At 37.6% G+C, this 72,089-nt stretch overlaps 6 protein-coding genes, 1 non-coding gene and 1 pseudogene across 7 annotated transcripts; 4 read left to right on the top strand and 4 right to left on the bottom strand.

The window, feature by feature from the left end:
- Positions 1-4,648: 4,648 nt before the first annotated feature.
- LOC122483460 (olfactory receptor 52A1-like) lies at positions 4,649-5,599 on the bottom strand. The gene has a single exon (XM_043580464.1). The coding sequence runs from the start codon at positions 5,597-5,599 to the stop codon at positions 4,649-4,651; it is 951 nt and encodes a 316-aa protein (XP_043436399.1).
- Positions 5,600-18,493: 12,894 nt separating this feature from the next.
- LOC122484252 (olfactory receptor 52M1-like) lies at positions 18,494-19,438 on the top strand. The gene has a single exon (XM_043582244.1). It carries the CDS (start codon positions 18,494-18,496, stop codon positions 19,436-19,438), a length of 945 nt encoding a protein of 314 aa, XP_043438179.1.
- Positions 19,439-33,232: 13,794 nt separating this feature from the next.
- On the top strand, positions 33,233-34,890 carry LOC122483459 (olfactory receptor 52D1-like). Its single transcript, XM_043580463.1, has one exon. The coding sequence runs from the start codon at positions 33,233-33,235 to the stop codon at positions 34,175-34,177; it is 945 nt and encodes a 314-aa protein (XP_043436398.1). The 3' UTR covers positions 34,178-34,890.
- Positions 34,891-41,677: 6,787 nt separating this feature from the next.
- LOC122483458 (olfactory receptor 52D1-like) lies at positions 41,678-42,704 on the top strand. Its single transcript, XM_043580462.1, has one exon. The coding sequence runs from the start codon at positions 41,678-41,680 to the stop codon at positions 42,620-42,622; it is 945 nt and encodes a 314-aa protein (XP_043436397.1). The 3' UTR covers positions 42,623-42,704.
- A 10,683-nt stretch (positions 42,705-53,387) lies between these two features.
- On the bottom strand, positions 53,388-54,338 carry LOC122484251 (olfactory receptor 52A1-like). Its single transcript, XM_043582243.1, has one exon. It carries the CDS (start codon positions 54,336-54,338, stop codon positions 53,388-53,390), a length of 951 nt encoding a protein of 316 aa, XP_043438178.1.
- Positions 54,339-63,014: 8,676 nt separating this feature from the next.
- LOC122483457 lies at positions 63,015-63,958 on the bottom strand (annotated as a pseudogene).
- A 1,983-nt stretch (positions 63,959-65,941) lies between these two features.
- TRNAR-UCU lies at positions 65,942-66,026 on the bottom strand. Its single transcript has one exon. It is a non-coding gene; the product is annotated as a tRNA-Arg (tRNA).
- Positions 66,027-69,779: 3,753 nt separating this feature from the next.
- Positions 69,780-70,724, top strand: LOC122483455 (olfactory receptor 52E4-like). Its single transcript, XM_043580461.1, has one exon. The coding sequence runs from the start codon at positions 69,780-69,782 to the stop codon at positions 70,722-70,724; it is 945 nt and encodes a 314-aa protein (XP_043436396.1).
- The last annotated feature ends 1,365 nt before the right edge of the window (positions 70,725-72,089 follow it).

Raw genomic sequence — 72,089 nt, 5'->3', positions numbered from 1 at the left:
CTCACCCCCACCGTTTCCTTTCACGTCTGTGCCAGCCTCCTGTCTCTCCAGAAACTCTTTCTGGCCACCATTCTTAGAGCTGTTTCTCCTGCCAGGAGCCTCCTGTTGTTCCCTTTCCCGACCCTACTTCATTGTCTATAATCCCCAGTAAAGGGAGGAGGAGTCCCGGGAGAGTTGACGGTGTTTGGACTCTCCTTTTAGTAGTGTATGAAAGGATTTCCCCCAAAGCAGTCCTTTGATGAGCTATCCCCCCAGCTTTGGCCCCTTTTATTTCCACAGGCCTTGGGCTATCAGCTTGCTTTCCAAGACTTTCCTTACACTCTCTCAGCAAAGATACAATGTTACAGTATTTATGTTGAGGGTCAATAAGGAAACTTACTATGCTGTGTTCATGCAAGGCATTGAACATCCCTAAAACAGGTGATAGAAAATGGGAGTCATGGAGGATAAGCAGTATGAGTTGCATGTTCCTGCCCCCAAATGAGGTGTTAGTGTGCCAGCAAACCCTCAGTCCTGGGCATGGTGGGGATCTGCTCCGTGAAGCCAGCCTGAGGAGAAGTGGTTGAGCTTTGGGAGCTACATGCCTGAGGCCTGTGAGCTCCAACTCTGTTCGTGGTCTTTCCCTGTGGTTCACAGTCTAGCAAGGACCTAGCATGTGCAGCAGCATTTACTGCAGGCAACATCCTCCAACCTGCAAGAGACCACCTGCCCTTCCTACTCATCCCATCCAACTGGGATCTTCTTCCTCTAGCTTGCTGTACTTTAGATACCATTAGGATTTATCAGGTTTCAGTGAGTTCTACTACAGAGGCTGATGCATTTTTAGGAATCTTAGATGAGTTGGCAAAGGTTCATGTTTAAATATGTTAATTACTGGACGGTGTGGAGAATGGGTTAGAAGGGTTTGTCAGATGGTCTGGGTTGCTGGGATCCTTGTTCACTTTTTCCTGTTTTTTTTTTTTTTTTTAGTAGTAGAGAAACAAGGTTTCTAGCTTATGTTTTCCCTTACCCACTTATTGAAATATATATTTTTTATGTTTATCTCCTTTGAGAGAGGAGAGAGAACTCACATGAGTGAGGGAGGGCCAGAGAGAGAAGAAGAGAGAGAGAATCTCAAACAGGTTCTGTACTGTCAGTGCAAAGCCCAGTGCAGGGCTGGAATCCATGAACCGTGAGATCATGACCAAGATTTCAACATTCAGCATGGCTTGACATGAACCATGAGATCATGTCAAGTATTCCATATTCAACCAACCGAGTCACCCAGGCACCCATTAATGAAATAATGTACTGAATATGTTCCTTTGTTTTCCCTCCACAATAATTCATTGAGAGCCTTAAGAAGGCTCGTAATATTGCCCGTAATATCAAGGAGGAAACTCTCTTCCCATGTACTTTATTTTGGAAACAGACACAATTTTCTTATTCATCTAAAGAAACTTCTAAGCTTATCTGGTAATGAATATAAATACTAATTCTTGGGGCGCCTGGGTGGCTCAGTCGGTTGAGCGTCCAACTTCAGCTCAGGTCACGATCTCACGGTCCGTGGGTTCGAGCCCCGTGTCGGGCTCTGGGCTGATGGCTCAGAGCCTGGAGCACACTTCCGATTTTGTGTCTCCCTCTCTCTCTGCCCCTCCCCCGTTCATGCTCTGTCTCTCTCTGTCTCAAAAATAAATAAACGTTAAAAAAATTAAAAAAAAATAAATACTAATTCTTAGGCAAATAAAAACAAACAAAATATTAACAATTTTTTTGTTGTTATTTTACTTGACCCTGGTAGGTACAGAGATACAGAACACCAGCCCATGGAACAAAATGTGACTCTTTGGCCAGACTACTTATGATTCCCCAAATTCTGTGAGATCAAGAAAATTATGTGGTCCATCCCAGTTCATTATAAGATGGGAATCATTTACCTTGGGTCAGGGACAAGTGGGGCCAGAAGACTCAAGCACAAGCCAGTGTTCCAGGTTGCCACATCGACTATCAGTCCTAATACCTCCACTTCTCCCTCAAGTCACATCTGTTGTCCGATAATAGTTACTTATGACCAGCTAAAGGAGAAAGAAATAAGTCTAGACTGATTGAGTAAAACAGACTGCCTCTACACTACAGTACCACTCAGGAGTGTCCTTGGCAGATAAAAGTGAAGGGAAACGCACCTGAGATTTGGAGCTTCCAGCAAAGGCAAATGTGCCCAATAGTGACAGCTTCAGGAGGTGTACCCGATCATCCTTTGGTGTTTAAAAAGAAGTGACCTGCGGTAAGAATATATGTAGACTCCCAGAAATGTGTGAAAGACTAATTGGTCAGGAGGTTGGACAGAGAAGTAATGAAACACTGGACAAAAGCATTCTGTAGAAGAGACATACAGCTGACCCAAGGCAGAGGACACCCGCGTGAAGGTGTTTGTGTTTACAGTTAATATCCACCAGAGAGCTTCAAGCATGGAAGGAGCTTGAAACAACCAGTTAGGCAGAATGGTGTGGCCAGAAGTCATCCTCTGCCATCGGTCACCCTCAGTGTTGGAACAAGTGTGAAACGTATGCAGTAGACATGAGGGTAGAGATGGAAGTTGTGCATGAATCCAACTGTGTGGGTCCCCACACACCAGGGCTACTGTACTCATTGTTGCTGCTGAATGTGCAGCCTTCCAGAAACAGAGCTGATGTGGACACCAACCAGCCACTTAGTGTCAGGTTAATTACAATGGACCTCTTTTGCCCTGAAAGAGTCAGCAATTCATCATGATTGGAGTTGATTGTATTCAGTCAGTTACTTTATGGAATTGCCTTCTCTGTTTTTAGGACCTCAGCAAACAAAAGTAACTGAAGGTTTACAAAGCAATTGATCCTCCCAGATAGGATCTCATCCAACTTTGTCACGTGGAGGTGCAGCTCTGGGCTAGTGGTCATGGCACCTGTTAGTCTTCTTACATATCATATGACCCAGAAGCTGTAGGCCTACAAGCGACGCAGGAGACGGCAAATGCCCTAAATCAGCAGATGGAGGTCTATAGTGCCCCCAGATCAGGTAGGACTTTTTTTTTTTTTTTTTTTTTTTGCTTTGAACGAAACGTTCTTTTCTTGCCTCAAAATATCCTTTTCTTTGCTCCGAATATACGGTCACATAAGAGGCAGAATCAGGCACTTGTGAAGTTACATTTTATTAATTTCAAAAACGGTTTCATTCTTAGCCATATCTTGATATGCTAAATATACTAATGATCTCAAAAGTCATACTTTTCGGTTTAATTATTAAATCTACCTTGTAAAACTTCTAAATAACTATTTCTAAAGTTATTTTTATTGTTTTGGTTTCATCTATTTTGATCAGCATTTGTTCCTTCTCTAACTTTTAATGTCTTGAAATCTGGTATTGTATTTTTATTTCTTCTTTTAAAAAAAGTTTAGGTACTTAAGACCATAATTCTGACGGGGAAAAATATATTTAATTGAAAGCCATATATATTCATATGTAAATTTCAGTTTCATGAAACACATTAATTGATCTTTGCTTTTCCAAATATATGAGGAAGAAGACTCCAAGCTCTGACCTGTCAACACAGAGCCCGATTCAGAGCTCAGCCCGTGAACTGGGAGATCATGACCTGAGCCAAAGTCAGATTCTTAACGGACTGAGCCACCCAGGCACCCCGGGAATTTTATTTTTTAATAGATATGTAGAGAAAAGAAAACATACCTGGTTTGGGCACAAATCTAAGAAAAATGTACTCATTAGTTTCAGCATGTTTCTGTGTAAAAATAATGAACTCTATAATGGAGAAATGGGTGTGATATTTATAACTCTTTGCTTAAGAACTAATAGTCCTTTGAGACTTAATTTCCTCTTATCTAAATTGGGAATGATAAACCATATCTATTTGGGGCCATATTTAAGCAAGATAATGAATCTAAAGCACTTAGCTAAATTATAAGTATGTTACTGCTCTAGGCACTTAGCAAAATGCAACTTTGTGTTTTATAACTCTACTTTATATCTGGCAAGTTGTGTTTCTTGGCCCTTGGAGCTAGGTAACCTCAGAGCACAGGCTGTTAAGAAGGCAGGGCAGTGGTGGACTTTGTAAAAGGGCAAGTGATGGTCCCGTTATTGAAAGAGATCTTTGCCAGAGTATTTGGAAGAACCTCAGGTATCAGAAGTTTGCCTCTAGGAACTATGCAGAATTTGGTCTTGACCACTAACCATCTCAGAGGCATTTGTTGGTTGAGGTGATCCCAGTTCAGGTAGGATTTTTTTTTTCTTTAGGATTAAACATTATTTTCTTCACTCTGAAATTGACCTTTCTTTTCTCTGAATATGCAGTCGTGAAAGAGGCAGAGGCATGGCACTTGTGAAGTTACATTTTATTAAGTAAGCTTTCTTATTAAATAATTGCAAATGAAATAAAAAAGATGAACAGGAGAAAGAAAATTAGAATTAAAATGAATGAAGACCGCTAATATCAGTCTTAACCTGAACAGATTTTATTTCATTCTAAGTATAGCTTGTGAAATAAATACCTTTTAATGTATCTCTTTAAGTTTGCACACATTGAAGTGAATCCCCCACAATGTGCACACAGAGTTCAACCTGTCTTCATCCCTAGGAAGCAAAAGTATTCTTTACATGAGCATAACCATTTAATAGGCTACTGCTGGGAGTGACGATTCAAAAGAAAAATCTGTGCCACACGCTTACGAATTACCTTATTTTTTACTCCATAGACAATAGGGTTGAGTGCAGGTGGCACAAGGAGATAGATGGTAGAAAGAAGGATGTGGGTAGAAGGAGCAACATGTCCAAAACGGTGGCTGAAAAAGGAGAAGAAGGCAAGAATATAAAACTCAAGGAAAACAAAAATATGAGCTGTGCATGTGTTAAATGCTTTGAGCCGTGCCTCCTTTTGGTGTAGATGAAAAACAGCCTGGAAAATAAGGATATAGGAAATGAAGATGAAAATCATGTCAAATCCCAGTATTATAAAACCTACTAGGAGACCACATGTTTTATTGACTCGGATGTCTTCTGCAGCTAGCTTGACCACAGCCATGTGCTCACAGTAGGAGTGAGCAATTACAATGGAATGGAAAAGGTGTAGTCTTTTGATTAAAATTGGTAAAATGCCAACAAGCACCATTGCCCGAATTGCCACAACCAGCACCATAGTGACCAGGATGGATGGTGTGAGGATGGATGCGTGCCTCAGTGGATCACAGATGGCAACATAGCGGTCAAAGGCCATGGCCAGCAGGATGCCAGATTCCATGCCCTGCAAGGCATGAATGAAGAAAAGCTGGGCTAAGCAAGCATCAAAAGCCATGGAGCATGAGCCAAACCAGAAGATGGCCAACATCTTGGGAGCAATGGCTACACAGAGCCCTATGTCAGTGGCTGCCAGCACTGCCAGGAAAATGTACATGGGTTGATGCAGGCTGTGTTCTGTAGGAATGATGATTAGTAAAATAGTATTTCCCAGAAGAGCCACCAGGCATATTGCAAAGAAGGAAAACCCAATCCAAAATTGCACGTCCTGTAGTCCGGGGATCCCAATTAGCATCAGTGTTGTGGGGTCTAGATATGACATATTAACGGATGCCATGGAAGTTCGTGATCTCTCTTTTCACCACTAATTCTCATACCTACAGAAAGAGAGTGGGAGTGCGAAGTGAAAGGACACAGACCCCTCTATCTTTCAGACACATTTAGTATTGAAGAAATAGGTTCAGTCTTTGGAGGACTGATTATTCAGTTTGGTTGAATTATTCAGAGGTTCTATTCTATATGCCAACATAGAGTAGCAAACAATCCTTCGAAACTAGTAGAGTCATAGGTGAACAGGGGAAAGTTCAAGATTTCTGATTTATTTTTTGTGGAAATGGAAACCATGAGTCTGAGAACACTGATCTTTTGTATTTATCATGGCCTCCAGGCTGGGCTGTTTGAAACACCATCAGTAGGCTTTCCTTTTCTATTTGCTTGTAGATGCCAGCTCAGTTTTGCTGCAAGTGCAGAGTCCATCTGGGCATCTTGTGGACCTAAAAGAACCCTATTTCTGTCCCCATGTGGGTAAGTATGTAGCTTACAAGAGCCTTCACCCTCAACCAATACTATTCCTGGTCCCAGGAAGCAGGTTATATATCCCGGAGTCTGTAGCATTAGGTCTCCAATGGGGATTGGTAGGAGAGCTTATAGCTGTCTTACATTCACTCAGTGTTCACATAAAAATATTGAACAACTCACTGTTTAAGAGGAGGCCAAGTGTGGCCCTTAGAGGAGATTTGAAGAAGGTGGTCTGTTTTCAAAGGCAGCCAGGGATGGTTCGTTCTCTGAATGGATTAAGTTCATTTAGGTGTAAAGGAGATTTGCTGAGTGGAGAAGGAAAGGTGGAATATAGAGGATGTGGTTTATAGAGGGGCTTAGAAAATTATAAGAATACAGAGAAATGCTTTAAACAGAGTAACAACTAAAAATAAGATGTGATGTAGTCAAAAGCAGAGCCTATCCAGTTTGGAGATACCACACTGCTGAATGAGTGTGATGTTTTCTTCCCCCAAGTTACATGTCAATGGAGCACTCGGTAAATTTACACCTCCTTCTGGTTTCCACATTGGGGATCCTACTTTCTCCTTAATAACTTTATACTATGATTCTCTATTAAGATTTTTATACACTATACTATGATAATTAACTATTATTTGAAAGCTGAAGCACCTTTGAATATAATGAGCTAATCTTACATCTCCCTGGTTTTATACTTTTTACAGAATTGATCTAAGCTCTCTTTAGTAGGAACCAAATTTTGCATTTAAGAAACTCATTTTTTCCCAATAATGTCATTATTCATTAATTTCATTAATCCTTCATTAATTTATTAATGAAGCCATTCATTAATTTCATTAATCATACTCTTACTTTTTTTTTTTTAAATTTTTTTTCAACGTTTATTTATTTTTGGGACAGAGAGAGACAGAGCATGAACGGGGGAGGGGCAGAGAGAGAGGGAGACACAGAATCGGAAACAGGCTCCAGGCTCTGAGCCATCAGCCCAGAGCCCGATGCGGGGCTCGAACTCCCGGACCGCGAGATCGTGACCTGGCTGAAGTCGGACGCTTAACCGACTGCACCACCCAGGCGCCCCTCATACTCTTACTTTTAAACCAGTTTACATTTTATTACATTATTTTCATGTCAAGACACTTATTGAAATCACTCCCACAAAGAGATTTCCTCTGAACTGGTCACATTCATACGCCCTGGAAAATGGAGCCTTTTATGTACAGCAGTGGAAGTCTCTCTTTCTCTCTGAGGCAATCACTTGAAAATGGTCATACAAATAGCAGTTTAATGGTCGCTTAAAGCACATCTGTGGAGATATCAAAGGAATTTTTGGTGCAATAATTCTTACATGAATGAAAAATAATGATAGAAAGACACTGAGATCTCTTTGCTTGTTTGCAACAATACAATGAGCAAACAATAGTCAAAGTGGTCGTAAGATATGGATTAAAGCAACAAATATTGTGAAAAATAATTTCCTCTGATGTCCGCATGTTGTATTTGGAAGTATGTGGTGGGAGAAATGATAAAATGTGTGGAGGGTGTTCGTAACAGTTATGAATGTGAGTTGCCAGAAATGATAGAAGGTAAGAGAAAAATCTCAAAATCTGAATAAATCAGGATGCCCTAAATAGTGGTTCACTAACTGGCTGATACTGTAAAGGCAAAAATAAATATTATGCTCAGCTGCATCCACTTGATGATAATGTCTTTATCAGATTATTTACCTAGTAATCAGCAAGCAGTTAAAATCAAGGGTTTCAAAGTCTGAGAGATGATCTGGCTACTCACCCTGAAACCCCCACCACATACACACATTTACCTTTTATGGAATCTTGCCAGAGTACACATCATCCACAATTTACCCGTCTGTAAATTAAGAACAATATCCTTATTTACCCCAGAGCTAAATGAGATCATATGGAGAATACATCAATGGTTGGTACAGTTCACATAATATTTATAACAGCTGATGAAAGGATTAACTGTTTTGTCAAGACAGAAATAGGATGCACAATTTCAAGGAGACAAGAAAAAACACACAAAAGTGAAAATTACTTGATGATAGAAATGAAAAAAAAAATCCTACAAGAAGATGAAAATCCCAGAGCTAAAGCGTTTTTTTCCATCTGCTTATGTATAAGATTGACCACAGCCAAAATAAGAAGGTGATGTCTTAAACTAGTCTGTAAATTCCCATACGGTTACAAAATGTCACATGACTTAAAAAAAAAATCTTTGTAACAATTAGTCCTTTACAGACTTTGTGAGTTCATAGGAATAAAATGCACCTGAATTACATTAAATACAATTACAGTGAGAAACAATAAAGGCAGAATTAGATGACTCCAAACTTTCAAAATAACATAAATGCTATCATAAAAGGGATAGGCTCATTGTTAGTTACTGAGTAGAAGAAAAGAGATTCTAATAGGTGAGCTCCAACAGAGGCAAGAGGTCAGAAAGGAGGTTAGGGTATCCTTGCCCCATCACAAAAAGGACTAAGATGCTGTGCAAATGGAGCAGATACTGAAACTTTTCATGGTTTACAGTGTTCCTGTATTTCTCCTCTTTTTCATATCACCCAAACACCCCACATCTGCCTGTGCGGGTAGATAGGTGGCTGATTGTCTCATCCTTTTTTATTTTCAGTAAACCTGAGAACATTACGGTTAACAGGCATAAAGTAACCGGTATCTAGAATCACAAAAAAACACTTTGCATGTATCACAAATTACTTGAGGGCCATAAATAGAAGAAGATGGGACTAAGATGTCTGCAAAATTCTTTAAAATTATATTAGATTTACATTAATCCCCCCCCCCCAAATTCTTTTGTTGATGAAAGATTCTAAGCACAGAGAATGGAAATAGCACGACAAGGGACAGAAAAATGAATGACTAAAGCGGGATTTTAAAACCTCAGTCTATCCATTCTCTCCTAAGATAAACACCCGCTGCAGCCCCTACTTCACTCCCAGTTCCCAAACTGTAGGGGCAGAACCTTACCTGGAGAGAGCTGAGGACTGATTTGGCATGTGCATAGGCTAGTTGCATCTTTGTTTCCAGCAAAATTTCCAGCAGAGGTAGATATTAAAGGAAAGGATGCTAGGCCTTCCTGAGTGCCTGAGCTGATCCCAGAGCATCATTACCTTTCTGATTCCCCTAGAGTGTCATTATCCTTCTGATCCCAGGAGTGTGTTGGTCTGGCCCAGCAACATATGTCCAGAGAGCACTGTGAATTCTAGAAGGAAGGAGTCTTCTTGGAATGAGGATTTGTAACTCTCTGATCTTGGGTTACTTTCAGAGAAAGTTGAGCATAAGCTAATGTGGAGTGAGATCACTAGAATATGAGAAATGGAGATTTCTTAAGAAATAAAGTGTCATTATGTTTTCCACCCTCTGTTATCTGGGAGGACCTGTAGATGAAGTACTATGGTAGATATTCTTGTGCTGATAAATATTATAGTAATCTTGCTCTACCTGCTTCTCCTTTTCCCGCTACTGCTACGTTTGCATTTCACCACCTTCTCCTCTTCTTCCTGATCCTCCTACAATGTTACTCCTGTTGCCTAGTATTTTATAGTAATTTTCAGCTTCCAATAAACCTTAAGTACTCTTTTTTCAAGGACCACATTCTTCAAGCCTCTCTGGTCATTGAGATATTTAATAATGTATCATTCTCTCTCTGTTTTTTTGGAAAGGTGATGGCAGTAAATTTAGTAACAACATCCCAAACCCCAGAGGACAAGTTTTATAGGTTTTTGTTAGTAATGGGTTATCCCTCTTAGAGACTGGAGGATATTTCAAAGGTCGGCTGCTTTCTGACTCAGAGTTTTAATTCACTCACTTGACATAGAAAATCATTAATTAACTGATGGCAGTGTGAAGGCGGCAAACTGTTTTTCTCTAGTAAGCTTGCGGGTTACTGAATTTTAGATGATAGTGACCAAAATGCAGGATTTCCGCCCAGATATTTTTCTTCTGAGTGAGGATCAACTGTGTGACACTCTGTCTCATGTGATACCATCACTAGTCTGTTTATTTACTTATGTACTTATTTTTTGATACTAAGTTGTGAGTACTTGTCCAAGTTTAGAACTTTTGGTCCAGCTTCAGTACCCATACAAAATCAATTTGGTCTATGAAGAGAAGAAAATCCTTTCATGTGCTATCAGTTGTCATCTTTCATTGATTTTTTCCTTTCTTTTTTTCTTCCCAGTTTCCTCAGGAATTTATTCTTAAAGGCTGACATCTTTCTTTCCTGCTCACCTCATTATCCCACCTTCTTTTCTCTACCCTTTGATTCTTATTTTGTTCTTTATCACTGTCTTATCTTTCAGTTCTTTCTTGTTTTCTTTCTCTCTTCCTTTTTTTTTCTTTTCTCTCTCTTTTTATGCCTATCTCAATTTTCTCAAAAGGTCTCTATCATTTGTCTGTTCTTTTTGGAGTATTTAATTTTCCCCTCTCCTTTCTTCAATATGCACCTATCACTGTGCAGTTCTCATCAAAAGAATACAATCATCTTTAGCCCAGAAATATTTTAGAGACCTTTCTCATTTTATTTTATAGCCTAGTTCTTGAAATAATATTTTATATCCATTTTTTCCTATTCAGGTCCTATATTAATATAGTTTAATCTTCTTTCTTTCTACTTGAATTTTTCTTGCAAAGGAATACACATCTCTCCCTTATAACCCAGCAGTTCTACAACTTGGTATTTACTGAAAAGAAACAGAGAAGGCCATAATAAGACTTGTAGTATAATTTACAGACTAGCCCTGACAACCCAATATCCACTGAAAAGATAATGAGTCTTGGGGCGCCTGGGTGGCTCAGTCGGTTAAGCGTCCGACTTTGGCTCAGGTCATGATCTCGCGGTCTGTGAGTTCAAGCCCCGTGTCAGGCTGTGTGCTGATGGCTCAGAGCCTGGAGCCTGTTTCAGATTCTGTGTCTCCCTCTCTCTCTGACCCTCTCCCGTTCATGCTCTGTCTCTCTCTGTCTCAAAAATAAATAAACGTTTTAAAAAAAAAAGATAATGAGTCTTAATTATTCAGTTCAGTGAGATTTAATGTGTGTATACTACTGTGTAACCATCCATCACCCAATGTAAGATACAGAAAATTTTCAATACCTCAGAGAGTTCCCTCATGCTATATTCCAGTCATTGTCCAAGTCCCTCTCCACTCCAAGCAACTTTTATTGGCTTTTATTGCTACAGATTACTTTTACCTAAATTTTATTAGTGTTATAAATTTAAACTAATAGTGTCAAACTGTAATAAGAGTTTCAAGCAGAAAAGTGGATTTGGCAAAGGAAGCATCTTGAAACAGGCTGTGGTATCTGTACATACTAAATATTATTACACTTCAGAGCATGATATGGAATATTGTAGAAGATAGAGAAGCAAGTTAGTGTGTGTATGCACACATATACATTCATATGTAAATATATACATATACACATTTATACACAAACCTGCTGTTTAACTGTATCTGCCACAGTAATCCATATCATGTTTTGAGCAGTGAAATATTTAAATATATGTATGTATTTGAAGAGGAAAATGTTTTATGAAGGTATTGAGAATTGAGGTTAAAAGTGTTTGAAATCAGTTGGAAATCAGTTGAAATGAGTTGGCTCAGTCAGTTAAGTGACCGACTTTGGCTCAGGTCATGATCTTGTGGTCCATGGGTTCAAGCCCTGTGATGGGCTGATGGCTCAGAGCCCAGAGACTGCTTCAAGTTCTGTGTGTCTTTCTCTTTCTGCCCCTCCCTCACTTGCACTCTGTTTCTGTCTATCTGTCTCAAAAATAAGCAAACATTAAAAAATTTTTTTTAAAAGTGTTTGAAATCATTTAAGCAAGAAATAATGTAATATTTGCTTGGATCAATAAGATACAGTAGAATCCTCCTTTTATTGCCTCATGTCTCTGTGGGTCTTTTCCCTTCTTACTGCTTATCTCCTCCAGATAATCCATGCAATGCCCCCCAAACTTCTGAGTCGCCAGATGAATGTGTACATTGCTTGGCCATAACTGTTATCTGTGTCTTCCCTGTTGTTACTTTAAAGAGATATCTCCTTTACTTCGTGCAGGGAGCTGTGGTGAGGAAGAAGGCACCATGCTCAACCATGCATGTGGGCACAAATAGGTGTTTCATGCTGTTGCAAGACTTGATCTCTGTTGTCACACATTCAACTCTGATAAGATCTTTTTTTTTTTTTTAATTTTTTTTCAACGTTTATTTATTTCTGGGACAGAGAGAGACACAGCATGAACGGGGGAGGGGCAGAGAGAGAGGGAGACACAGAATCGGAAACAGGCTCCAGGCTCCGAGCCATCAACCCAGAGCCTGACGCGGGGCTCGAACTCACGGACCGAGAGATCGTGACCTGGCTGAAGTCGGACGCTTAACCGACTGCGCCACCCAGGCGCCCCTGATAAGATCTTTTAATGAAACATCCTACCTGGGACAGTGGGCTCTTAGTTGTAGGCCAGAAACTGAAGGTTTCTGTAAATACATCACTGTTCTCTACATAGTTGGAAAATGACTTATTCCAAAATTGGTTGTAAAACCTTTGTTTTCAGGTTGGGAAGCATGTATATTGAGTTAAATACTGAGTGGATAGTTCCATATCCATATCCATATGCTATATAAACATATGCATGTAAATATATATCTGAATAATTCAACTTTAGTACATGGTGTAATATTAACCAGTTATCTCTGTTTTTAGAGGATGTGAAATGAGTCCTAACTAAAAAAATTAGGCATTGAGGGAAATTAGCAATTATAATATGGGACAATGTGGGATGGAGCCTTCCAGTACAATACACATAAATGAGTTTAGCACCTCTGATGGAGAGCCAGTTGAAGACTAACATGACAAGAATAAATTCCAGAATCCATGGCTACTTCTGTTACTAGTGAATACTTTGTTTAAGTTTTCTAATTTATTATGGTAAATAAATTCAGTATAGTTGCACAATACAAAATTAATATACACGCATTATATGTGTTTTGATACATAAACAATGATCTATCTGAAAAACTGACAATCCCATTCAAAATAGCAACAAAAAGAATAAAATACTTAAGAATAAACTTTTTATAAAATGTTTATTTATTTTGAGAGAGAGAGCGAGAGAGCAGGGGAGGGGCAGAGAGAGAGGGAGAGAGAGAGAATCCCAAGCAGACTCTATGTTGTCAGCATGGAGCCCAATGTGGGTCTTGATCCCACGAACTATGAGATCATGACCTGAACCGAAACCAAGAGTCAGATGCTTAACTGACTGAGCCACCCAAGTGCCCCTACTTAAGACTAAACTTAAACAAAGAGGTAAAAGACTTGTATGCTGAAAATTATAAAATGCTGATGGAGGAAATAAAAAATGACACAGATAATTGGAAAGACATCATGTTCATTGATTGGAAGAATTAATATTGTTAAAATTTCTGTACTATCCGATGTGATCAAAGATTCAGTGTGATTCCCATCAAAATCTCAGTGGCATTATTACAGAAGTAGAAAAGAAACCCACTAAAATTTATGTGTAACCACAAAAGATCGCTAATAGTGAAAAGCAAAGTGAAGAACAAAGCTGAAGGCATCACACTTCCTGGTTTCAAAATATATTACAAAGCTACAGTAATCAAAACAGTATGGTACTGAAATAAAAGCAGAAAAATAGATCCATAGAAGAGAGTACACAACCCAGAAATAAGTCCATACATGTATAATCAACTAGTCTTATACAAGGGTGCTAAAACGATGGGAAAACAATAATGTCTCTAATAAATGGTGTTGGGAAAACTGGATATCCACATGCAGAAGAATGAAATAGACCCTTATCTCACATCATTCACAAAATGACTTCAAAGTGAATTAAAGTAAGACCTGAAAACAATAAAAGTCCTTGAAGAAAACATAGGAAAATGCTTCTTGCCATTGGTCTGAGCAGTGGTTTTTTTTAGATAAGACATCATAGTACAGGCAACAAAAACAAAAGTAGACAAATGGAATTATATAAAACTAAAAAACTTCTACACAGCAAAAGGAACCTCAGTAGAGTGAAAAGACAGTCTATGGAATAGGAAATTTTTTGCAAGCTGTGTAGTTCATTAGGGGTTAATATCCAAAATATATGAGGAATTCATACTACTCAATAACAAAACAAACAAACAACAACAACAACAAAAACATTACAAAATGGGAAAAGGACCTGAAAAGACATTTCTCAAAAGAAAACATGCAAATGTCCAACATGTACATGAAAAGGTGCTCAACTTCACACAGCATCAGGAAAATGCAAATCAAAACCACTATGAGGTATTACTTCACACCTTTAGGATGTCTGGTATCAAAAAGACAAGAGATAAGGGTTGGAGAGGCTGTGGAGAAAAATCAACCTTTGTACACTATTGGTGGGAATGTGCATTAGTATAGCCATGACGGAAAACAGTATGGAGTCCTCAAAAATGAAAAACACAAAACAAAACTACAATATGATCCAGTAATCCCACTTTTGGTTATATATCCAAAGGAAATGAAGTCACTATCACTTGTTTCAGGTTGGAATTAAAATGGTCTAATCAAAGGAATAAAGAATATGTTATTTTCCTTTTCAGTCCCCTTTAGGATTTCATATCCTGTTAAATGGTTGATAAATCAAATGGCATCTCATATTATGAAGGATGGCTACATCTGGAGTTAAAACCTGAGGGTATGCACAGGCAAATTACTAGGACTGATAATGTAGATTATCAGTCATTACTAAGTATACAAATTATTCTCCCTTCTGGCAATGATTCTGTAGGGACCTGTTTGTGTCAAATGTTATTTTTGCTTATCCTCTGAGAATATCATGTTGAGGCTGCTCCATATAGAAGCTGTATCTTTGGGTTGCTTGTTGGCTCTGAGTCAGTTTCTTGTTTGAGCTAATTAGTTTTGTTATCCAAGTAGAGAAGGCGGAGAAAAGGAGCTAGCTGGAGTGACCTAAGTAAAATATTTTAGGACACCGAGACTCCTCCAAATGCCACCCTTTATTTTCTGAGTGTCATAGATTCAATGGAGGAGAAATAAATCTCTAAGCAGAGGAAATAAACATTTTTTATTCTCAATGGATGAAATTATGAAAGAGCCAGATTTTAGGAGGCAACGATCTTTTTTAAGGATATCATAGAAGTGAGGATTATCTCTCCTTTTGAAATTATTTTTATCTTGCACGACTTACTTGAAGGAATACAATATGGGTAACAAAAATATGGATACCTTGTGATATCTGGACTCATGTACAGGTTGGTATTTTTAAGAGGATGTCATCATAATGATCCTTCCTATCCTGTATGCTTCTGGGAAAAATATTTTTGGAACCAATGTGTATATCCTTCTGTGCATTTTTCTTCTTTTCCAATGTTCTGTATTGTACTTATGCGTTCTATCTGTATTATTGAACACTTAGTAAGTCAAATCCAGTGGTCTAAACATTCGATTCTAAAATTCCCTGTAGGTTATACAGTGTGCGTATGTATGTATGCATTTTTTACCCATAGAATCTTATCTACTTTGTACCTTTGTACTCTTTGAGTCCAGACTACATAAGATTTAAATTCATTATGTCGTGATTATTCTTCCTAATGGAAGAACAGATTCCCAAGACCAGATATCATATATTGTTTAGATTCCAGTCTAAATGACACTTTCTATGAGTCACAAAACTTAATTTGGTCTACTGCTATCATTTCTAAAGAATTCATGCCCCACTCATGATAATCTATTGCCTTATAAATTACTTATTTACAGTGTATTTATCACACGAATCAATTCAAAAAGCCATGTCTGTACTGTTCAAGAGGAAAACCTAGGGTTAGTAAATGTAGAAGCCTAGAAAACAATCCTTCAGTTAGTGATATTTGGAGAGTTTAAGTGTGTTTTCATGATTCTGCCAAGCATATGAAGGGATAACTATGTATGGTTTTAATGAGTACATATAATATTTATGAGGACTTGTTTGAGACCTAGGACAACCAGATTCCTCTTCAAGAGCTGAAGGCATTACTACTCAGTGTCAGTGCTACAGTAGGACATAGGGGAGAACAGAAAACAAGTACCAAAGGTTTCTCTACAAGCAAATAATTTGTATCAAGTTAAGAGTCTTTCTCTTCTGTAACCTTCCCAACCCCTGCCTCCTCGCTCATCCCTTTATCTGGGGATAGCCCCATGGCTTCTTTGCCATAGAGGCTCATTTCTTCCCTGGAGCTGTGAGAAGTATAAAAGAATATGCTTTATTCAGTAATTGAGGTTTTGGACATCATTAGGCCATTTACCAATCCAGTAAATGACTGCTCTGCGTGTATCATAATATGGTTTTCTGGATGAATAAATGAGACCACTCAAGAAAGGTCCATCTCTACAGTGAACTGATACAAGTCTGAAACATTGAGTATGGGAAGGTAGTGAATGACATTAAGGTTAAGAAATATGTTGTTCGTGTGTGTGTGTGTGTGTGTGTGATCCTTATCAATATATTTTTCTTCAGAAGAATATATGTCTCTAAAGGGTATATGATAGGAAAAAACAATAGGAAAAACATGACATTGTAATATACTATGCTTCCTGTTGGCCACATATGGATTGTGGTAAATGACATCTGGAAGGCGTGGAATATATTATTCTCATTAAAGAAACAATCCCAAAGATGGACATATCATGCTATCATTAAGATATTTTCCAAGCGATGTCACACTCTTACCACATGCAGTCCTACAAATTTCTAGTTGTCCAAATTTAATATTTAACTCTGAAAGCTTGATTGTCTGGATTATGACTTTCTTCCTCTTAAATCAGGAGAGAAGAGATAATTTCTTTCTATCCCATAAATCACTTACGAGTGTGGTTTGTGCAGTCTCCTGCCTAAAACAAGAATCCCTACAATAACTCCCCAAAAGTTTCACAAGATTTCTGCTTGCTTACTTATAGTCATGGAAAGTCCACTCACTGGAGAGAAATACTGACTGAGAAATTCGAGTGGAAAATTTCAAACTCTTGAACCCTCCAATATAGTTTCTGATTACTACTGTTAGGGAAGCTCAAAATGGCTTTGGAGGGAACTTCTGCATCCTGAGGAGTAATATACTGCATTATTCACCTTGGGGAATCTGAAGAATACTCTTTCTTAGACTCCAACTTATCAGTAGGCATAGATACACTGTTTAAATATTAACTGCACTTACCATATTTGACACTGGATTTGACACTTGTAAAAGAATAAATATGTTACAGATGTAATTTTCAGACAGGTACTAATAAGAAGGAGTAGAAAGGAAAGACAAAATACTGTGTAGTAAATGATATGGAGAACTACAGTGAGCAATAGATGAAAATATACCAAGACAGGTTATCTATAACATATAATTGATGCAAAATTAGATCTTTTGCAGAAATTTCTGAAAGAATAAAATGAAGCAGAGAATTTTAGAATATCTTCAAAATAATTGTTTATGCAATTGATCTTTTTCTAAAATGGGCAGAGGAAAAGTGAAGATGCAGAGAAGCTATTAATGTAGAGAAATTGTCCCTCACCTCCTACCATTTTCTCCTTTGACTTATGAGTGTGTTGGGACACACTGATATTTTTGTCCATTTCTGTTTGTTCCTGTTTTTCGTGCTTTGATATCTCAGGCTCTGAAGGCTTGAGCTCTGTCATTCAGACGATCAACTTATATATGGCATTCCTTTTTTAATTTTTTTAAACATTTTTTATTTATGTTTGAGAGGCAGAGAGAGAGAGGATGGGTGGGGGAAGGACACAGAGAGAGGGAGACTCAGAATCTGAAGCAGGCTCCAGGCTCTCAGCTGTCAACGCAGAGCCCAACACAGGGCTCGAACCCATGAACCGTGAGATCATGACCTGAGCCAAAGTTAGATGTGTAACCAACTGAACCACCCAGGTGCCCCTATATATGGCATTCTTGTCACCCACACATGCTAGTCATTGTTTATCATATTATGATGTTTTCCTTGTAGAGTGTAACCTCCATGAGAATAAATCTGATCTGTGAATTACTTTATTCCCAGTGCCTGGAACATGATTTGTCACACAGTCACTGCTTACTGAACAGTTGTTGAATTAAGTACAATTGAATAGACAGGGAATGTTTTTACGGAGTTAAGGTGATTTATTTGCCCTTGTGATAATATGAAATGATACATGAATTATCTTTCTGTATTTTCAAACACAGTTATTTTATGTGATGTTGCAAATATGGTTACTTTGGTCCTAGTGAATTGAAATACACCTGGTTATGAATTTGAACTGTTTTTAACATAAGGGTCTTCTTGAACTGAATCTTCATGTTTTCAGCATCTGGTAATGATCATCTATCATAGCAGCTTCATCTTCAGAAGTAGTGACAGAAAGCAAAGGGAAAAGCGTCATGCCTCCTGTCAACACCTCTCGTCCCTCTCCTATCACCTTCTTGCTGATGGGCATCCCAGGACTAGAGCACCTGCATGTCTGGATTGGGATTCCCTTCTGCTCCATGTATGTGGTGGCTGTGGTGGGGAATGTGACCATCCTGGCCGTGGTGAAGGCAGAGCGGAGTCTCCATGAGCCTATGTTCTTCTTTTTGTGCATGCTCTCCGTCACTGACCTGGTCCTCTCCACATCTACACTGCCCCGCATGCTTTGTCTTTTCTGGCTTGGAGCCCATGACATTGCATTTGATGCTTGCCTGACCCAAATGTTCTTCATCCATAGCTTTACCACCATGGAATCAGGTTTTTTCCTGGCCATGGCCATTGACCGTTACGTGGCCATTTGTCATCCACTGCACCATACTACCATTCTCACCCATGCGCGCATCACCATAATGGGTATTATTGTGGTGATTCGGGGCGTAGCCTTCTTTTCTCCACATCCCATCCTGCTCAGGCAGCTGCCCTACTGCAGAACACGAACCATTGCCCACACCTACTGTGAGTTCATGGCTGTGGTGAAGCTGGCATGTGTGGACACAGGAGCCACCACACGTTATAGCCTCAGTGTGGCTTCTATCATTGGCTCATGTGATGCCATTCTCACTGCTGTATCCTATGCCTTCATCCTGCGCTCTGTATTCCAGCTGCCATCCCGAGAAGCTAGCTTTAAGGCTCTGGGCACATGTGGATCACATGTCTGTGTTATTCTTGTCTTCTATTCCACAGCCGGTTTTTCCATTTTCACTCACCGTTTTGGGAAAAATGTGCCTGCACATGTCCATATATTTATTGCAAATATGTACCTTTTGGTGCCCCCTTTTCTCAACCCCATTGTGTACGGAGTAAGGACCAAGAAAATACAGGAGCATGTTCTTAGAGCACTAAAGGTCAAAGGTGTCTGATTTTAGCTTGATCAATAGAAGAGATGGCTCAAGATATATAGAAATACCTAGAAATCATCTATATATAGAAATATATAGAGATGATGTAGGGAAAATAATTAGCTGTTCTTGTTCCCACAGGCTGAATTGCATTTACCACCTGAAAGTTGTTATTTATCATATGTCTAGAATTTCTAAGAATATTAACTCAGCAAATTATTTTACCTTTCTTATTTAATAAATATTGGTGATGAATTTGTTCATCTCATTCTGAATATGTACCTTTCAGAGGGAGTTATAATACAGAATGAACAGTAGGTAGAAGGAGAAACAAACCTATGAAGATACTTAGGAAAAAAAAAAAGGAAGAGGTCTCTGAGATCTATATGCTGAATTTTATAGAGTAGTAAGCGAAATAATATTGAGGCATATATATAGCTGTGATTTTTAAAAACAGGTAATAAATGTTGTATCTCTAGTCAAATTATATCAAATTAATGTCTCAAGGTACATGAATAGACTAATAATGCACAAATACTTAAAAATGTAAGTAAGAAGAAATGATCACCCAGTCAAGGAAAACAAAAATATAAAAATAAAAATTAAATTCAGAAACATGTATTTGTGTGAAAATACCAACATTGGTATTAGGGCTTCTATGGTTTCTAGAGCAATTTTGATAGAGGCACGGGGTACTTCATATTCTGGATTCTACTGACTGCTAAAGTGTAGTTCCATATATTTCAAATTTGATTGGTAGTAGTTACAATAAACCACCAGGCTACCATGTACATTCAGTTTTCCCTATTGATTAGTTGACTTTGAACTTCATATCAAGACACAGAATGTGAACTCTGTTATTAACAAATTTAAATATTTCCCCTTTTTATTACCCCAATATCTAAGACTATCTTCTTTTCTTGTTCATTTTCCTCAGCTTTCACTAGATTCCCCACTATATGTTTCTCATCTTTTAAAAATATTACTTAAAAACTAGCAGCCATCTGAAAAGGGGAGTGATATTTGTGCTGTGAAACTTTTTCTCACTCCTTGTGTCTTTATCCTACGAACTTAACATCCATAGCTAGGCACAAAGACTAACATCTCTGCATTCACTAACACTCCATATGTAATTTAACTATAAGTAGAGTGTAAATTTTTCTGTTTTGGAAAACTGCATACATTTGGCATTATTCCTTTGACGTCATGGATGCAGGACTAGGAGCAGTTTGAGGGCTACCGTAATACATTTAATTTGGACATGGCAGGTTTGAGATTCACGTGGAATATTGAATTGTATACGTCCTAAGGGAGAAGGTCTTAGCTAAGGTAAATATTCACATATTTTGAACATATAAGTGTGGTGGTCTGGCCAATTACGAGTAAATTCACTCAAGCAGCAGTTGCAGGATGATGAAAACAGACAATCTGAAAACATGCTGAAATTTTCGCCTCCATGCCCATTCACCTACATTTGCCTAAGACATTCTTAATTTACAGCTGTTGTTCCAGGTTAATTATCAAGGGTGCCCTTTTCCAGTCTTTTCTCTTTCTTCTCGGATAATGTGTGTTCACTCTGTCATTAAGACACCAATGACTTGTTACATTTTTAACAAATTTTAGACTGTTGCATTTGTAATGTATGAATTCATTTTTTGAGTGTAAAAATACAGTGAAATTGGCAGATCTTAAGTGGACAGTTAGATAAGTTTTAACAAATGTATGGCCCATGTAACCCACCCCACAATCATAGTAGAAGACATTTTCATCACCCCCCAAAAGTGCCCCTTCTCTTCTATCTTGAAAGTGTACTGTTGGGAAAATGTATTGTTTATATAATAGAAGTACTCGTCCTACCTCTGTCAGTAGGAAATCAATGACTCAAGTTACAATTTTAAAGTTTTAGACTATTGCATTTAGTATGTTTATAGGCTGGAAAGTCTTGTAGTGGGGGTTCTGAATATACTTTTTGCAATGATTATTGTCCATGTCCATAATTTCTGTATGTGCTTGTTATACATGTGGATGAAACTATTATTTTCATGAATCTGATGCTGAGAGATTCTCCCCATGTGATTCCCAAGCCCAAATCTTGGTTGTATCAGGTAGACTAAGAGGACACTAGACTAAGAGGATCAGAGGTCCCTGGAAGGGACCTGTCGTTAGAAGTCATGTGCCGGTTGCCATGTATTCCATGAGATATTATCTATTCTACTGCCATCCTGTATCCCTTCCCCCCACAGGATAACAGGTGGGCAGGCAGCCGGCCCTTCTTTCAGCTCTCTGACACCTGAGTGTACTCCAGGAAGAAGACACAACCAGGTGCATGGGCAGGAGCACAAGTTCCTGGCACTGTTATTTTATTTGCGTGTAGTAGTCACTCAGTGCTTCCAACAGAAAGGCAGGGAAGATGATTTTTGTAGATGAGAGATCCTGTAAGGATGGTAGTCTCAGGAACTGCCCTGGAGGTTGGCCTAAGATATATATCAGCAGTGTACCTTACAGGAGAGCTGTTGTGATCCTTGGCGTGGGCTGCTGCTGCTGCCTTTTTTTTTTTTTTAATATTTATTTTTGAGAAAGAGAGAAACAGAGTGTGAGCAGGGGAGGGGTGGAGAGAGTGGAGACACAGAATGTGAAGCAGCTGGAGGCTCCCAGCTGTCAGTTATCAGCTCAGAGCCATACATGGGGCTCGAACTCACGAACTGTGAGATCATCACCTGAGCTGAAGTCAGACACTTAACTGACTGAACTACCCAGACGCCCCTGGCCGGGACTTCTTAAGATGGCAGCAAACTGATTGAGCCTGTTATACCAGAAGTTCTGCTTCCACTTCCCTTAAAGTTGATCATAATTTCACAGAATTTTTAAAATGTTTAATTTATTTTGAGAGAGAGAGAGAGAGAGAGAGCATGAACAAGCAGGGGAGAGGGGCAGAGGGAGAGTGAGAGAGAGGGAGAGAGATTGAGATCCCTAAGCAGGCTTCGCGCTCAGCACAAAGACTGACATGGGGCTCGATCTCACAAACTGTGAAATCACGACCTGAGCCGAAATCAAGAGTCCCAGGCTTAACTGACTGAACCACCCAGATACCCTCAATTTCACAGGATTGATTTGACCCATTATACCAAAAGTCCTATATCTACTTCCCTTAAAGTTGATCATAATTTCACAGATCACATTCCAAGTAAATTTAAGAGATATTTTAAATCTTAGATTCCTAAGTTTTACATTTATAATATATGTGTCAACCAATTGCTTTCCAGATAACACAGTGGTTAAGTTTCCTATTCAGGAAACATTTCTAATAATTAATGTGTTTTTGAATCAAAATTTGCCACCATGGGTATGAGATTTCACCATATCTGATTTCATCGTGGAATCAACAGGAGAAAAGGATAACAGAAAAAGAGGCATTTGTGAACAGCATGCGGTGAATTCAGAGAAGGGAGGAGAAAGAAATTCCGTGGTGACTTTCCATTATAAAGAAACTGGGGACATGTTTGAGGCTTTACTTATTGCACAGTCTTTGGCGTTAATTTTTAAGAGAACTGATTTGTATAATTCATGTACAGGTTTTTTATGTCAGTTTGTGCCACAGAACTTAAGAAATGTTTTGCCTCCAGAATAGGGTATCCTTTGGATATTCTTAGTTTGGAGACAAATTATAAAATGAAAGAAAAAAAAGAGAAAGAAAATTATGGTGATGAACTAAAAATCTACAAACAGATTTTCCATTCAGTTTGAATAGTCTTTTCAAAGTAACTATTTAACAGTAGGGTCTTAATATTAAAGGAAGATGTTGCATGTGGTATTATATTGACCTTATATGATATAGATTATTTTAATATTTTCACAATGACAATGACTATATTTTTGTGATTATACAATTGAAATATTTTTATATTAAAAAATTAAACAACAGAGGTGCCTGGGTGGCTCAGTAAGTTAAGCATCTGACTCTTGACTTCGGCTCAGGTCATGATCTCACGGTTCTTGAGATTGAGCCCTGTGTTGGGCTCTGCGCTGATAGTGCAGAGCCTGCTTAGGATTCTCTCTCTGCCTCTCTCTCTGTCTCTCTCATTCTCAAATTTAAAAACAAATTAAAAAAAAAAGCAACCAAAGGAAAAAGGAAGAAAATCAAAATACTGTTCTGACACACACACACACACACACACACACACACACACACACACAAAACCCCCCAAAACCCAAAAAACAACTCACAATGGGTATTTTGTGAGTCTTTATTTAAAGACTTTAAAGACGTTTCTCTATATTGCAGTGTCATCCTAACCTCTGAGAAAAGACTCTAAATTATCCTTGTCTTATTTGAAGAATCTTTGTCTCTGCTATAGTATGTAAACTAGTCTGAAGCCTTTCCTCTGGAAAATGATTTAATGTGCTCATCAAACAAAATCAAGGAAATTCCAACTTTAGTAATACAAAAACCTAGGAGAAATAAATTATTTTTTTGTGTGTGAATTACTTCTGAAGTCTGCAAATTCAAGATTGGCCATCAGTATGTTTTAATTTCCATGGAGACTAGTAACAATTATTAGAAACATAATTACTAAATTAATAGAGGATAACCAGAATGATAAAAATAATAAATCTAGAAAATGCAAAAGGAACAGAAAATTTACCTGACAACTTAAAATACAAAATAAAAATAGCAAAGCAAAACCAGTTATCTAAATAATTAATGTCAATGCAAAAGACTATAGTTAAAAATCAGTTTAAAAATAATCATATACTGTATAAAAGTAGTACAAAGAGCATACAGAGATGTTGAAGTAAAAGAATAGGGAAACCTAATACTATACAGATTTTTTAAAGAAAGGAAAATATTTTTTTTCAGATCATAACATTTAACTCGGTACAGATCTTCATCGGTATTTGCTCAAATTTATTCAAAACAATCTTGGAAGTGTAAGTTCCAAAACGTTTCATTGGGCACAAATCTCAAATAGGCCCCATACATGAAACCTGCCATTTAAAAAATTTCACTTTTAATGTTTACCAATGTATATTTATTACTTAGACCATGTTTTAAATAATGTACCCTTTTTTGTTTTATATACTTAAAATGCACAACTTGGTTATTTTGTGTATGTGTATATTGTGAAGTAATTGCTACAAACTTATTAACATATCCATCACTTCACATAGTTTCCTCTCTTTTGTATGTGGTGAGAATACTTGGGATCTATCCTTTTAGCACATTTCAAGTTTACAGTACAGCTATCCATAGTGCTTACACTATACATGAGACTCAGAATGTATCTACTTTCCGTAACTGAAATTTTGTACCCCTTGGCTGACATCTCTCCATTTTCCTTTCCCCTCAGCCCCTAGTAACCGCTGTTCTCTGCTTCCATTTTATTTTTTTGACTTTATTGAGGAATTATTGACAAATATAGTTGTATATATTTAAAGTGTGTAACATGGTGATTTGGTATACACACATCCAACACATCACATAACTAATGTGTGTGTGTGTGTGTGTGTGTGTGTGTGTGTGTGTGTGTCTGTGGTCATCCTGAGTGGGTCTTAATATCTACTCTCAATAATTTTCAAGTCCACAATACCATGTTATTAGCTACAGTCACCTGCAGTACATCAGATTCTCCGAACTTATTTTTCTTAGCTGAAAATGTGTACCCTTTGACCTACAGCACCCCATCCCCCCACTCTACTTCTGGAAGTCACCATCCTGTTCTCTGTTTCTATGAAGTCAGCTTTTTCTTTACTTAGATTCCACTTGTAAGTGAGATCATACAGTATTTGTCTTTCTGAAACCTTCCCTTTTGTTCTCATGAAAAGCATCCTGATACTCACTGTAAATGGATTTCCTTATTTTCAGTGCAAATGAGTAAAAATGTTAATGTTGTAACATTCCTGTTCTAAACAGGAACTTACAATTCTTATTCGCATCACTCATTCAGAAGAGAGATGTGGCAACCTTTTTAGATTGCAATCAAATTTCTGAGAGAAGCATTGTTTTTCTAACAGATGACATTCTCATTACTATTTGATATATCAGCTGGTATCAGTCAACATGGCTCACCAATAAACTGATGAGTACATTTCACAGTTATTCCAGAATCGTACAATACAGTATTTCACAGTATTTAACACATGAAATTGCTGTCTGAATCTCTGAAGACTTTTGTACAAAAAACAATTGCTTGTAAAAATGTCATTAGTAACAGAGTTAGTATTTGGGTTGATCACATTACTAGATATGACAGTGGCTATTTGATAATGAAAGAAATTCAAGTAACCAAAATTCAGGAAGTTTTAAAACCTATATGCAACTAATAATTCCTACAAAACATTAAAACATTCAAAAAACATTAAAACATTAATACAGTTGTGGAAATAAACAAATGAGAACAAGCAGATACTGTTTTTTGAGTTTGCTGTAGCAATAGTACTGGTCATCACTCTTTGCCTTTTGCAGAGATTCAAAGTCTGTCAGAAGAGTGGGAAGTTTGAAGGTAATAACATGCAAGGCCTGAGGTATGTTCTGAATGACGGTTGTCAGTATGTGGAAATTGGTAGTGGGCTCACTAAAGGTGAGCTTCTTGATTGATTTAGTTAACACATTTGTAGTGGGTCCTGTGTTGGAAGTGGAGACAAAAAAAATAAGCAGTTGGCAGTTGTTGACCAAGTCCTGACCATTTTGGATTAATTGCTGTAGAGGTTGTGGATGAGCTTTCTGGACTTCCCACATGGGTCAGAGTTCATTGTCACAGAAGTCCTAGCCAATTTCCAGTTGTTCACTCTCATAGGGGAAGAATTATAAGAAGATATAAGCAAATTTAATCATAATTTTGAGATTTTTAAGTGATCTCTTTCATTAAATTATGAAACAATAAGAAAGATACAGATAAAGATTTAAACAACATGATTAAGAACTAGACTTAATGGATATATATAGATCATTATATATCATAACAAAGACTATATATATTATCTTTCCAAGTGCACAAGATATTTACAGAAATTAACTATATACTGTGTCATGCATTCAACAAATGTCAACCAATTGAAATCCTGCATGTATGCATGTATGCATGTATGTATGTATATATTGGTGGGAGAGGGAGGAGTATGTGTGACTGCCTTTTTCCCCTTTGTAAACAGAGACAAGTTTTTCCCACATCCCTTGATCCCTTGCCTATGGGCTGTCCAGTAGTTTTTGTAGGACAATTGACCTGAATCTTACCACATCTTTCTAGATTAAATACTAAACAGAGGACAGAAGGTTGTTGCACTTATTATTTACTATGAGGTTATATGATAAGAAATTTATCTTGTTTAGGTCTCTGCTGCAGAACACCCTGTATGTATATTCAGGGTAAAATTGATGAAGGCGATCATATTCACCAGGATAAGATCACAAGAAAGGAAAGGGAGTTTAGACCCCATGTAAGAGTCCGATCCTGGATTTTACACTGAGTAAATCAGAAAGTGATGGTTTGAAGAAGATGAATATTATCAATGGATTGTTGAACATACAGTACTGGAGGGAACAAGCTTGGAAGTTATAAGGTTGCAAGTGATGAATGGATGACTTGAGTTTGAGATTATGAATATGAGATTATGAAAGATTCAGGTTTATTGGTAATAAAACCTAGACTATGGAATGTGGGGTACTATGTGCAACAGGATAGAGAATAAGACCTTTAGAGGAGAAGAGATCAAGAAATTGAAAAACCAGGTTATTAGCAACTACAATCTCCAAGGAAGATGTGAAGTTCAATAATTCAGATATGGGGCACACATTATCAGGCATAAAATGCTGAAAATAATGGCACCTTCTTCATAAGGTTGTGAGTGTGTTTGTGTGTGTGAGTATGTACGTGCCTATAACGAGAGATTATCACACTTATGAAGAATTTAGCAAAATTCCTGGTATATCATAAACACTTGATGAATGTTTTAATTGTGATGACTACAATCACAATGATGATGTTGTAATTGTTTTCTGGAAAGGGTGTTAACCTACAATTTTCCTAAGGCATTTTAAATTATTCATTTTCTCCTTTCATTCATTCATTCATTCATTCATGGATTGACTCACTCATTCAACAACATTTTAATATATCAATGGCACACAACAAGACATAATTTCCTTTCCCTAAGTCCAGAGGCATCACTGTATGAGGTCAGTGTCCCCAGGGTTATATGACTGGCATCACTGCCTACTAAACCCCTAGACTGTCATAATATTGGTTTAATAAATATTTACTAATGTGATAAATGAGAGAGTAGAAGAATACAGGTGGAATAGAAATGTAACAAACATAACTTGATTTAAAAAAAAGTCCAATGTTACTCTATCTGTAACCTTAAAATTAGCAGGAAATGAGAAGACATGATGTGAGAAATGGAGAGAATGTTAGAGGCAGAAGCAAAAACATGAAACAGAATCTTAAAGTAGACATTTAAAAAATGTCTAGGTTGGCTGAGACTTAAGAAAACTCAAAGATGAGCCCTTTAGCAGAAGGTAATGCCAAAGGGCTAGTAGGGACCAGATTATAAAGGCATTTGCTAGTTCTATTGGATGTTATCAGTTGTAATCTAGGCCCCTTACTGCTTTGCATAAGAAAGAATATAAACCTTAGTTCAAGCATACTTCATTTTCAAACCTTAGTGATAGAGTAGTTAAGTAAATGAAACGTGGAGCCAGAGATATCTGGATTCAGATCCTGATATTACTCCTTATTAGCTATAAATTTTTACAGAAAATATTTAATCTGTCAGTCTCTCTGTTTCCTCATATAGTTAGTGATCATATTCTATTTCCAGAAGTTTTGGAAGTTCAGTGGGAGAAGGTATTTTAAGCACTAAGCCTAGGGTCTAGAAAATGATGATCTCTCAGTGCATAAACATAATCCTTTCCCTTGATTCTATGGTTTTATAATATTTTTTCCTGATAAATTCTGCAAATACATTCCATGTCAAAGCACTCATCAGACCTTTGGGAAATAATGATGTTTCTATTTCTTATCTTAAGGGATAGTAAATAATGGTTGTTATACCTATAAGGAATTTAGTTCTTGTAGTTGGGGAAAAGGCCCTGTGTCCCAGAGGACCACTGATTTCCCTGCCATCTACACTCTTTAATCCAGTGGAATTCAGACGTGGATGTAATGATAGCTCATGTTCACTGAGCACACTTCTTAGCATGTACTCCCTGTAGAAACTGACTCTCTGGATGACTCCCAGCTTTTGATTTGGGTGAGTTAAGATAGAGATACAAGACAGAGAAGGAGAGGAGAGGGCTACATTCAAACATCTGCATTTATAGAATTATGAGATCGTCAAAAAGGTAATTTATTCATCTCTTCAAATACACTTAGTAAAGCTCAGAATAAAGATCATAGACATGTAATATACTTAGAAGGTAGAATGGACCTTTTTTCTCCATAACTGATAAAAATATAGGTTAATTAGCTCTGAAGTATAGGGAGCACAAGGTCATATATACCCCAAATTAGAATTAATATAGCATTAAAGCTGCTTGACCAGATAGGCTTTGAGGTCTGAGACAGCTGTGAGCAAAGAACAGTTTCTTTCCTCTCAACATTAGATGTGATGAGTCATTGCAAATCTTACGGGAGGAAAAATATTTGGAATAAGGTGAAAAAACTGTGTCTGTTTATTGAGGTGATCAATTGGTCAAGATCAAGCCATAGCCAACCTTTTCTCCCTATAGCCTTTATTTTCAAAACACTCCAGACTCCTACATTCTCTTAGTCACATTAACTATCATAATATTTGATGTAGTTCATCTCCAAACTAGTTAATCTGCACAGATAAGAGACAGTACAAAGTATAGAAATACTTCATTGTAAACCTTTGTGGGACATAAACATTTCACCTAAATGGATTTTCTAAAAGAAGGCAGTTGATATTTCTGTGTGCCGCCTCCACACCCACATGTTGATTTCCAGGCTGAAGTGTAGGAAGACTAATAATTCTAAGAAAAAATGCAGGGTATGTTTTAGTAGGTATAACAAAGTGCTTTGCTTGTGCTTTACAATATAAGATTATTAATATATCCATGCATATTTGAATGCACTTTTGAGCATTAAAGTGGTGTGCTTTTGAAGGAGGCTTTATGTTGTATTCAAAAAGTTGAAGAGTCTTTGTGTGCTTGGATCTCTGGATGTAGTGTAACATAATTTATGACAATACAAAAGAAAACTTCAGATGTACAAAAAATCTGCTTGTTTGGGTCTCTAGGCATATGTGAGTACAGGTATCTAGATCTTCTCTGAATGAATTTATTAATTAAAAAATTATTTTAATGTTTATTTTTTGAGAGAGGGAGATTGAGAGCATGAGCAGGGAGTGGTAGAGAGAGAGAGAGATAGAGGATCTGAAGCAGACCCAGTGCTGACGCAGAGAGCCCAGTGTGGGGCTCAAACTCATGAACCATGAGACCACAACCTGAGCTGAAGTTGGACGCTCAACCGACTGAGCCATCCAGGTACTCCTCAATTTGTTAATTAAAACGTGTTGGGAGCCAACAGAGAAATGTGAATAGCTTTGTGTTTCTCTGAAAGTGGAGATGTGAGTAATCAGGATCTTGAAGCCCTCAGATAAAGCAGTAATTATATTGAAATCCTCTTTCAATTAGTTGCTTTATCTCTCTGTCCCTGGAGTCCTGTCTCAGAATCATGGAAGAGCAAAGCAGTAATAAAGATCAAAGGCAGAAACTCTTTTATTTCACTATGGGCAGAGGTGGCAGGGATAGTTCTCTTATCTTACCTCTGATATCTAGGTATCTTGTGGAAATCTTGATAAATACCAGACATGGCATTGCATTTGTGAAAGTGTTGGGGAACACGATAGATTTGTCAGTGAGAATAGGGATGTGGAGTTACACAGGCTGTGCAGCTACTTGTGTTACTGTGTTAATAGGCATCATCCAATGCTAGTCTCAGGGCTGGGTCATGGTAATATCTAGCTATGCTATCATTTCTATACTGAGGAGAATTTAATCCTATGAAAGTGATAATAATAATATATTTATGAATCTAATATTCCACAACTTGATAAGATCTGTCAAAAAGAAGTGTAAAAGACTTGTAAAGATGCAATAAGAGCAAAGAGAAATAATCTGCCAATTTCTGTCCGAGGTAATTCAGCAAAAAGTCAGAGAGGAGATTACTTTTGAGCTAGACACTGTAAGAAGAGCAGTAGTTTGCAAAGGGAAATTAATAAAAGGGAGGGGGAGGAAAGTTGCAATTAGAAAAGTATGTGAACAAAAGCACAATTTTACAAAGAAGCATGACATACTGGGGGATACTTAGAAGGTTGGTGTTACCCCATGGAGGGTATAGAAAGAGTACCTGGTGAAAAGGCTGGAAAGAATGGTTTATTTTGTTATCTAAAATGCAGATCTTATTATGGATACTTAGAAACTTTACTGGAGCTCATTACCTATAGAATGATTACCAAATTCCATTAGAATCATTAGTTTCTTAAATTCTTGCTCTTTGTAAGATAGTGTTCTAATTTGTTAGTGTATTAATTAACTTAATCCTCCCAGCAAGTTTTTGTTTCACCCACTTTCCAGAAGATAATACTGGGGAAAAAGATATAGTCACTATGTATAAGACAACCTAAATCTTATTATGGAGATAAATGCATTTAATAAAAAGACATAAGAAGAGTCTATGATGAGAATGAAAATAATCAGATGGAAGGGAAAAAATGATAACATCACTAGTGATACTTGACCAATTTCAAGGTTTATTGAACTTTATTTCTTCTGAGCCAAATATTGTAATAATTGAAAGTATTATATAAATGATCATTTTATAAGGCCCAGGCCAAACTGAGAAAAATTCCCAATAACAGAGAATATTTCTAATCAAATATATAATCAGTCTGATGTGTTCTACATTCTTCCCCAAATACTGGGTAATGTAAGTCATATTCCAGTTTAATAAGGCATTTGACCAGTGTTTATGAATTATAATGTAGGGGTGCCAGGGTGGTTTAGTCAGAGCTCATGAGTTTGGAGCCTGTTTCGGATTCTGTGTCTCCCTCTCTCTTGGCCCCTCCCCTGCTTGCACTCTGTCTCTTTCTCTCAAAAATAAACAGTAAAAAATTTAAAAATTTTTAAATTATAATGTAGTAAACAGGATTCAGTGTTCGTAATCTCATTATTATTATATTTAATAGGTCTCTTTCTAACTAATAAACAGTATACACACCATGTTAGAGGGATCAATATAATATTCCAGGATCATAAAAAGAATCCTGTTATTGGAATCTACTTACATCAAAATTATATTTCACTTGTTTTTATGTAGATGTATGTATGTGGATAAATGCTTAATAATAACAAAAGAAACACATGATAATGATTATTTTAAAATGTTACAGATTATAACGTTTAAATGAAAGGGCTAGTTTTTTAATCATTTGTTTAAAATCTCTTTGAGAGTCTTCCTTGGGGCACCTGGGTGGCTCAGTTGATTAAGTGACTGACTTGATTTTGGCTCAGGTCATGATCTCATGGTTTGTGAATTCAAGCCCTGCATCAGGCTGTGCACTAACAACACGGAACCTGCTTGTGATTCTCTCTCTCCCTCTCTCTCTGCCCCTCCCCTGCTCGCTCTTTCTCTCTCAAACTAAATAACCTTTAAAAAAATTAAATGAAATCATCTTGATAAATCTGACTTGAAGATTGTGAAAAATATTAATAGGTTATAGTTGACTAAGACTGACAACTGTGCCACGAAATATTGAGTATAGCATAATGAAAATATCATGGATTTGGCAGTCATGCAGAGTTTTGTGTTAAGAGTTCTGGTGTCTCGCCAGACTTTCTGTGCGGCCATTGCATTATCTGTAGCACTCTGGGCTTCTGTTTCCTAACTGGTAAAATTGGCAGAAAAATATTTGGTTTGCATTGGTTTTCTAGCTAAAATGAACAAATAGAACGATTCCAGGACAATGTCTTTTTTCATGTTAGGATCAACTAAGTGTTACTTTTCTTCCTTACTTCGTATAAGAAATAATTTGAACTGAAATCACACTAATAGTGTAGAAATCAAAAGAGATAACAAGTGCATGTATCTCTGTAGTGACTAGTATGTTCAAATACAAGTAATAAAAGTTCAGAACTGGACACAGAATGTACAGAACAGAAGAGAACTTAGTGGAAGCATGAGTATTAAATGACTTTGTGAAGACTATGCAGAAGACAGGTGAGTCTGTAGTGCTCCATCAGAAAGGCCAGTAATGCCTTGCAGCTCCTGGGGCTTGGTTCTGTGACAGCACTAGAAAAAACAGGACTGTCTGAGAAATGAGTAACTATACTTGAGAAAGTGAGACGTCGGCTAGAAAATTACATTTCAGGATGACATTGAGAAGGCTGCTGGACTAGATAAATTCTAAGATCCATTTTGCCTATAACACCAGATATTTTAGCAAAAGCTAATCTGGCCTTATGACTGAATCGAATTGTGAATTCAAGGAGTGGCATTGAGTTTTATTGTACATGGATGTTACAAAGTTGGGTTTTTCTGCTTTGTTTTGAACAAATTTGTGAAATTCATGACTTGATTGAGAATAAGGGCTTTGTGTTGGGTTGCATAGTTTTGCCTAGTGTTACTAAGTTTTTTTCACTCTAAATTATAACCTGAATGTTTTCTAATGTGATATTTTGGGGTCTTCCAGTTTTGTTTTCCATTTGTTGCCAGATTTGATTGTGATGATCTTGCCAGAAAACTTTTGCCCTAAAAAGGAGGATTGCTTCCACAAAAGACAGAGAGGAGCAGTACTATGGGACCAGCCAATAAATCTCAAACATCTCCAGACACCTTCTTGCTGATGGGCATCCCAGGACTAGAGCACCTGCATATCTGGATTGGGATTCCCTTCTGCTCCATGTACATGGTGGCTGTGGTGGGGAATGTGACCATCCTGGCCGTGGTGAGGGCAGAGCGGAGTCTCCATGAGCCTATGTTCCTCTTTCTGTGCATGCTCTCCATCACTGACCTGGTCCTCTCCACATCTACACTGCCTCGCATGCTCTGTCTCTTCTGGCTTGGAGCACGTGACATTGCCTTTGATGCTTGCCTGGCTCAAATGTTCTTCATCCATAGCTTTACTGCTATGGAATCAGGTTTTTTCCTGGCCATGGCCTTTGACCGTTACGTGGCCATTTGTCATCCACTGCACCATACCACGATTCTCACCCATGCTCGCATTGCCAAAATGGGAGCTTCTGTGGTACTCCGGGGAGTGGCCTTCTTTTCCCCACATCCCATCCTGCTCAGGCAGCTGCCCTACTGCAGAACACGAGTCATTACCCACACCTACTGTGAGTTCATGGCCGTGGTGAAGCTGGCATGTGTGGACACAGGAGCTACCAAACGTTACAGCCTCAGTGTAGCCTCTGTCATTGGTTCCTGCGATGGCTTTTTCATTGCTGTCTCTTATGCCCTAATCCTCCGTGCAGTCTTTCGCCTTCCATCACAGGAAGCAAGTTTTAAAGCTCTAGGAACCTGTGGCTCTCATGTCTGTGTCATCCTTGTTTTCTACTCCACAGCTGTCTTTACCTTCCTCACTCACCGCTTTGGCCACAATGTGGCCCCCCAAATTCATATCTTTATTGCCAATATGTACCTTCTGGTACCACCTTTCCTTAACCCCATTGTTTATGGTATTAGAACCAAAAAAATTCGAGACCATGTCCTTAGTTCTCTAAAGGTAAAAGTCACTTGATTATCCTGGAATTGTTTGCAGAGATGGTATCATAATCAGAAGGGAAGTAGGGAAATAATTGATCCCATTTTTATAAATGACATGGAATTTTCTCCCACTGAAATCAGACATTTTCACAGAGAAGAGTGACCACACCTAATAGAAATTCCACAATTGTAGTGAAACTAGAGGGCATGAGACATTTTGTGCACACATGGATTTTAAGGAGCTTCCTTAAAGCTTTTTTAATTGGAAAGCAGTCCCCTTCTGCTCCTTGCTGCTACTGATCTGTGTTGTAACTGGGGGTGGTAGTTTATTTTCAAGTAGGCGTGATTTTAAAAAAAAGTGAAGAAGCCCATGAGAACTTCAAAAATTCCATGTAAAGTATTTGCAATTGAAAATTTAATGATCACTATCAATATTCTACAGAAGAGGCAATATAATAGGATTGATGTCTTTTTAATACAGGACATAGTAATTGTGTATTTTAGTCACAAGAATGGACACACACAAGACAAGTTGTCAAGCAGAAATGTGGAAAAGTTCAATAGTGCAATAATCAAGCCCACAGAATTTTTAAACATATTGCTCATAGAATATTGTGTCTCCACAAAGCATAACTTGTGCCTCTTATTGTTTTGTTATCTAAACTAAGACTGGGTCTCTTAAAGATATTCTCTTTACCTTCATCACAAATTATCCTGAAACCAGAAACAACTTTATGCTTGATGGTATGTATCTACTTGGGAATTTGCCCAGAGCTTAGGCCCAAGCCCACTGAACTAGATACAGATATTACATGTGCTTGCTAAAGGAGGTATCTATTATTATAAATAACTCAATTAATACATTTTTAAAGATTATGCTCCTGGTGATAATTAAAAATAAAATTATTAAAAAAGATATAAGTATTTTACTGGTAAAAGTCTGAATATTTTCTCTTTAAAAAATATGATTCCTTCACTTCTTGGCTTGTACAAAATGGAAATTACTCCAGAGTCACTCAATAAACACATGCTGAATTTCCTTGAATTGATCTTCTCTTTTGTGGTTTTCTATTTGTAAAGTATTATTTGTACCTTCTTTCTTCTGTTTAGTATAGGAGCTTCTTAGAAGTAAATATCTGGGCCGCTTCTCTGTATTCCTTTTCCTTAGACTCTGTTGCAATGTTGTTCAAGCTTTTATAATTTTCAATTTGGGATATTTCAACAGTTGCCACTGATATGTTCAAAGCATTAGCTTTTAATTACTATGTCTAATACATCCTTTACATTGAGATCATAGTTATCCTCATAAAAATTTAGAAAACAAACAGAATTGATATGTCAGACCCATGTAAGCACCAGAATAGCAAAGCAAAACTTAATGAAATTCTTTTCTGCTCCTTCTCTTCTCATTCTTATATATCATTTGAACTGGTCCTGTTCATAAAGTCCCCCGCCTTCATTCAAACAATACGTCTCTCCATATCTTCATGTTTTGCTTAGAATGTTTCTCTCCTACCTATTCTCTTTGTCACCTGGGAAGAACTTAATTATCCTTCAAGATCCAGCTCTTGTTTAAACTCCCCCACCTTATCAGAAAGATTATGTTTCTTTCCTCAAGTCAAATTAACTAAAAATTTCCCCCACCTCTATTGTAAAAAACGCCATGATAGATTTTAGTTAAATTCTTAATATGCCTTTTGCCAATTAAACTCTTGGTATGGTTTGGGGTTAAGTGTGCTGGCTCTAGAGGCAGAATGCTGAGTTCATTATTCATCTCTGTCACTTTCTATCTGTGTGCTCACAGGCAAGTTGTCCAAACTTTCTGGACCTTGTTGTCAAAATTAATAAAATGAGGATTGTAAGATTTCTTGCCCCGTAGAATTTTAAGGATTAAATGAATGAAAGCATGTAAGACACTTAACATAGTTAACATCGTGGATTATCATAACAAGTATAATTTTGTGTATTTATTATATGTCAGATTTGCAAGACATAGGTGTGCATTTATATGTATATATGTGTGTGGGTAAATGTATACATTGATACGTATACATGCAATTTAAATTATATAATTATCACCATAATCACTAGATTATTAGTCTTGATTTTACATATGAGTAATTTAGACTCAGAGAGATTAAATAATTTGCTCATAGTCACATATTGACTAAGTGGTATAGTCTGGATTTAAACAAAAATGACAGTAATTAATCCCACTTTAAAATCCATTTACTTTTATTTTATTTTTTTTAATTTTATTTTAAATTCCAGCACAGTTAGCACACAATGTTATATCTGTTTCAGGTGTACAATATAGTGATTCAGTAATTCTATAGATTACCCAGTGATCATCATGACATGTGTCCTCTTTAATCCCATCACCTATTTAACCCATCCTTCCACCCATCTCCCCTCTGGTAACCATCAGTTTGTTCTCTATAGTTAAGAGTCTTGTTTCTTGGTTTTCCTCTCCTTTTTTTCCCCTGTTTGTTGTTTCTTAAATTCCACATATGAGTGAAATCATATGGTATTTGCCTTTTTATGACTGACTTATTTCACTTGGCATCATATTCTCTAGCTCCATCCATGTCATTGCAAATGGCAAGATTCATTCCTTTTTATGGCTGAGTAATATTCCATTGTGTATATATACCTCATCTTCTTTATCCATTCATCAGTTGGTGGATATTTGGGCTCCTTCCATCATTTGGCTATTGTAAATAATGCTTCTATAAACATAGGGGTGTGTATATCCTTTTGAATTAGTGTTTTTGTATTTTTTGAAGTCCCATTTACTTTTTATCTATAACACCTCCAAGTGTCCTGTGAACCTATGTGTTCAGTGAATGATTCTGAAGGAATGAATAAAGGAATAAGATATTTGAATTCACATTTCCTGTATTTTAGAACTCCCGATCATGTGATAGTTGTAATTAAGGGACCTGGACTAAAGCCATAAGGATATCTTTCAATGATCTTTTTTTGTAAGATAATGGAGAGTAATGACAATGACAGTAGAGACAGATCTCTCCCAGTCTAAAGAGAAAAGACGTCTTAAGGAAACGTAAACTCTGAGACTATTGCCATTATGTTGGATGTTTCCTGAAGACAAATTATTAAGTCTGGACCTTCTTGCTATATTTTTGTTATTTGGAATACCATGAACCATGGAATTTAATTATAATATATCCCCTGACAAGTATCAGCATTGCTTACATGTTAGGTTTGGAAATAACTACTAAGGAGTTGGTACTCACAGATTATATACCAATGGATGGCAAATAAGAAATGTCCAACAGTAACAAACATAAAACTAAATCCAAATCTTCAAAGATTCTGAATTGAATTCTAGTTAAAGGAAGGAAGATATACAACTTATTCATATATTCATGCATCAAAAAATGATGGAGTGCCTAAAATGGGCCAGATTGTGCTAGGTCCTGAGAAGAGGTGAGCAAAACACAAGTGCATGTCTCAGGGACTTTACATTCTGGGGAAATGTAATGTGAAATAATTAAATGATGCTCAAATGCATAATTACACTGGATACTAAGGGCTGTCAAGTAGAAACAAAGATTTCTGTAAGTGCACATAACATGGGGTTTTGCTCTAGTCTAAGGGAGTCAAGGAAAGCTTCCTTAAAAATGATATTTGACGGGGCACCTGGGTGGCGCAGTTGGTTAAGTGTCCGACTTCAGCCAGGTCACGATCTCGCGGTCCGGGAATTCGAGCCCCGCGTCAGGCTCTGGGCTGATGGCTCAGAGCCTGGAGCCTGTTTCCGATTCTGTGTCTCCCTCTCTCTCTGCCCCTCCCCCGTTCATGCTCTGTCTCTCTCTGTCCCAAAAATAAATAAACGTTGAAAAAAATTAAAAAAAAATGATATTTGAGGGGCGCCTAGGTGGCTCAGTTGGTTGGGCTTCCGACTTTGGCTCAGGTCATGATCTCCCAGTCCGTGGGTTCGAGCCCCGCATCAGACTCTGTGCTGACAGCTCAGAGCCTGGAGCCTGCTTTGGATTCTGTGTCTCCCTCTCTCTGCTCTGCCCCTGCTTGCACTCTCTCTCACTAGCTCTCTTTCGCTCTCTCTCTCAAAAATAAACATTAAAAAGAAAATTAAAAAAAAAACATATTTGAATGCCAAGTGGGAGTTAAGCAGCTGAGAAAAGAAAGATCATGAAATGGGACTGGTGATGTTACAGGGAAAGAGAACACGATATGTGAACATGTGTGGGTGGACCTTTAGATAGGAAGTTGCACCATATGTTTGAAAACTTGGAGAGAGTCCATTTTGTGGGCTGAAGGACGGAGAGTGAAGTGAAGAGTGGATGCCTGGGGCTGAGGATTCTCAGTTTTATCCTAAAAATGAGAGGAAGACTGTGAACATTTTATGCACAGGAGTGACATCATGTTTGTATTTTTAAAAGATCATTGTGGGGCATGTGGATAGCTTAGTCCATTAAGCATCCAACTTCGACTCAGGTAATGATCTCATGGTTTGTGAGTTCCACCCCACGTGGGGATTTCTGCTGTCAGCACAGAGCCCATTTCAGATCCTCTGTCCCCTTCTCTCTCTTGCACATGCACACTCTCTCTGTTTCTCCCCCCCCCTCAAAAATAAGGAAACATACAGGGAAAATAAAAAGACCATTGTGACTACAGTGAGGAAAATGTTTTGCGACAAAGAATGGAAGAAAGGAATGCAAACCTCTTAGAACATTATAAAAGTTTTTGAGGACAATATGATAATAATTTGATCCAAGTTGGTAGCAATCATGATAGAAAGAATTAAATTTATTTGAGTACCCTGAGTATACTTTAGGCTAGGAGAAAATGGCTTAATGAAGACTTTGCTCACAGGTTGCAGGACTGTTGGTTACCCTTCAGGTGTTATTATAGGCCTAGAGTCTAGAGTGGAGACCTGTGGGGGCAGGGGAAGAGTGTGTGCATTTATTCATATGTAAACATTGGAAGACCTGCAATTCACCAGGCACTGGGGAAATAACAGTGAACAAACAAGATCCAGTCACTATCATTAGGATCTTTATATTTGACCACCAGCAAAACAGTTAACAGATTTTCCCTCTCTTTGCCATTTACTCTCAGATTGAGCTTCTGACTTCTGCCAAAGGTTTTTCTGAAACTCAGTCTCTCCTAAACCCAGTATTGTGCTTTTTTAAAAATTTTTTTATAGAGCTCCTCTCCTGTTCCTACTTTAATCTCGCTCCTTTATGTTTCTTTTTATATATCCTACTTACCTAACAAGGGCCTTATTTAGTCACTTAAGATGTATTTCAGTAGATACATTTTTTGAAGCATAACTAACATATAGTTATATTAGTTTCTGGTGTACAGTATAATGATTCAGAAATTCTGGGAGCACCTGGGTGGCTCAGTCTGTTAAGCGTCCGACTTCAACTCAGGTCATGATCTCATAATTAGTGGGTTTGAGCCCCAAATCAGGCTCTCTGCTATAAGCAAAGAACCCACTTTGGATCCTCTGCCCTCCTCTGTCCCTACCCCTCCCCTGCTTGGGCTCTCTCTCTCTCTCTCTGTCTCTGTCTCTCTCAAAAATTAATAAATAAACTTAAAAAAAATTCTGTACACTTCTCAGGGTTCATCAAGATAAGTGTGCTCTTAATCCCCCTTTTTTTCCCCAACTTTTTGTGGATTTTAATTGCATCTAGGAAATCAAGACTCCTAATTTTAGTTTAAGTTTTGCTTATAGAGGTCCCAAAGTCACTGGAAATGAAAATGATTTCAACTATTGGTTTGGAAGCAAGCTGTAGCAATTTTAAAATGCTTATAGCTTCACACACATCTGCCTTCTGTTACTCCAGGTGTGCTTTAATTTCCATCCTAAATGATTCTCCAGCCCTTACTCTTTCTCTCTAGGGTTTCTAAACCTTATCAACAGTTAGATTTACAGTGCTCCTTAATATCTGCTCTTATTCATACGTGGTATCCTTAGCGATTGGCTCTAGGATTTGTTTTCCAGAATATCCAGGCTAAATAAGGCACTTTGCCAACAGAGAGGCCAGTAGGGATCCCCAAGGACCAGAACAAACAGCATAAATCTGCCTTTTATTCTGGTCATCAGCAGATCTTCCCCATACCTTCAGTAAATGAATGCTTTGCTGCTCCCAGTCCCACTGTGACTAGACTCACAACCATCTACAGGTACTACTTACTCTAGGAAAAGAGAGGAAAAGGAGGGAAAAGAGTAGAAAATCCTGGGATGCAAGGTCATGGAGGGAAAAAGAGATTCTCTTTTAATCCACATACTACCATCACCAGCCCTTGTAAGGCCATGGTTGGAATCTACAATCTTTAGGATACCCAGTGACACTCTTTAGAAAATAAGTATATTTCTAATTTTTATGTCTAAATTGGTGGTGTCTTTACTTATGATTAATGTTGATATAGTTGTTCCTGGCAACTGTTCGTGATTGCTCAGACAGAACTTTACCATGTTGTTAAAACTCTGTAATGTCCTAATGTCCCCATCACATGGAGAAATTTTATCTATATTATTCCTCATGGTTCATAATTCAATTTCTACCTGAAAACTCCAATTGATGGTGAGCTTCTGGTGTCACAGGACTGTCTTTTCTATTTGAATTTGTGATAGGATCATTCCCCCTATTGGACTAAAATACACCTTTAAAAATTTTTTAACATCCTTTATTTGGCCAGATATCTATTTCTGGTGACACTATTTTTTTTTTTTTTTGCTCTTTAGTATTTGAGGATAAAGTTATTTAGGGCCATCAAATATTCCTTTTTATGGTGTCAATTAAAGAGTATTCATTATCCTCGTTCTTTCCAAGAAACAACCAAAAGAACATTACTTTCTCCATATCTCACTTAAAATTTGTACTTATAGAAAAAGAAGAAAATTTGCATGTATAGAATATCAATACACTCGGAAAATTATGCCAGGATCGTTGCATGTTTTATACAATATTGAAATTTAATCATGGATTTAATCCTCACTTCAAGCTTTGAAAGGTAAGCCTCATCCCAATTTTGAGATGAGGAAATGAGGCTTTGTCTTAAACAGCTTGATCAAGTCACTTAAGTGGCAGGACTGAGATTGTATCCCAGACATGTGTTTTCTCAAAGGCTTTGCTATTTTAACTATCCCAAGTTACCTTCGAGGAGGTCTGACTATCCTGTGGCTATCGTGTGCTTTTTGGCAAATGCAGTTGACACATGAAATACTTAGATCTCAATTTATGATGTATAAACATTACAGTGGTATGTTAGCAGATATGCCACTCTTATTGGGGGCTCTTCAAAATTTAAAATTTATACCTGAGACTGCTTCTCCCTTCTTCAGTGAGAGTAGCCTAGGATTATCTCCCTCCACACCTTAAGTAACTGAAGCTTTTGATCATTAGTTTATGCAGTATAATTATGATTATCACCATAAGCTACTGGAATACCCAGCATTTTAGGTGCAAATGATGCTGTGATTTCAAAATGTCCCTTGTTTCTTTCTCCCTAGGAATCAGACTGTTAGTAGTTCAGATTAGGGATGTCCTCTTGCAACAACTCCATTCCTCAACCCTTGACATTTGTCCTGGCTGGAATTCCTGGCTTGGAATCTTCCCATGGCTGGTTCTCTGTGCCTTTTTTTTTGGTATTTGTCATTACAATGATTGGGAATGCCGCCATCTTATGCATCATCTGGGTGGAGAAGAGTCTTCATGAGCCCGTGTTTCTCCTCCTGGCCATGCTGTCTGTTGTTGACCTGTCCCTGGTCAGTGTCACTGTGCCCCGCATGCTAGGGATCTTCTGGATGAATGCCAAAGACATCAGCTTTAATGCCTGCCTCGCACAGATGTTTTTCATCCCTTCATTTTATGTCATGGAGTCTGGGATCCTCCTAGCCATGGCTTTTGACAGATTTGTGGCTATCTGGTACCCTCTGAGATATACAACCATCCTTGCTAACAACATACTTGTGAAGATGGCTCTGGCTGTCCTGACAAGGGCGGTGGCAGTGCTGACTCCAGCACCCATCCTGGCAAAAAGACTGGAAAGCTTCCAAACCCACATCATCTCTTACTCCTACTGTGCCTACATGGCTGTGGTACAGATAGCCTGTGGGGACATCTCCAACCACATTGTCTATGGCCTCATGGTTATTGTAACATCTGTGGGATTTGATTTGCTTTTTATCATTCTGTCCTATGGGCTGATCCTTCATGCTGTCTTTCGGATCCCCTCTTGGGAGGCAGGGGGCAAAGCTCTCAGTACATGTGGCTCCCATCTTTGTGTCATAGCTCTCTTTTATTCTCCTGTTGTCTTCTCTGTCCTGGCCCAGATTTTAGGCTACCATATGGCTCCCTATATCCAGATTATCATTGACAACCTCTACTTCCTAGTGCCTCCCATGGCCAACCCCTTGATTTATGGAGCCCGGACTAAGCAAATGCGGGAGCGGGTACTACGGATCCTCCGCTGTCATAGAAACTGAGGATGATATCTGAGGTGGACAGGATACCTGTGATATGGAGCTGGAAATCTTGTTATGTTGAAGGTAGAGATAATGGTTGCCTGATTTGAGGCTTCCTGGGCAAAGGAATAGCAAAGGCAAGAGAAGGATTTGGTGAGTGTGGGCACATAATGGGGGGCATGTTCTCTCTGTCAGAATGTAGTTTTTATGAAACTCTCATGACCAGAACCTTCCCCAAATGTTTATGTAAGTTATAAAGTAGGAGATATTTTGTTGTTAATTCTATTATTTAATCCCATCAGAGAACATAAATTGTAAGCTCATTTTTTTCAAATGATGTAAAAAATGAATTTAGTCATACATTCTCATGATCTATGGGCAAAAATAAGTATCCAAATTTTTTGTTGATTCCATGATTTTTCTTCCACACCTATGTTTTCAGATATTATACCAACATGAAATTATATATCATAAAAAACAATCCTAATGGGAATAAACATGTATAAATATCTATGATCATGTCTGAGTAATGAGCTCCTTTTTGGTCTGAATGGTTTTAATGCAGAAGAGTCATCTATAGAGAGTTACTATTGGTGTCTAAATATGGAACCAATATACAGTGGGTTGGACTTGGTAGGTAAGTATTTTACAAAGCTGGGGGGAGGGGCGGAGAAGGCCTTTAACAAAGTTATTTTTTCACTAGCTTCGTTTTCTCCCTTCCACCTACCTGACCTCATATACTTTCACATATTCCAGACACCTGAATCTGTATCTTAAACTGTCTGTGTTCCAGAAAAAAAAAAACAAAACACATTATAATAGCCTTGTGAACAACTCTTCATATATACCCTCAACTTAAATCTTCCCAAACTAAACTCTTAGTCTCCTTCCTAGTTTGATTGTCCCTCTGCATTCCCCATTTTTTTCTTTTGACTTCAGTTAAATTAAATAAAAAAGCTTGAAATTACTTAGTTGTCTTTATTTCTTTTCCTTCATCCAACCAGTGACCAAGACATGCCTGCACATTTCCACTCTCTACTTCTCTACCTCATACTTTCATCAGTGTACTGCAGATTCTCCTAACTTTCCTATACCAAATCTCTAGCCTATCCAAAGTTGTTATTAGCACTGCAACACGTCTTTCCCAAGCAAATATATCATTTTGTCCACTTAAATCTCCAGCAGCCTATTCCTCAAGACAAAGTCTAAACTCCCCAGCACTCAAGTTATTGCTTGAGTTGATGCCCATCTGCCTTGCCAGGTGCTTTCTTTTCACTAAATCATAATTAGGCATCAATCCAGCTAAAGCTGACTGCTTTATTTGAAAAGAAACAACACATTCCTTGCTACTTTAGCTCATTCTTAATGCTATTTTGGAGGCAGTTTCACTTGGTCTTTCTTACTCAAAATTCTTCCCATCTCACACTTCAATTTGTTTGCCTTAATGCCTGCCTTCAGATGATATCACTCAGTCATTTTCTGTATTGCCAGACACTAGGTTTCCTTGACCTGGCCTATAATTCAGATGCTGGTCTGCATGCCTTCCCATTACCCTCACACTGACGTTTCTTTAAGGTCCATGCCCAGAAACTGAATTTTGCACTGCACATAAGCAGATTGTAATCCTCCTTGTCTCAGTTTTTCAGAAACAGTATTGAACATCAACTCATAAACCACGGGATAACCTATACATGAAAATCATACCCATCTTCTTATCTTTAATGTTCACAATTTAGATATCCCTAAGTCTAACTGGAACAAAATTACACAGATGACATTTATGTCGCACAAATGATACAAATATACATGCTTTTTGTTTCATATACATGCTTCCGATCATCTTATTTGTCTATAAATGTCTCTTTCTCTCAGTCTGTCTCTGAAACATGCTATCGTATTCATATTTATACACATTCATACACCATCCCTGAGAAACGCAGGCATTCAAAAGCACATATATGTACACGTGTATCTGACGTACATATTAATTACATCCATAAATATGCAAAACAACTATTAAACTCCTTGCAGTTTGCCTGAACAAGTTTTCAGAGACCTAACTTTGTTCAGATAAATTAACGACTCCTCTCCGAATGCCCCTACCACATGCTGTTTATCATTTTCTGGGACTCATTTTATGCAATAATTCCTATGTAAGCCTTCCTTGACCTTCCCTCTCTTCTTTTTCTCTACTCTCTATTGGGTTCATTTTCAGTGGTCTCCAGTGTCACTCAATCCTTCCTTAATTGTAACACATGATTACTTCATATGACAATTGCCTCTTTACATGATCTTTTTCTACACTAAAATTAAATATACAATATTATAGTGAAATCTCTTCGACTCCATTTCTGAATATTATTTAGGGCATTTTCTTTCACCTTCAGTGTTCCCTCAAATATAATTCCCCTTCTCAATTGTTATAATTAATTTAGCTAGGCTATAAACAACTCCCAAATTAAGAGTTTGGGATTGTTTGGGCTCAATACTCTCATTTCATTTTTCTCTCATGGTTGCATGGCAAAAAGGGTTGCGTGGGGCTAGAATCTTGTGAAGAGTCGGTGAGAATGGACATCCAATGTGGCTTCTTCATGGACAAGCCTGGTGCCATAGTGCTCCTCCCCCTAGGCTCTCTCTCCATAAAATTAGCCTGGGTTTCTTACCTGGTGTTTCAGGGCTTCATGAGGTAAAGACCAGAAGCTGCTGGACCAGATATGGTCTATACCCAAGACTTAGACAGCATCACTTTTGTAGTATCTTATTGCTCAAAGCAGTCAAAGGATTTGACCAAATCAAGGGGTTGGAAAGTAGACTCACTATTGATGATTAGATTGCAGAAAAACATTAAGTTTAGAAAATACTGTTATAGCCATCTTTGACAGGTCCAGTCTGGCATAGTTTGTTCTCTGTCTACAACAGTTCACATCCCTTTCATTAGCAGCATATACTTAACATCTCCTCTAAAATTCCAGGCCTCATCCTATTATGATATCTGTCCAGAATTTCATCATCTAAATCATATCCAGATGTAGGTGAGGCTTCAAAGGTTTGGTTCCTTAGGTATAGTTCTTTGAGTACAATTTCCTTTTTCTATGAATATCTATTAACCGAAGAGATAAGTCTTCTGCCTCTTACACTGCCAACATAGAATGTTAGTACAGCAATAAGAAAACTGTAAAAACATTCCCATTCCAAAAGAGGAAGAAAGATGGAGCATGGGAGTCGCTGGTCCCTAGCATGCTAAAATCTAAGGCACACATTCTCAGCTTCTTGATTAAGTTCTTACCCTGCTCCATGAGGATAATTCTGTTTCTTTGTGGTTCTTGGCTTTACCTTCTGAGACCTAGACCCCGTACTCTGTATCATCACTCATTTTCTAAAAGAAGTGGACCACATTTTCATTTTATCTTCCTAAGCCTATAGTTTGGGGACTCTAGTGGTTCTTTTCATTTTGAGATGCCTGCACTTTTCAATCTAACCAGACAGTTCTTCTGACTAGTAAAAGATCTTGAAAGTGCATACTTTTATCCAGAAGCTAGCTCATGCTTTAAGAGTATATAATGTCTAGAGAAAAAGTGAATGAGAAACAATTTTGTGTTCAAACTCAGAAATACCTGAGGCTTCTGTGGCTGTTGTGAGTAGTGTTTGAAAGTTAAACACTTACTTCTTTAACTCATTTTTCTCTATACATATTTTATTACAAGTGGCATTGTCAACATTATCTGGAAGTTTCCTTCCTTTTTTATTTTCTACCTTAAAAAAATTCCACCATCCACAGATACCTTTATTCTCTGGTACACAATGACAATTTTATCATTCTATTTAATGCCTTCATTAACAGTCTTATTGGTACCCTTCAAGATTCTGTCCGTCCACTCAAAGCCAGTGCTTCGTATTCTAGGGGTTTCTGTTATTGCAGAATCTAGTTGTTAACATCATTTTTCATATGTATGTATGTATATATATGTGTGTGTGTGTGTGTGTGTGTGTGTGTGTGTTATTGTTTATTTATTTTTGAGGGGAGGAAGGGGCAGAGAGAGGGGAACAGAGAATCTGAAGTGGGCTCCACGCTGACAGCAGCAAGCCTGATGTGGGGCTCGAACTCATGAACCACAAGATCATGACCTGAGCCAAAGTCAGACACTCAACTGACTGAGCCACCCAGGCATCCCTTTATATTTTAACTGGTGATGTGCAATATAACACTGCAAAACTTAGTGGCTTTAAATGGTATTTTATGATTGTTTTTTCTCTCAAGGTACTGTTGATTGTCTGGACTCATCTGTGTAGTTCACACTTGGGAGTCTCTCAAGCAGTTGCAGATAATGTTTACAACAGGAATCTAAGACTGGGTACTCAAGCCTTCTTCATTTGTATGTTAGGCCTTGCAGTCTACCTCCACACTGACTTCTGTTCCATCGGATTAGAATTAGGTGGGTTCTTACATGGTGGCATGAAAACAGAAAAGGTTGTGGTATTAGTTAAGGTCTCTACCAAGACCTGGCACAGATTGTTTTCTGTTGTATTCATGGCAGATGAAGGGCCTTAAATATATCAGGGTATAGGGAAGAGTCCATTCTTGACTGAGGCGTGGCAAGAGCACATAACAGAAAAGTGTGTGATGTGGAAGATACGGTTATTAGCCATTCTTGGAAGATAGAATTTGCCACACTCAACTTTTCTTTCACTTCCATCATAAATGATTTTTCAGTTTCTACCTCTTCTCAATGGTTCCATATTATGTTCCTAAACATTTCTATCATTGCTCACCAATGATGATTTTCTAGTGCTTCCCATATTAGGTCTCATACATATAATCAGTCTACTCTCGATTTTGTGAATTAGTTTTATTCTCTAGAGATTCCAAGGCAGCCAAGGTGTTTTGGATACAGAGATTTATAGGGATTCATGACAGCCAGGGCACACCAGCACACATCTATTCCTTTCCAAGACAACATGCCTAATTCTATACAATAGCAATTTTATTCCCATGACTCAAAAAATTAGCTTCCCTTCTGATTCCTGCTTTATTGAGAAAAGACTCTCAAACAACTTTAGTTTCTATTCTAGAAAAAAAAAAGTTGGATTGGGTACAGTTATGGAATGTAAAGTCATATGGAAAAAAGAAATACTCAAATATTCTCACTGATTAAATACACCAACAACCAGTTTTTAGTTCATATGCCTACCCACTGAAAATAATTATCATTCCTTACAGCTCTGACTCAATCCAACCAGTGGTACTTATAGCTGCTGTGATTTTCTTCTAATTCCATCTGCCACATGAAGAATGTCGATCCATAGAAAGGATTGCTCAATTTCTATTTGAAAATCTCCTCTGATAGAGAGCTTCCTCCACGAGCACACCCAATGGCACTATGTGGCATAATTTACATAATTCACACTATGGCATTGTGTTTCCCTCGAGTTCTTAGCAATAGTGAGCTCAAATTTACCTTCTTTTTATCATCCACTCCTGAAATATATAAGATCTGGTGGCCACAAAAGAAATATATTTTGTCTAGCATATTCTTGCAATTGAAGTGAGAGTTACCAAAGACTTCAAATTCTACTTTAATAAAGGTAAAAATTCAAAGTTCCTTAATAACATTAGTCACTTTCAATTCAATTAGTCACAACAAATGTTTAGTTTGTAGATGACTTTCAAGGTTTTCCACCCCATAGGTAAGAAATAATATTTTTACTTTTTTAAAAAATGTATTTTAGAGAGAGACAGGGAGAGTGTGAGCCAGGGAGAGGGGCAAAGGAAAAGAGAGAATCTTTCTCCACTCAGTGTGGAGCCTGATGTGGGGCTTGATCCCATGACCCTGGCTGGGATCATGACCTGAGCCAAAATCAAGAGTGAGACACTCAACCAACTGAGCCACCTGGGTGCCCCTATACTTTTTTAGTACAGATTAAGTGCAAGATTAAAATTTGCCATTTAACTATCTTATCACAATTGAAAAATTTATATTTTTTTTTCATCAAATTGGGACATTAAAGCATAAACTTAAAACAACCATGTCCAAGGTCACCTCCAATAAACTCTGAATGTATCTCAGATATGTAGTACTTCAAAGCCTTTGATCTTTGGGTTATACCAGCTTACCTTCCTGCATGCCATTATCATTTAGCTGTGTTTTCCCTTGTACCAAATACAGCTAGCATTTAAAGCTCCTTGATCTGACTAATGTCATCAATCAAGAACAATACTGTATTAATCTTTAAACATCTGGGGCACATAAAGTTTGACTCAAGCAGTTTGAAATCAACAAGAGAGAAGAAACATTTTTTTCCCAAAATATGACACCATTTTTGTTATTTTTAAAATGAAAACAGGGACTGTTGGTGGGAATGTAAATTGGTATAGTCACTATGGAAGACAGTATGGAGGTTCCTCAAAAAACTAAAAATAGAACTACCATATAATTCAGTAATCATACTTCAGGGTATATACCCAAGGGAAATGAAAATAGACTATCAAAGAGATATTTCTACTCCCATGTTTATTACAGCAATATTAACAATAGCCATGATACGGAGAAAATCTAAGTGTCAATCAGTGGATGAATGGACAAACACACACACACACACACACACACACACACACACACAATGGAAGATCATTCAGCTATGAGAAAGAAGGACATCCTATTGTTTGTCACAACATGGCTGGACCTTGAGGGCATTATGTTAAGTGAAATAAATCAGAAAATACAAATACTATATGATATCACTTACATGTGGAATCTATAAAGGCCAAACTCATAGAAACAGAGTAGAATGGTGGTTACCAGGGGCTGGGGATGGAGGAAGGGGAGATGTTGGTCAAAGAGTACAAATTTCCAGTTATAAGTTCTGGGGGTCTAATGCATATTATAGGGATTATAGCTAGCAATACTGTATTATATACTTGAAAGTTGTTGAGAGATAACATCTTAAATGTTCTTACAACAGAAAAGAAATGGTTATTATGTGACATGATGCTGGTGTTAGCTAACACTGTGGTGGTATCATTTTGCACTATATGTGTTTTGAATCAACACATTGTACATCTTAAACCTGAACAGTGTTATATGTCAATTATATCTCCACAATGCTGGAAAAGAAATAAATGCAATGTAGAATTTAATTCTGCTGTGGTTATGAAGTAGGAGCTTGAGTCAGATTACACATAGGAATTTTCTCTCTAACTGATCTCACTTGGGCATTGGTACGTGAACATCTATTAACACATAATATCCTATGATTGTAAAGGCATAGACATTTATTGGAGTTTTTATAGAATTTAACTTCAGGTTTTCCCTAAAATCAACTTCCATTAGAAGTCATAAACTGTCTATGTATCAAATATTTCCTTTAGGATGTTTCAAATTTGCACTACTTTTAAAAATAGGTATTCTTATTTCCATTCAGAGCAAAAAGCTGCATATCAAGAGGACTAGAAGGGAAATATAAATTTTATTATAGTAAGATTTTCTTCAATATATTAAAATTTTATAGTGGAAGCAACAAAAAAATACACCACCAGTGTTTCCTTACTCCGTCTATTTTTCCTTATCTCAGGTCGCTGTCATAACAATGACTTCATTGCATTTTATATTAAATTTTTAATGCCTGTCTTCATTATTATTGTTAACAATTTTAATAATGATAATAACTATCTTTTAAGCACCTTATCATTATGTACTATGCTTAAAACACATTTTAAATTGTTATGTCCATATAATCGTCCTTTAAGGGAGTTATTATTATCCCAATTATAAAGATGAGGGAAACTAGGTTTAGACAATTAAAATACTTTTAAATTTTCTTTTTATAACACACAGCTATTAGGTAGTAGAGTCAAAAGTCAAGCTTACATCTGTCTGATCAAAATATCCATGTTTTTAATATTTTTACAGTACTGTTTTCCTGGAGAGAATTTCTTGAGGGCAGGGACTGCATGAACATTATTTAGGCTCTTTCAGAGCCTTTCATACTATGTACACAATATAGATACTGAGTTTAAACAAAATAATGAATTAATAAATGGATAAATAGATTAATAGCTCTCACACCTGTTTTGGATTTTGATCAGATCGTGGCAGGAAGATTGAAAGTTTCTTTCACTAGTATATTCCATATTTTTTTTGAAGACAGCTAGTTTATCTTATTTGGAAATCTCACTCTTTTGGTCTGCCTTTTGTATGTCTTTCTTTTAAAAGACTCTAGATGGGGGTGGGGGGATACCTGGGTGGCTTGGTTGGTTAAGCCTCTGACTTAGGCTCAGGTCATGATCTCATGGTTGGTGAGTTGGAGCCCTGCGTTGGGCTTTGTGCTGACAGCTCAGAGCCCGGAGCCTACTTCAGATTCCTTGTCTCCCCCTCTCTCTGCCCCTCCCCTGCGCTCTCTCTCTCTCTCTCTCTCTCAAAAATAAATAAACATTAAACAAAATTTTTTTAAGTAAAAAACATAAAAGGCTCTAGATAGAATTCTAGTCCCACAAAATATATAAAAGAATCTTTCTTATTACAAAAATCACTTTAGGATAAGAATTTAATTCAATATGTCTCAATATTTCTTGTGAAGACACACAAGATAATACCAAAAAAAAAAAAATCATCCAGTGAGCCTTATCTTGTCTGCCTGGGAAACAAAGGATGCCCCCTCCTTCCCAGTAGAAAGGCTATATAACCAAACTCAGTTTTCCACTGGCTCAGGTAACAGGGAAAGTCTCCACATATTGGAAAACTAGTGTTTTCATTTGTTCTTCTAAATAGCTCATACTTCAGAATTTTTGCCATAAATATCTGACTGCTTGGTACCTGAGACCTATGTATTCATTCTCCTACAAATCTATTTCATGGGGATTCTTTCTCTGGAGTACATGACACATTTAGCATTGTTCCATACCTTGTCTAAGTCTGTGAAATCATGAAGGAACTTAACTGTCTTCTGTTTACTTGTTTTTTTCATGTTTACCCAGAAAAACATTTTCTTAGCTACATTATAGAAGACTGTCCATTTACCCTCAACCTGCTCCATATATTGCCTGTAGATAGTCTCTTCATTTCAGTGGATTCCCATGACTCCAAGACCTTTCTATGACCTGGGGAGCATGCTCTGTCCATAAATAGTACATGTGAGAAGTGTTGGGAAGGTGATATTTTATGAGTTACCATCTAACAAGAGATGGAGATTTCTAGATAAATATGCTGTTTCTAGCCCCTCATTGGTACAGTTTCAAGGTGTGACCCTTACCTTTTCCAAATACCTTCAACAGGAAAGAGCTCTGGTAATCCATAGCAGTAACCTGCTCAGTCATGCACACATGAATGGCTTACTTCCCTTCATTATCTTTCTTGCTCAGTCCCTTGCAAACTTTTTTCTTGAAGCAAGTCCCAAATATACTACATACACTAAAATTATTGCTTTGATTTGCTTTTGGGGAAACCCTTGATAGACACTCTTATCCATACTCACCTGTTTATATACTGAGATCATCATAGGGTAAACTTTAATCTTCTATTCCTACTATAAGACATAGTATAAGTCTTTAGCTTGACCATAAAGAGGAGGGAGACAAACCACTATGGTAAATAGAGAAACCAACTGAGTTAAGATTATTGGTGTCCATATGGTGATAATAATGGTAGTGTATCTGCTCTCAAGCCACAGAGACGCTGGACAAGAAGGTCTGACATGAAAAGGGAACTAAAGGAGATATAGATAAACTTCAAAGTCTTTGGATTTTCTTCACTAGCTTGTAAGCCCTTTAAGAAGTTTCATGCCCCTCATCAGAGAACTGCTCATGTTGATGGATTACATCTCAAAAATGTTGGAAGTGTCTCCTAATATCATTTAGGGAAAAAAAATAAGTTCATAGTGAGTTACCAGACTATACAGAGAATGAACTCCTTCCAAGGCCATCACAAGCTAGTCAATGGCAACTCTGAAAAGTTGAGTTGTTCATTTATCCAATAAAATGACTATATTTGTACAACTAAATAAAACCATGTGTCAGACATTGATATATTAATACATAATTCCCTACTTCAGAATTCTGTGTATTATTGATCACTAACAAAGGCACAGATGAGCCTGCTTTTTCCTGAATCACTGCTCAAGGAGGTTAGATGCACACACACCCGCACATACTTCTCCACATCTATATGAGTTATGATGATAGTGTTTTAAAAATGTGAAATCTTGGTTAATAACATTTTATCATTTTAAGTAAAATGCATTATTCAAATCTCACATTTGTCTTGACTTCCTATATGAGGTCTTCTCCGATTCTTTTTAAAATCTAAATTAGTTGCTTCTCACATGTGAAAGTAGATCTTTTCTTATTCTTTTACCATGGCCTAAATAACATTAAATTATATTTGCTCAGTAGTTTATATTGTAGCTATACTCTCATCTTTTGAAATCATGGAATCTGTCTTTGTCACTGTTACACATAAAGGATAAACTGCTTCTTGGTATTGCAGAAAGATACAATAGATGTGCAAATGAGGAAGGAAGAAAAAAAACAAGAAAGATTGATGGAAGGAAGGTAAAAAGAAAAGATAAAGGAAGAAAGGAATAGAGATATGGGGGAGATTATAGGAATTAATGAGATGCTTATATACTTGTTACTCAAGTTTATCTCACCTTCTGATTCCTTTTGTTTGGGTAATATAGATTATTTAGGGGAGATCCTTATAATGTGAAACTCCCACCAACATAGACATAGTGCAAGGAGTTTCCATCATAAATGGGTAAGTATACATTTTTCCGGTGTCATTCTGTTCTTAGATCACTTCTGGATGTCAGGCTTCAGAATACAAATCTGAGCAACCCGCATGCGGATCTCCTTGGTCTTCACACCATAGACAATGGGGTTAAGGGCAGGGGGCACAAGCAGATAGGTGGTAGACAAGAGGATATGAACATAGGGTGATACATGTCCAAAACGGTGGCTGAAGAAGGAAAAAAAGGCAAGGATATAAAACTCCAGGAAGACAACAATATGGGCAGTACAAGTATTGAATGCTTTGCGTCGTGCCTCCTTCTGGGGAAGACGAAAAACAGCCTGAAATATCAGAATGTAGGAGATGAAGACAAAGATCATGTCAAAGCCTAGAATTGCAAAGGCCACAAAGAGCCCATATGATTTATTAATATGGACATCTTCTGCAGCCAACTTGACCACAGCCATGTGCTCACAGTAGGAATGGACAATGACCACAGATTGGAAAAGTTGCAGGCGTTTAAGCAGAATGGGTAAAATTCCAACAAGCACCGTTGCCCGGACTACTACCACCAGTACGATTTGAACTAGAAAGAGAGGTGTGAGGATGGATGTGTGCCTCAAAGGATCACAGATGGCAACATAGCGGTCAAAGGCCATGGCCAACAGGATACCAGATTCCATGCCCTGCAAGGCATGAATAAAGAAGAGCTGAGTGAGGCAAGCATCAAAAGCCATGGAGCACAAGCCAAACCAGAAGATGGCCAACATCTTGGGAGCGATGGCTACACAGAGACCTAGGTCAGTGGCTGCCAAAACTGCTAGGAAGATGTACATGGGTTGGTGAAGACTGCGTTCTGTAGGGATGATGATTAACAAGAAGATGTTCCCCAGCACAGCCACCAGGCACACTCCAAGGAAGGGAAATCCGATCCAAAACTGCACATGCTCTAGTCCAGGGATCCCAATCAGGGTCACAGTCTTTGGGTTCAGATATGACATGTTGGTAGATCCCATCAGGGTGATAAATCCTTTTCTCTCCACTGACTCTGATACCTATTCAGAGAAAAATTATGGGTGAAAAATAAGGGAATTCTCATCACGTCTTCTATAACATAAAAAAACATAGATGGAAATGTGGCCACTACTTTTAATTTTGGGGAATCAACAAGTCACTATTAGAACAGGATTCTTGAATATCTTTTCCCAAAGCCAGTGTGGGTGTCTGCATGAAATTGTAGAAATGGAATTTATGATTCTAAGAGCATTGATCTTGCTAGGTTCTGAAGTGTTCTCAGATGGTGTCATAGAGGACAATATTAGCTCCTTTGTCTATATCTATCTCCAAACTCCAGACACCTTTCAGATTAAGAGAAATCCCTCTGTGGCACTTGAAGGCATAGGATAGATTCTCAATCCCATAGACCTGTCCATTGTTTTCAAAGCTCAAAATCTCCAGAAAGTGGCAGCCTTTCCCAGTCTTCCCATTTTTTTTTTTTTTTGTGGTTTAGGGAGTAAAATACTGTCCCACAGATCTTAGGAATTGACTCTCAGAGTGGGGAATGAGGAGATTTGTTCTTTCTGCAAATACTGGTTGAGCTGACTATGTGCAGACCCATTATCCAGGTTCATGGAAATGATATGGAGGAGTTGTTCTTTTATCAGTAGAGGCAGAGTGTATTTGACTCACTGAGATAATTCTGTTTGGTTAGCTTTCAAAGTGGATATATAAGCAGAATGGGGTAGATGGTGATAGAAGTAGTCACAGATTCTAGAGAAGACAGAAAGTTGTGAAGATTGATAGGAAGTCAATTGAATAAACAGGCACCATAAATTAGGATAGGATAGTAACCTACAGAAACGGATCAATTGGAAAACCAGTGTAGCTTAAATATTCTGACGATATTAATGTGTTTCAGATGCAAAAAGGCAGGGTTGGCTGTGAGCCACTGTAATGTCCATAATGGAGCTCGACCTAACCTAGGTGCTTTCGTTCATTTTACTGGTGTTATCTGGCCAAGAAAATTACTCTTTTGATTGTACTGCCCCATTTCACACCCACCTCAAACTTCTGGAATTTTTATAATTTGCTCTCTTTCCTTATAAATTTATTCAGTAAACCTTATGTACTCTTTTTTACTTTTTCATTAGCCATTCTACAAGCTTAAAATCATCCAAAAGTTTCATTTTGTTTTCCTTATGATTTTGTCATAGCCAAATCATTGAATAGAGAATACCGCTCTGAATGAGATTTTGCACATTTTTCTTTGAAGGGAAACTAGAAGGATTACTGCTATAACATCATAGGAAAAAACAGACTGGTTCACAGTCAGTAGGAATATAGATGTGGCTATAACTAAGAAGTCCCTAATGCAATAAAATCTAAAATACTTTACTGCTTGATTGAAAGTAAGAGATCATTATATGACCTTCTGTAGCTACATATACCAATGGACTATGACCAAGGCAATAAAAAGCTATATATTATAGAAATTTTGTGAAAGGAAATTCCCTATGATGCCCAAATAACGAGGTTAGGTGAGGAAGTAGTGGATTCTCGAGAAGAGATTACTGATAAACATGAATATATCTTACTAAGGTGACATGAGTAGACAAAGGCAGAACCTAAAGGAACAGTAAAAGGCCACTAGATATATTTATAATGCTTGACGGTATAAGGATAAAATGCTAAATAGTATAGCATATGCTATATATAAATAATATAAATGTGTATTATATAAATGCAAATATATATATGCATTATTTGTATATTTATAATACATAAAATAATTATAATAGTTATACAAGTAATATGAATACATATTATATAAAATAAATTTATATTAGACAAATACATATTTATATAAACATTTGTGTATATAATTTATATTATATAAATATATAAGAAAATATAAAAATATAAAATGTATAAATGTAAACAAAATATATATAAAAATTAAATTTGTATATGATAAAATATACATTATATGTAAGGTTTTATATTATATATAAAAATATATATGTATATGTAATTTTTTGCATATTATGATGTTTTGATATCTTACAAAACCTTTCTGGCTGGGAGAGACCCACCCCTCTCTGGCTGGGTTAGTTAATTCTTAAGGTAACAAAGGGCCCAGCCAGGATCATACCTTCGATATGCAAACTAACCAGTCCATACCTCCTTTATCTGCCAGGAAACAGTATCCCTCTGCCTTAATTATCTTGGGGCCAAGCACCAGGAAACTAGACACTCCACCTCTAACACAAAATCCACCAAACTTATTCCAACTAACCAATTCTAAACTGTTCACACTTCCCTTCCTTCCTTTCCTGTGGAAATACCAACAAAGGCCAGAGCTTAAGCACTTAAATGCTCTGCCTTTGCCACCCTCCCCACCTCCCCCTCCTTTCCTCTGCCTCCTGATCACCCTGGTGATTTTCTATTTGGCCCTGCAAGGCCTCTGTGTCTCCTGTCTCTAGGACCTATTGGTATGATTACCTCTGTTTTCCTGAGCCTCTCCACTGTTTTTTCTTGAGGCTGCAGCAGACTGATAATCTGATAAAAAGATAACAAATAGTACGGAAAATCGTGGGATAAGAATTTAGAAATATAGCATATCATCTATTGCTGGCACTACGATATGTTACATGGAATCTTACCCAGTTCCTTAATTTTTCTCAACTGTAAATGGGAGTAATAATGGCACTTAACTCATTGAATTATTGTGAGAACTGTGTTAGTTTATATGTGAAGAACTCAGGACAATGTATGAAAGAAAGTAAACACTCAATGTTTGGTAGTTAGTGCTTGTCAGAACCTGTATAGAACTTCTTAGAATACAGACACATCACTGCCTTCTTGAGAAAGACAAAACAAAAGGTAAAACAAAAATATGGAAATGAGGGAACCCGGTGGTTCAGTTGGTTGGGGATCTAACTCTTGATTTGGCTCAGGTCAGGTCATGGTCTCACGGTTTATTAGATCGACCCCCACATCGGGCTCACGCTGACACCTCCTCCAATCCTGCACATGAGAAACTTCCTGAAAAAAGAGTTGATTAAAACTTCATGAGATGTTGAATTTTCTGGAGTGGAATACACTCCCTCAGTTTGATCTATGGGATTGGACATTCGTGTAAGCAGATGAAATGATCATTGTTACAACAACAAAAAAACGACTTCCCAATCATGTGCAGACTGTGGTGGAGTCAATATATTTCACTGATTTTAATTAATTTGACCACTTCACCTGATAAATAACCATGTCCTCCTTTAAAGTCTTAGTAGGTAGGGGCACCTGGGTGGCTCAGTTAAGCATCGGACTCTTGATTTCAGCTCAGGTCATGATCTCATGGTTTGTGAGTTTGAGTCCTGCATTGGGCTCCACACTGACAATGGGGAGTCTGCTTGGGACTCTCTCTCCCTCTCTCTGCACCCCCCAAACAAAATTAAATTTAAAAAACCTTAAAAATAAATAAAGTCAGTAGGTAGATGGAAAACCCGTAAATAGGAAAAGTAATTTCTAGTAGCTTCTAAGGCCATAAAGGCATGCATCTTATGCAATCTTTCTGTATTAATCAGATCAGAAAAATGTTCATTCCTGGTCCCTGAGTAAAAGAGAAGGAGAGAAGAATAGGAAGATGTCTTAAATGGAGGCAGGGTAAAGTATAAGAAACAAGAGACCAATATACTAGATTTTGATGCCCCAGATAAAGAGAAAACTATATTTCAGGAGATGAGTTATGAGCTATGCTTATGGTGGCAACAAGCCCAGATAGTGAAACTATTAAAGGCAATAAGTAGGACGTTCCCATTTTTTACTTTCTCTTCATATCTTACAAGCTTTCCTGCTCAAACTGCAAACACACGCACACACACAAACACACACCATTCAAAAACATGGATTATCTTCTTATTTTTTATAAACCAAGCAATGCTAGAACTATTTTGTAGTAAACACTAGAGAAGGAGCTTGAAAACCTTATGTTATTTTATTTTCTTTATTTTATTTTATTTTATTTTTTTATTTTTGCCCTGCCACTAATTAACTGGGATGGCAGTTCATAGTTTTCTTCACATGGGATTAAGAAGATGGTACTGGATTACCTTTGCATCTCTTCCATCTCTAAATGACATGAATCTAGTCCATCTCTAATATTATTGACAAATGTACTTGGGTCAGAGAAAATGTGACATGTCAAAGGAAAGTATGCCACTGAAAGTTGCAGGATTAGGATCATCTAATTCTCTATCCTTTCCAGTTCCTCTTAAAATTTGCTACAATTAGAAACACTGAGCCATACTCAGGTCCCAATTAGTGGAGAAGAAATTTACCCAGAGAAAGAGAGAGCTGGCTACAATGTAAGATCAATGGATGAAGCAGCTTTTTTTTTTTTTTTTTTTGCTAGGCTTTGATTTGGAAAGGTACTAATAGCTAAGTGTTTTTTATCACCTGTCTTTAGCTGTTGCTTTTCTTGGCCTTTGAATTTGAGGTGATCCCAGGGCAATTTTCAGACCTGGCCTAGAGAGCTCACCACCTGACTGAAACTCAGCCCCATTTTGGAGGAGAAAGGTATCTCTTGCTGGAGGGCACATAGCCAGAAAGCAGTTACTCCGTAAGAAGTTATTTTCAAAGAATGAAAATCAGGGAATCTCAAATTATGGGTCATGTTCAGATCATGGTGCATCTGAGATCATTAGAAATGTGGGGGGTGGGGGGAACATCTAGGAAATGGAAAATTTGTAGATGGAAAAGAGGGAAGACAATTTAGTTCACCCTCTGGCCTATGGCCAGACTTGTGGCTTAAGGGAACAGAAAAGATGCTTATCTTTATAAATACTACTCATAGCATGCAAAATTATGTTGGAAACTTAAAATTGAAACTAAAGGACCTCTATAAAACTATCTCCCCCTTTTTGCTAAAGCAAAGGTTTCACTTCTCAGTTGCTCTTGTTTTCATCACAACATTGTATTGTTTCCTTTGTCTCTATTAAATATTTGGACTCATTTTGTTGAGGCCCCTCATGCTTATAATTAGCAACCTGAGCAAGTGCTTCCTTGTCTCCATGAAAGTTATTACCGTGTTCATAATTCTTTTACATGACTAACACCAACTTTGAAATTACTTACTATATTTATTTTATGCCAACATTGTCAAATGCCTCACATTTTCATTCTCTCACTATTCATTTCTTGGTGATTAATTTTAAAAATGGATATTAGGTTCCCCTAATGATGAGGGTTAAAACTGTAGGAACAAGTCTTTTCGATCTCTCTCTTTCTGAATGTGTGTGTGGGGGTGTCTACACACGTGTGTATAAGGGTATACACAAGGATTGGAGAGCAGGTGAATTGCAATAGTGTGTTCCAGTATAGGGTATGTATGGGCCTCATGGATACTGGGGGAAGGGTGTTGCAGTCAAGGACAACAGAAAATGCAAAGACATTGAAGTTGAATATACAATGCATGCTTGGTAGCTGTAAGGAGGCATGGGTAACTGGAAAGGAATAAGCAAGGGGGATTCACTTATAAAGGATAATTTCGAGGGGTGCCTGGGTGACTCAGTCAGTTAAGCGTTTCGACTCTTGATGTTAGCTCAGGTCATGACCTCACGCTTCCTGATCTAGCTGCACATTGTGCTCTGCCCTGACACCATGGAGCCTGCTTGGAATTTCTCTTCTCCATCTCTCTCTGCCCCTCCCCCACTCATGCTCTTTCTTTCTCTCTCAAAATAAACATTAAAAAACTAAAATAAAAGATAATTTTGAGAGATAAGAGTGGTGCAATTGTAAGACCTAGGCTCTGATTCTTAAAAAAAAAAAAAAGCGAGAAATTGAGTTTGGTTTTATAGTAGAGAAGTGTTAATGTTCTCAACTGTATTTAAGTAAACTGCCTGGCTATTCCTTTGGTAATTGGTATAAGTGGAAAATAGTTGAGACAGGGAGCCATTTATAACCTGCATCAATCAACATAGACCAACTAATGTAGTAAAAAAAATTCCCTAAATCTCAGGAATTTGTAACAACAAAGATATACTTCTCACCTATGTGTCAGTTTTGCTGCTTTGATCCAGGGCTTAGGCTGAAGGCGGAGCCCTTTTATTAACCACTGCTATTGTTGTGTCACCAGAGAAAGAGACTATGAAAGTAAATGATGAATTTAATGTTTATTTATTTTTGAGAGAGAGAGAGAGAAAGAGAGAAACAGAGTGCTAGCAGGGTAGGGGCAGAGAAAGAGGGAGACACAGAATTCAAAGCAGGCTCCAGCCTCAGAGCTGTCAGCACAGAGCTTGACCCGGGGCTTGAACCCACAAGCGTTGAGATCATGACCTGAGCTGAAGTCAGACGCTTAACTGACTGAAACATCCAGACACCCCAGTAAATGATGAATTTTAAATTATTAGTTCATAAGTGACATAAGTCTCTCCATTTCTATTACATTGACAAGGAAGTCACATGATGTAATACTGATGCGATTAATATGGAAAAAAGTATGATTAATATGGCACAGACTGATATGGGTGACATTATTAAGAAAGTTTCATAAATATTAGGGACTAATAATACAATCTACTACATTGTGACTGCAATGTCCAGAAAAAAATTAATGGTTTGTACCAGGTAGTTATTTAGTAAATGAGGTGGCCAGAAGCACTTGTTCTGGATATTTTAATAGGAACCCAACACAATGAGATTTAACCAGAAACAAAAGTTCATATCAATATATGCAGAAAAAGAATTTTCAAAAGTTCTATATGCAATCTTCATTTAAAAAATAAATATCTACAGGTGCCTGGGTGGCTCAGTTGGTTAAATGTCCAACTTTGACTCAGGTCATGATCTCACAGATTGTGAGTTCTAGCCCCACATCAGGCTCTGTTCTGACATTTCAGAACCTGGAGCCTGCTTCAGATTCTGTGTCTCCCTCTCCCTCTCTGCCTCTCCCCACCTCACTCATGCTCTGTCTCTTTCTGTCTCTCAAAAATAAATAAAAACATTTTAAAAAGTATAAAAATAAATTAAAAATATAAACAAACAAACATATATCCAGGGGCACCTTGGTGGCTCAGTCAGTTGAGCGTCTGACTTTGGCTCAGGCCATGATCTCAGGGTTTGTGAGTTTGAACCCCACATCAAGCTCTCACTGCTGTCAGCCTGTCAGCTCAGAGCCCGCTTTGGATCCTCTATCCCCCTCTCATTGCCCCTCCCCTGCTTGCACTTGCCCTAAAATAAATAAATATTTTTTTTCAAGCAAAAAATAAAAAATAAATATCTAGTCATGAGCAAAATAGGAATATCACTCACATAGCCAGTTAGAAAACACAGCTGGCCAATAGTCCCTTCCAGCCTGGCTCTTAAAAATATCCTCACTTTTGATGTCAGGAGAGCTGAGTGTTTATGCTTAGTCTGTGCTTTCTTACTTTTTTTTTTTTCTTTAGCAGATGTCAAAGAGAATATTTGATTATCAGCTATATAGGTGATGGCTGCTGTGAGCACAACACTCACTAAAGATAAATGGCTGACTGGTCCTGCTTGCATATTGTGTTCCCAGTGCATGTACCAACCAACAACTTTATTATTTGCCATGAAGCGTGTGCTGGTTAATGATTCATTGCCTCTCAGCTCCAGGTTCACTTTTTGCTTTCTCTGTGAACATGTGCCTTGGCCCTCTGATTACTTTGTCTTCACAGCTGGTGCAATGCTACACTTTGTCCTTGGATGGCATGGGTAAGGAACTGAAGGAGGGGAGGGTTTTGCTTCCTGGTTCCTACATGGTCACTCCACAGACTCAGTGCAGTTTGTTTGCCATCTGTAGTCGACAGTAGGCTCCTGCAGCTCTTGCAACTCCTCCAGGGCCCAAATTCTGCAATAAATGAAGCAGGCAGCACCCAGTGGTAGCCGTTTCCTCATGAGCCCTGGCATCCTACAAGGTGGACTTGTGGCAAGTTCCACTGAAGCAGTATCACAGCCACTTTTCTGTCTCTCAGTGATCCAAGGCTCTTCCTTCTCTAATGAGGTCTGGTTAACAGACCGGAGCTTTATAGTTTTTTTCATCAATGCTTAGGTCTATGATTCACCTTAAGTTAATTTTGCTATGCCATATGAGGCAGATGTCAAAGTTCATTTTCTCATACAATTATTTGCTCCAGCTCTCCATTTCAGGAAGACTATCTAATCTCCATTACACCACTTATCTATCTTCTTCAAAAAACAAATGACCTTACATGTATGAGTATATTGCATATTTCATGGGTAACAGAACAATAAATATTAATTTTATTTGTAATTGAATAAATGAAAACACAGAATATCAAAATGTGTAGCATGTGAAAAAGCAATGGTTAAAATAAATCCCTACTTGAAAATGCATAAATTCCCAAAGGGAAAGTTTGAAAACCAATAATCAAAGCTTCTTTATGAATAAGTAAAAAGAACTGCAAATTAAACACAAAGAAAGTAAAAGGAAGGACATGATAAAGATTGGATTAGAAGTCAAATGCATTACAGATAGAAAGTACCATTGTTAGTCTGGATACTTTTTATGTCAACCTAGCTGTGGTTTTGGAGCTAAAAGCTTTTAAGATAGAGCCTAATGATGTGAATCCCCAATAGTGAATGCACGGAGTCCAAACTCTCTCCATCTCTAGGAAATAAAAGTATTCTGTACCTGACCACAAACATTTGATAGATCACTGGTGGGATCCATGACTCAGAAGAAAAATCCGTGCCACACGCTTACGAATTACCTTATTTTTTACTCCATAGACAATAGGGTTGAGTGGCACAAGGAGATAGATGGTAGACAGGAGAATGTGGGTAGGGCGAGCTACATGTCCAAAACGGTGGCTGAAAAAGGAGAAGAAGGCAAGAATATAAAACTCAAGGAAAACAAAAATATGAGCTGTGCATGTGTTAAATGCTGTGAGCCGTGCCTCCTTTTGGTGTAGATGAAAAACAGCCTGGAAAATAAGGATATAGGAAATGAGGACAAAAATCATGTCAAATCCCAGTATTGTAAAACCTACTGGGAGACCATATGTTATATTGACTTGGATGTCTTCTGCAGCTAGCTTGACCATGGCCATGTGCTCACAGTAAGAGTGGGGCAATCAGAATGGAATGAAAAACATGAAATCTTTTGATCGGAATGGGTGACAGACCAACCAGCACTGTAGCTCAGATCGCCACTGTTGCTATCATCCGATCCAGGATGGAAGGCATGAGGATGGATGTGTCTCAGTGGATCACAGATGGCAATGTAGCGATCAAAAGCCATGGCCAACAGAATGCCAGACTCCATGCACTGCAAGGCATGAATGAAGAACAGCTGGGTCAGGCAGCTGTCAAAGGCCATGGAGCAAGATCTGAACCAGAAGATGGCCAACATCTTGGGAGCAATGGCTGCGCAGAGTCCTATGTCAGTGGCTGCCAGCACTGCCAGGAAGTTATACATGGGCTGATGCAGGCTGCATTCTGTAGCAATGATGATTAGTAAAATAATATTTCCCAGAAGAGCCACTATGCACACAGCAAAGAAGGGAAACCCAATCCAAAACTTCACATGTTCTAGTCCAGGAATTCTGATCAAGATTACAGTTCTGAGTGTCAAATATGATGTATTGATGGATGCCATAGACATTGGTATTCTGTCTTCTTGCTGCTCTGATTCTGACACCTGCAGAAGGAAACTTGGATGAGAAATGAAGAGGCTTCATCCCTCACTATCATTCAACCATTATCTTTCAACCATTGAGCATTGAGCAAGTAAGTTCAGATCTATGGATGGCAGTATGGCCAGAATGTTCTGATGAATTTCTATAATGTCAGAGCAGTAGAAGCAAACAATCCTGCAGACCTTAACCTGAGCTAAAAAATGGGAACATTTCAGTATTCCTGCCTTCGTTTTTCTGGAAATGGAAACCATGAGATGGAAAACACTGATTTTTGCCATCTGTCATCAGCTCTAGCCTAGTTTGCCTGAAAGCCACCATTAAGTGTTCCTTCTTTATGTACCTAGATGCCAACCCAGTTTCACTGCAGTTGGAAATTCTCCTGGCAGTCTTGATGTCCTAGAAGAAATCTTGTTTCTGTCACTGTGTGTGCATTAATATATAATCCTATAAGAGCCTTCAATATTACTTCAATATTACTCCTGGTGCCAGAGAGGGAGTTATTTATCTCAGAGTCATTAACATTGGCTCCCAATGGGATTTGTTAGAAGAGTTTATCTTTCTTATATTAACTCATTCGTTTATCAAAATATTGAACAAACTACTGCTTTTCCAGGCACTCAACGTGGTCCTTAGAAGAAATTTGAAGAGGGTGTTCACCTTTCAGATACAGCCAGATGAAATTAATTCTCTAAAATAATTAAGGCTCACTTATTTAGGATAGATTTGTGGAATAGGGAATGTGAAATAGTCTGTTTTTACTGGGGCTTAGGAAAAGGAAGAAGAAGAAAGAGAAGGGGAAAAAAAAGAAAAGGATGCACAGTTACCAAATTCAAGAAGAATGGACAATTTAAAATAGGATAGTGTATTAAAAAAAAAAAAGCAGGGGTGCCTGGGTGGCTCAGTCAGTTAAGCCTCCGACTTTGGCTCAGGTCATAAACTCATGGTTCATGAGTTAGAGCCCCAAGTCAAGCTCTCTGCTGGCAGCACAGAGCCCAATTCAAATCCTCTGTCCCCCTCTCTCTCTGCACTTACTCTGCTACTCTCTCTCTCAAAAATAAATAAATAAATAATAAATAAATAAATAAATAAATAAATAAAAGAAAAGCAGAATCTGGCTACTTTAGACATACTCTGAAGCTAGGTTAGTGTAATTATGTTTTCTTCCCTGTTAAAGATCACTGGATCACTAGACTTCTTGAGCTCTGGGTAAGATTGCATATCCTGTTTTGCATGGTAGACTCTCTACTTTTGCTTTTTAATACCTTTACACTGTATTGAGAATGATTAGCTGTGGTTTAAATCCTGAAGCACCTCTGACTATGATGTCTTACAATATGAGTAGTACCTGATATCGAATGTCACATCGAATGTCACAACGGAGCTAATGGTTCTTGAAGTAAAACTTAAAAAAGTGTAGGGACCCATCAATGCATTCGCCTGGAGTTTATCTCTCATGTTTTCCCAGACTAAGCCCCCAGCAACTTGTCAATTATAGTTTGTATTTTCTTATCCTGGCACTGCTTCTCTTAGAGATTTCTGCTCTGGTAAATTATAATTTTTCTGTCTTCACTTATTGGTTTCTCCAGTTTGGGGGACAGCAGTTTGCCTTGTGACCTTACTTCTCTTATGAGTCTAGGAAGAGTTGCTGACTTCTCAGTTGGTTCAGCTTTTTACTTGTTGTTAGGGTAGAGTGTGAACTTCCAGATTCTCATATGCCAGACTGGAAAACTGAAGTCTGAATCCTGCTGTTTTCATCCATTCTACCACTCTTCATTTTGACTGGGGATTTTAAAACATTTACATTTATTTTTTATTTTTATTTTTTTAATTATTTTTTTTTAACGTTTATTCATTCTTGAGAGACAGAGCATGAGCAGGGAAGGGGCAGAGAGAGGGAGACACAGAATGCGAAACAGGCTTCAGGCTCCGAGCTGTCAGCACGGAGCCCGACGCGGGGCTCGAACCCACAAACTGCAAGATCCTGACCTGAGCAGAAGTCAGATGCTCAACCGACTGAGCCACCCAGGCTCCCCAAAACATTTACATTTAAAATAATTATTCCTAGGGAAGGATTTACCATTACTGTTTTGTTATTTGTTTTCTTTATGTCTTATAACTTTCTTGTCCCTCGTTTCCTCTTTTATTGCCTGTCTTTGTGTTTGCTTAATTTTTGTAATGACACTTTTTGGATTCCTTGACATTTCCTTTTGTGTATAGTTTACAAATATTTTCCTTGTGATTGCCGCAGGAATTACATATAACATCCCAAAGTTATAACAATATATTTTAAACTAAACTTCAGTCCCAGACAAAAGCTCTACTCCCTTCTTTAGAACTCCACCACCCACATAATGACATTATGTTATTAATGTTACAAAGTACATCCTTATATATTTCGTATGCATTAACTTAGATTTATAATTGTTTGTGCTTTTGTCTTTCATATCCTGTAGAAGAATAAAAAGTTGAGTTATGAACCAAAATTGGGATAATACTGATTTTTATACCTGTGTATGTATTTATCTTTGCTGAAGAACTTTATATTTTTGTATAGGTTTGAGTTACTCTCTAGCTTCCTTTCATTTCAACAGAAAGGACTCTCTTTAGCATTCCTTGTAAAGCAGGTTTAGAGATAATGAACTCTCTCAGCTTTTGCGTGTCTGGGAATATCCTATTGTCCTCATTTTGAAGGGCAGTTTTGCTAGATAAGGAATTCTTGAATACTTTTTTAATAATTTACATATAGCACCCCTCTCTGTTCTGGCCTGCAAAGTTTATGTCCCAAGTTGCAATGGAATGAAGCTGATGTGTTAAAGGAATAAAGAATGTGTTCTCTATCTTTTCAGTTCCCTTCAAGTCCTGTTAAGTGGTTGACAGATTATATCAAAATACTAAGAGATGGCTATATCTGCAACTGTAAACCCAAGGGAGTGTACAGATAAACTATGATTCCTGCAACTAGGAAGATTATCAAATATTTACCAACAATACAAATACCCCCTCCCCTTTCTTAGTGATTCCATGAGGACCTGTTTGTGTCACTTGTTATTCTTTCTTATCCTCTGAGATTACCCTGTTGAAGCTACTATATATGGAAACTACATGTTTAGGTTGCGTCTTGGTTCTGAGTCCGTTTCCTTGTGAAATAGTTAAGGTTATGAAACTAAAGAAGGATGGAGAGAAAGATAGTCTGAGCAATCTAAGGAAAACTTCCAAAGACATGGGATTTTCTTAACATCTTTTTACTTTTCAAATGTCCTAGTTTCAAGAAAGAAGATATAATTCTTTGAAACAGAGGGAATACACATTTTTCATTCTTTATGGATGAAATGAAAAAAATAGATTGTATGAAACAAAGATCTTTTTTAAGGATCTCATAGAAGTGAAAGTTTTCTCTCATTTTGACCATATTTCATATTGTGTGAATCTATTGAAGGAACAAGAAGAAGGATACCTCATGATCTCCATACTCAACCTCAGGTTGGCATTTTCAGGGAGATGATCTCACAGACATTATATCATGTGTTTTTGTACAGAAAAAAAAGTGTTTTAGAAACCAGTGTGTGTATCTCTGAGTGTGTTCACTTTCTACTTCTGTGCTTACAATGCTCTGCATTGTATCTGTAACTCCAGCAGTTACTAGTAAGCACCTGACAACCACTGCATTGGTCTAGATTATAAAATTTCCTGCTGGTTATGTGCTTACACATGAATGTGTAGGGACCTTTGTTTACCCACAGAATTTTATCTCACTTTAATTTCTTTGTAATCATTTTTAAAAAATTTTTTAATGTTTATTTTTGGGAGAGAGAGAGAGAGAGAGAGAGAGTGAGAGAGGGCTTGAGCAGGGGAGGGGTAGAGAGGTAGGGAAATACAGAATCCAAAACAGGGTTCAGGCTCCAAGCTGTCAGCACAGAACACGACACAGGGCTTGAACCCACAAACCATGAGATCATGGCCCGAATTCAAGTGGGATGCTTAACTGACTGAGCCACCCAGGCACCCCATCGCTTTGTAATCTTTGAGTCTCAATTACACTAGATTTAATTCATTACATCATGATTGTCCTTCCCAGTGGAACTTTGTTTATGCCCCTTTCCTTTCCTTTGTTTATGTGTGTGTGCATGTGGGTGCAGATAAACAGATACATATTATCTTTATCTATACCTAAATATCTATATTCAGATTCCATGGGACCAAGTCATATAATCTTCACATTCCAACCTAAGTTCAATTTACTCAAGAAGACTTTTTTTTGATTCACGAAGCTTAATTTGATCCTTTGCTATCATTTCTGTATAACTCATCCTTCCCTTAGCTTTGGGATAAGTTTTGGCCATATAAATTATGTGTTGAAAGTTACACTACCATTATTTGTTTAAAGCTAAATCAGGAAAAAGACATATTTTTGTTTTTCACTGTAATAAAGCTAGGTTATAGTACATATAAAAGTCTGGAAAAATTGTTTGGTTAATAATATATGGGGGATATAATAAGTATTCTGGTATGATTCAGGAAAGCATATGTATTGGTAACTCTGTGTAAGTTCTTATTAGTACATATTATATTTATAAGGATTTGTTTGGGACAGAAAGAGAGCATATTATCTTTAAAAACTGATGGAAGTTCTACATAAGTACTATGTACTGCCTTGATGGGAGCCAGGAGAAGCAGAAAACTAGTAACCAAGGGTTACTCTACAACTGAAACATTTGTGGTGACTTAGAAGTTAGTTTTTCTCTTTAACCTTCTCAACTCCTGCCTCATGCTCACCCACTTTATCCCAGGACTTCTCTGCTATGGGGATTTGACTATTGCTTGGAATTATAGGACGAAGTATAAAGAAATCTACTATAGTCCATAACTGATATCTCAAGCATCATCAGGTATAAATTTACCAATCCAATAAATAAACCGTTGTGCATGTTTGAGAATTTGAGTTTCTAGATCAACAAATGAAGGAGCACAATTAGTATCCGTCTGTACTGTGAAATAATCTAAATCTGGAAAAAAATGAGAATAAAAGGGTAGTGAGTGGGGTTAATGTTAAGAAATATCTTATCCTTACCAATAGATATCTGTTGGTTCAAAAGAACATAATATGTGCCTACTTGAACAGTACATGATAGAAAGAAATAAACAATAGGAAAAAAGCAAGTTGTAATCTTGTCAGATTAGTCACGTATGCACAGTGGTAAATGAAAGGCTAAAGATAAAGACTGAGTTGATTCTACTTCAAAAGCTGTGTCAAAGACTTCAATATCATGTCCAGAGAGGGACAAAGACCATTTATTTCTATTCTCCATGTGAATGCCAGATTGGACTATAAGGGTCCTTTCAATAACTACTTGATGTTTTCATAGTGCCTCTGCTTGATCACTTCTAGTTAAGGGAAAGCCCACTGACATAATGGGAAATAATGAATGGTAACTCAAGGAAGACATTCTGTAAATATTAGTTGACTTACGTTCAGGTATGACTACAGATGGAATCTTTTACTGGAAATGAAGAGACAAGGTAATTTATAAGTCCCTGGGATAATATGATATAAGTATTATCTTTCTGTACTTCTAAACACAGTCATTTGGTTAGTTATTACTAATTTTGGTATTATGGTCCTAGTGAATTTAAATACACCTGATTATGAATTTGAATTGTTTTTAGCAATAGATCATTAAGGGTCTTCCTGAACAGAATCTCCATGTTTTTAGCATCTGGTTGTGATCATCTGTCATAGCAACTTTATCTTTAGAAGTACTGATAAGCACGGGGGAAAGCATCATGCCTCCTTTCAACACCTCTCATCCTTCTCCTGTCACCTTCTTGCTGATGGGCATCCCAGGACTAGAGCACCTGCATGTCTGGATTGGGATTCCCTTCTGCTCCATGTACGTGGTGGCTGTGGTGGGGAATGTGACCATCCTGGCCGTGGTGAAGGCAGAGCGGAGTCTCCATGAGCCTATGTTCTTCTTTTTGTGCATGCTCTCCGTCACTGACCTGGTCCTCTCCACATCTACACTGCCTCGGATGCTGTGTCTCTTCTGGCTTGGAGTCCATGACATTGCCTTTGATGTCTGTCTAGCCCAAATGTTCTTCATTCATAGTTTTACTGCTATGGAATCTGGCTTTTTCCTGGCCATGGCCTTTGACCGTTATGTGGCCATTTGTCATCCACTGCACCATACTACCATTCTCACCCATGCACGCATCACCATAATGAGTATTATTGTGGTGATTAGGGGTGTAGCGTTCTTTTCTCCACATCCCATCCTGCTCAAACAACTTCCCTACTGCAGATCACGAATTATTGCCCACACCTATTGTGAGTTCATGGCCGTGGTGAAGCTGGCATGTATGGACATAGGGGCCACCAAGAGTTATAGCCTCAGTATGGCTTCTATCATTGGCTCATGTGATGCAATTCTCATTGCTGTATCCTATGCCTTCATCCTGCGCTCTGTATTCCGCCTGCCATCCCGAGAAGCTAGCTTTAAGGCTCTGGGCACATGTGGGTCACATGTCTGTGTTATTCTTGTCTTCTATTCCACAGCTGGTTTTTCCATTTTCACTCACCGTTTTGGGAAAAATGTGCCTGCACATGTCCATATTTTTATTGCAAATATGTACCTTTTGGTGCCCCCTTTTCTCAACCCTATTGTATATGGAGTAAGGACCAAGAAAATACGGGAACATGTTATTAGGACATTAATGGTCAAAGTTGCTTGATTGTAGCTGAATTGATAAAATAAATGGAAATAAAAGAAGTGATATAATTAAAATAACTAGCTGCTCTTACTCTCACAAGCAGAATTGCATTTACCATGTGAAAGTTCTTTTATTTACTATATGTCTGTGAATTCCAAAAATTCTAATCAAACAAGTTATTTCAGCTTTTTCATTTATTAAATATTCGAGGACAAATTGTCAATCTCCTTCTAACTGTATGTCTTTTGGAGGATAATTACAAACAGAGAGTGAACAGTGGAAGGAGAAAAAGGATAAGTAAACAATATAGAAAAAAAAAGATTTCTATAGAGAACTAAATGATGGACAGTTTCCCACTTGTATTTATGGAACAGCTCAGTGTACAACTGCAATAAGCTTCTCTTGATGTTTCTCTTTGTTAATATATATTTGTATGTTGGTAATAAAGAAAAGGCCATGAAGATCAGTATTATCATCGATCTATATATCCATGTATCTATGTATCTATCCGATATCACCACTTATGCTTTTTGTATTAAGATAAGAATGTAACTAAAGGACATTTACTGGTGGCTTTTTTAGTATTGTGGTAAAATATACATAACATAATAGTTGTTATTTTAACCATTTTTAATTGTCCAGTTCAGTGTAATTCATGCATTCACATTGCTGTGCAGTCATCACCACCATTCTTCTTCAGAGATTTTTATCTTTCCCATCTGAAATCTATCCATTAACATTAACTTCCCATTCCCCACATTCCCTGGCAACTACCATTATACTGTCTCTGTGAATTTGGCTACTCTAGGTACTTCATATAAGTGGAATCATACAGTATTGGTCTTTTTGTGACTGGCTTATTTCACTCAACATAATTTCTTCAAGGTCCATTCATGTTGTAGAATGCGTCAGAATTTCCTTACCTTTTAATGTGGAATAATATTTCCAATAAATATTATAGTGGACTATAGATACATAGATAAAACAGGCATATACCTAGATACAGATTCCTATCTATCTATCTATATTTCATTTATCCATTTATCTGTGGATGGACACTTGGGTTGCTTCCAACTTTTGCCTCCTATGAGTAATGCTATTGTGGATGTAATTATATAAATATCTGTTCTAGTCTCTGTTTTAATTTCTTTTGGATAAATACCCAGAAGTGGAATTGCTGTATTATATGGTAATTCTGTGTTTTCATTTTTGAGCAATAGCCATGTCTCTTTTTGCACAGCAGCTGCATCATATTACATTCTCACTAGCAATGCAAAAGGGTTCCAATTTTTCATATCCACACCAACAATTTTTTTTACTTTTTTTACATGTTTATTTATTTTCAAGAGACAGAGAAACAAGAAGTGAGGAGGGGGTAGCACAGAG

This window comes from Prionailurus bengalensis, chromosome D1 (assembly GCF_016509475.1).
Source record: "Prionailurus bengalensis isolate Pbe53 chromosome D1, Fcat_Pben_1.1_paternal_pri, whole genome shotgun sequence".
In the NCBI taxonomy this organism is placed as follows: domain Eukaryota; kingdom Metazoa; phylum Chordata; class Mammalia; order Carnivora; family Felidae; genus Prionailurus; species Prionailurus bengalensis.
The sequence above is the reverse complement of the archived record's forward strand: the minus strand, read 5'-3'. Positions and strand labels throughout refer to the sequence as shown.

What these genes read in the sequence shown, in the direction of transcription:
- LOC122484252 (XM_043582244.1), top strand. Translation starts at nt 18,494, where the DNA reads ATGCCTCCTGTCAACACCTCTCGTCCCTCTCCTATCACCTTCTTGCTG.
- LOC122483459 (XM_043580463.1), top strand. Translation starts at nt 33,233, where the DNA reads ATGGGACCAGCCAATAAATCTCAAACATCTCCAGACACCTTCTTGCTG.
- LOC122483458 (XM_043580462.1), top strand. Translation starts at nt 41,678, where the DNA reads ATGTCCTCTTGCAACAACTCCATTCCTCAACCCTTGACATTTGTCCTG.
- LOC122483460 (XM_043580464.1), bottom strand. Translation starts at nt 5,599, where the DNA reads ATGGCATCCGTTAATATGTCATATCTAGACCCCACAACACTGATGCTA.
- LOC122483455 (XM_043580461.1), top strand. Translation starts at nt 69,780, where the DNA reads ATGCCTCCTTTCAACACCTCTCATCCTTCTCCTGTCACCTTCTTGCTG.
- LOC122484251 (XM_043582243.1), bottom strand. Translation starts at nt 54,338, where the DNA reads ATGGGATCTACCAACATGTCATATCTGAACCCAAAGACTGTGACCCTG.